Below are 72089 nucleotides of genomic sequence, written 5' to 3'. Positions count from 1 at the left end.
TTTGTCAAGTTGTTAACTTCCCAATTCTCAAAACTACTATCCTCAGTCTTGGAATCACTTTTTACTCAAAAGAAGAGAAGAGACAAAGAATTGGGCTAGGAGAACAAAATAGAAAGTCAAAGAAGAAAGTCAAAGTAGAGAAAGTTTTTAGCAACTACAAGTACCAATTTATGAAGTAGTCAATCATAAGAGCCCAATGTTATTTTATTACCTTCAAAGTTCTCAGGGTAATACTAAGTGGATAATTTTGAATGTTTACCACCATTAGATGTGGCTGACTTAGCAAAAGACTTTTATGGTAAGTAGGCAAATATGGATATTCATCACAAAATTGTATGTGACAAGCTGAGCAAACGATTTTTGTGCAGTAAACAGTCAACTCTCGATTTTTACCGTATATACCACATATCTAATAAGTTAGCACAAATAGTTAGGCTCAAAACGGGCTATGCTCAAAGTCTTATAGGGAGTGAGTAATTTTGGATGCTCAGCTCAAAAAGGCATTCTTGCCCTATCATGGAAATTTAGTGGTTTACTGGTTATTCATACATGAGAAGAAATAGGGACGCCAACATAAAGCTGCTTTAAGTTAGGGTTTAGCCCGAGAAGAAAGTTTGGAAAAGTTATCTTTCAAAAAGAAAAGTAGAATGGCTGCGACTTGAAAAGGTTTTTATATCTCGTTGAGAACTTTGAAGACATTCATTTTTTCCCCATTTTTTCATTTTTTTTCAATTTTTTCCCACTTTTTTTTTTTTGGTGTTTCCTCTAAGTGACTTACTATGGTTGACTTATGATTATTGCTAAAGTCTCAACTAACAAGAATGATAAGAGTAGACCATATTAAAATTATTATTGAAAATTTCAAAAGATGTAATTTCCCTATTTATCGAGAGCATTTTCAAAGAAAACAGTTTTTTTTTCTCTTTTTCTCTTTTTTTTTCAACCAAAGATATGATATGAGTGATGCATGAATGAATGTATGACTTTGTTTTTTTTTTTTTTAGAAAAATAGCTCAATTTTCACATACTCACATTCTTTTTTTAGTACTTAGCTAAATCATGGATGAATAAAACTTCATTGTCATTTTAACATTAGCAAGCTATGAGTCGTTCGCTATCTTTCAATCTTAGCAATCTCAAAGATGACTTCAAAGAAGAAATGGACTTTATTGATAATGGGAAAATATTGATTTCCATAGTCTCGTGAACTCATGATTCTAGTGCTTCATGTGTGGGTCATCTTCCGTTGAAAACATAAGTCATCATGCCTTTATTAGAACTTGCACTTTATGCTTCAATGAAGTACAGTTATCAATTGAATGACCTACAGCTCCTGCATGGTAATCATAGCGGACTTGCGGACCGTACCACTTTGGATAAGGCAGTTGCAATGGTTCTACGGGTACCGGAGCTAATAAATGACTTTGAATCAATTGGGATAACAGCTCGGTATAGGGTATTGGGATCGGATGAAATCTCTCTCGCTTTAGTTACCTCAGACTACTATGATTATTTGGTAATGTTGGCGATCTTAGTTGTGGGTCATACTGCAGAGCCAATGAGTTTATAGGTACCATAGAAGGATTGTATACCGTAGATCCTTATTGGTGCATCCACTTGCGCTTCGAGATTATTGTCTGGACTTTATTTTTCCTTTTAATAGGGGTTCTATTATTTTAAGAATGTGACTCTTTATCAATTAAAGGCACTGGCAGTTGTTCGATTGCTTCTCTCCATCTCCTTACAGTTTCTTTTTCTATTCCCTCCTGAGCATGGGTCATACCTATGTCATGCTGGTATTGATTTAGAAAAAAAATTTCCCAGATTTCATCAGCATTTCCATTGGTAACATTATTTTTTTTCTTTCACTTTTAAATTATCTGAGTAACTGGCCTTGAATGTTTGTCCATCTTGGAATGTAAATTTAGTCTGACGGGTTGTAGGAACTCGTTGGCCTTTATTAGAAAGTTGAGGATCATGTGATGAATTATGTTGGGAGAAGCCTTCTTTTGGTTGACAAAGAGGTGAGTCAACTCTCGGTGATGAACTATTACGAGGTTCGACTAAATTATTTGGTTAAGAAATGCCCCCAACTGTAATATTCTTCTCTAAGATATTGCAAATCTTTTTTATTTGCTCTTGAATCTTACTGATGTCTTGCCTCATCTTCTTTAGCTCAACATTCTGTATCTCAGTGACATGTTCTTGGACCTCGTCTCTCATTTTCTTTAGTTCAACATTCAATTCTTCCATGACATATTCGTAGATTTCGTCTCTAATCCTCTTTAGCTCAGCATTCAGTTCTTCCATGTTATGATGCTTTATGTACATTGTATATAAAGAATGGTAAATATGTGGTTCTTGAGCTATTTTTCTAAGAGTTCGTGTTGCTGATTTAATGGAGAATGCACAGATTTTGATTTTTTTAAGATAGAAATTGATATGCATGAGATAATGTTATGCAAATTTTGGATCACAAATTAAGAGAAATTTTAAATGATTATGAACATGTGAAATGATTTATGCATAAGATGGTATAGAGCTTTTTTTTAGTGATGCATGAGAACGATGGACATGTAAAATGATAAATGCGATATATATTGTTTTAATTTATGATATGGACACATGTGGCATAATGCATGAGAAAGACATAGAGTTCTTTCTTTTAGTTTAATTTTTCTTAAATATGCTACAAAGTGCCCTAATGATATGATACATATTTCATGCAATTATTTATTTTTTGAAACAATATTTCATGCAATTATTAGTGTATGTAAATGCAATGCTAGACTCTAACTCATCCTAAGAGAGAGACATGAATATGCATGACATTTAATTCTAGTGTTAAGGCTTAACTCCTATGTTTTGGATCGAAAATGAATGAATTTGAAAGTCTTTGGTGGGCCTACATAGGGACGTTTAAAATCCCTTTAAAAGGCAACATTTAGAAGTAGGCTAAATATGTGACTCAAAAAATGTAAAATAAATGTGATATAGATGCATATCGATAGCAAATAATAATAATGAACAAATGTGAGTAAATAAAAGGTAAATGTTTTTTTTTATTTTCCTTTTTTTTATTTTTAAAAAGTGGTTAATTTTAAAACTTTGTGATTAAAACTTCAAATCAACCCTAATTTTTTTATTTAAAAAACAATATGTCATGAACAACATAACAACCCATATAAAATGCAATATGAATATGGTGTGAAGTTATGTACTAATTCATCTTAGAGGCTAATGGCCCCTAAATTTTCCATATGCTTTGGCAGTATGGTCGACTTGAATGGAGAATTTCATGCGCCTGCACGGAAACCAAAATTCCACGAAGGTCACACTACTCAGTCTCCGATCTAATCCTAAAAGGTAAAGTCGGGTAGGAGGCTTGTGAATGTGTGTGAGAGATGCATGATGATGCAAAATAAAATCATAATATAATTAAATGAAAAAAAAAACAAATAACAAAAATGGACACAAAACATATGACAATAGGATAATAAATGACAAAATAAATGGCTCGACTCTCTTAATGTCCCCAGTGGAGTCGCCAAGCTGTCACAACGTCATGGCGACGTGGAGCTACTGACGTCATCCCCTGAAGGGTCTCTTTCGAGATAAGGGTTTGGAGTCGCCACCAATCATATACGAGGTGTGATTGGTCACCTATTTAAAAAAAAACAGAATTTTTGGTTCGGGAGTCGACTGAGCGTAGGAAAGGTGTTAGCACCCTACGACACCCGTTCGAAAACGGTACCACATTTTGTCAAAAATTATCCTATTATTTTATTTGGTCCAAAAAGAATAAAAATTTTGTGTTTTGATTGAAATGTCCCACGTTATATTAATTCACACTTTGTTATAAGATATGAATTAATAGGTATGAGTGTCACGAACGCCATTAGAGAAATTTTATCACTTCGAGAATATTAGAAGGTTTCAATTCCCGTCATTGGAGATTGAAATAATTATTTAAAAAAGAAATAAAAAAATAAAAAATAATTTTTATTTTTAAGGCACATAGACTTGATCTTGGGTTATTATTATCAATACTCACATCTCTTACCGTCATGCCAACCCCCAATAGCGAAACTAGTTTTCTTTTTTAAAAATAAACAAATTCTTTTATATTCAAACTTTATTTTAAAGGCTTTATCTAAGCAAAATTTTTTATTTTAAAAACCAAACCTTTTTACTTACTTTGCAATTTAAAATTCATTTTATTTTAAAAAGATCTTTTACTCTTTTGTATTTTCTAAAACTTTATTTTGAAACAAATTCATCTATTTTAAAACTCAATTTTTATTTACCTTCACTTAAAAAATAAAAAAAATATATAAAAAAACTCTTTTATTTTTCCTAAACAAATTTTATTTGCAAAATCATTTACTATCTTTTCCAAGCATTTATTTAAATCTTATTAAAAGGTTTCCTTTAAAAAAAATAAAAAACTTAGGTTTATTTTATTTTAAAAAAGAAATACATTTTATTTTATTTATTAAAAGAAACTTACTTTTCTTTAAAAAAAACCTTCAAAACGTAACCCACCTTTACTCACCAATCGTCAGAAGGATGGAGGTCGCTAGAGTTTGCGTAGGGCTACTTAGAAAATGCACCATCGAGTCAAATGATGGTGGCGGGGTTGTGGAAAGATGAATTTTCTTTTCCTTTGGCTCTACACGAATGTTTTTTTTTTTATTTGGTTATAGAAAGGAAAAGTCCTCCTAATTCTATGATCAAAATTCAAGACCCATATGGAATAAGTTTCTCAACCAAAATGATAAGAGAAAAAAAAAAGTTTTGTTTTCATGGTTTGACAAAAATGAAAACCCAGACGGAGATTGATGGAAAAAATAATAATAAATAAATAACAAAAGAAAGATACACCATGGAAGAAGCTTTCCCACTTAAAGTAGGGAAAAAAGAATGAGTTTTGAGCCTATGAAATTTAATGAAGAAGAACTAAACACCCTCTTTATATAGGTAAAAGAAAATGTATTTTTAGGGTCCAAAACTAAATTTAGAGATAAAAAATAGTAGAATTAAAATACCTATGACACTTGACTAAGAAATTTTCAAAATTGCAAATATTTAATTAATCAACTTTGATCCACTTAAAAAATAAATAAAACTCACTTGAAATAGAAAAAAATAAAAAACTTTCAATTTAAATAAATGCTTGTTTTTCTCTAAAAAAACAAAATCAATTTATTTTTATGTAATGCTTTAGTTATTTTCTTTACTTTCTTTAAAAACAATAATTAAAAAAATAAAAACTAAAATCAATCTTCTTTTTAATAAAAAATAATTAAATTAAAAGTAAAATTAAATTAAATTAGAATAAAATAAAATTTTAGGCGGATCAAATACGGTGTCTATAGCATTTTCTCTACGGTAAAATTTATGTTGAATGGATTTGTATACTATTATTTAAACTTTGATAAAGATTGGAAAAGTATTTTCATAGATAATTGAATATTTATTTTAAAAATTTATCGGAAAAAATTAGATGGACAAATGTATTAAAAATCTTTTATATATCCTTAAAATAGTATTTCCTAATTGGATAAGAAAATTGATTATGTAAGATAATTTAAATTTAATTTTATTATTTTAATTAAATAATTAGTTTATAAATTATATTTTTTTTTGAAAGAAAATTAAAAGTCAACCAACTGAACACAAGTTTAATTAAGCCAGACCGAGACTTAATACCAACCTAACACAAAATTAACAAACCCACGGTTAATAAAGCTACTTCCTGCACCAACCAGACTTAAAAAAACCATGTTTAATAAACCCATATTTAATAGACCGTGCCAAAGCAGCGAACCAAACACCCCAATTTAGGGTGAAACTTTTCATATTCTAAACCCTAACATGGAAAAGGGAGTGAATGCAAATAGTATTGCAAAATATAATAATAAATAAATAAATAAATCAATGTTTGTCGGCCAACACACTAAATAGGGTCTACATAGTATTTTAATAAAAAGTGAAGGATACATCTGCACTTTTATATAGATTATTGATTATTGATATAGATAAATATAGATAAGCTGTGAGAAAGTTAAAGATAAAGATGTGCATATACGTTGAGATATAAAAAATGAATTAAATTTACTCTAATCCATCGGTTTAAATTTTTTGGTTAATTGAATCATGTTAAGATGGTATTAGAGTGTAGAAGGTTAAGTGATGGGGAATGGTTGAATCATGTTTAACATTATTTCATATTCCTTTAGGTTGTAATCAGTCAAGGTCTCGTCCTGTCAACTTTTCAATTCAAAAGCGGACGTCGATCTTATAGACTCTCCGAACTTGAACTGAAAATTGAAAATTGAAAAGTAACAAATAATATTGAACTATACAAGCCTAGGACCACTTTAACATTGCAATCTATAAAGGAAATTACTTTCTGAAAAAGTCAATAAAGACCAACAAAATGAAGGACATATAATACCTACAAATAAAAACCAACAAAATGAAGGACATATAATACCTACAAATAAAAACCAAAAAAAAATGAACAACATACTATATCTACGTATCTATATTTATATTTATATCTATATATCTATATCTATACCATAGGTAGGATCTTCAAAAAATATTTTTAGACTATTTTGTCCTTTATCAAATTTAATATTTACCAAACATATCATTTTTAATTTTAATTAATAAAAATTTGAAAGTTAGGAATGTCAAGAATTTGAATACACAAAGTTTTGTTTATTCCTTTCAACTTTTTAACTTTTTATGATTTTACTTTAATTGTAATTAATAATGAAATTTAAAAGGTGTTGGAATCTCAAAAGTTTTCCAACTTATTCCTCTCCTAGATGTATATATATATGAAGTGCTTCTTTATAGGAGTTTCAAAGTGGTGTTATGTTCGATCGATTTGGCAGAGGCTCTGGCTCTTCTTCGTGGCCTCCACTTGGCTTGTGAGGTAGGTTTTCGTCCCATCTTCCTAGAGTCGGACTCCTTGCGGTGTTTCCGGTCTCTCACTCAGGATACCGAGGACTTATCTGAGGTGGGGTGCCTCCTTAGTGAGGTACGCGCAGGCGTTGTTCTTTGTTGGATCTGGTTCGCTTCTCCTTCACTCACCGTGAAGGTAATGACGTAGTTCACGAACTGGTGCAAATGACAGTTGTCTAGGAGCAGGATCACATTTGGATTGACAAACTAGCACAAATGGCATTTGTCCAACAGCAAGATCGCATTTGGATTGAGGAGGTTACATATGAAATTTCCTTTTTACTTGCTACTAATTATTATGTTTCCCTCTCATAGTTGCATTTTGTTGCACCTGTAAAAAAAAAAAACTTATTTTACAATTAGTATGGTTATTATAGAAATTTAAAAATAGTTATAATTTTGAAATTTAATTATAACTAAGTTTTCTTTTAATTTATCAATTATTCTTCGATTTTGTCCCTTATGCAATTTTCTTTATTTTTTGAGCTTGTTTCAATAAAATGATATATTTTTAGTAACTATTAGTTAAGAAATAGCCATTTTTTTATATTTATAGGAATATTTTGTTTAAAATAGAAAAATCTTTTGAGATAATTATTTAAAATAATACTAATAATTAGATAATAACATCTTTAAAGTTATGAATGTGGAGTTTTAATACATGAAATTTTGTTTATTTATTTCTTATCATTTATGATTTTACTTTAATTGAAATTAATAAAGTAATTAAAAAGGTGTTGAAATCTCAAAAGTTTTCAACTTATTCATCTCCTACGTGTATATATGAAGTTTCTCTCTATTTTTTGTATACGATAATTTAGTTCTCTCTTAATCTCTTATTTTCCTTTCTTGATTTCTTTTTCTATATTATTTTATAGATTTAGCAAGGTCATATTGCACACTAACCTAACATATTAACTATTAAGTATCTCAATTTGTAGGAGTTTGAAGGTGGTGGTGTTTATAGTTTGGTCTCACACGTCAATCAAAGATGAACAATATTTTATTTGGTGAAAAAAAAGAACTACTTGTGTTTGCATGTGGTAATACACTCGTATATATAAAATTGTGGAGGTAGAAAAAAACATTTTGTGGACAAAATTATCCTTCATTATTTTAAAAAAAATATCATATATGACCTCAATATTTAGTGTTATATTTTTTGGCCGACAAGTGAATCTCATCACTTCTCATTTATTTATTTTAATTTTTTACGCTTGTATTATATTAAGAATAAATAAATATATTGTTTGCTTTTTGCATTTACTTTAATTAAGTATTTAAAAGGTTAGAATATGAAAAATTTTCTCAATATAAAAGTCGTACAGTCTAAAAGAATTTTGTAACATCTTCTTTTCCTACAACTACAAAAACTCTTCCACTCATTTTCAACAACTTTGAGGTTCATTTTTTCTTTATTATCTTTCTACTTTTTTTTCCTTCATTATTTTTACTTTTCTCTCTCACGATTTTTTATTTTAAGGTTCGATGCTGTAGATCACATCCCAACTGTATTGTTTAGTGAACATTTGTGAAAGGTTAATATATAAATAAATATATATATATACAACACTCACATAATTCATTAGAAAATTATACTTCATTTTTTCAAAAATACCATATATGCCCTTTAATATTTGGTGTGATATTTTATTTCGCGGGTTTCACTTGTATTGCTATTAAAAAGAAATAAATATATTTAATTTGTTTGCGTCTCAAAATTCTATTTGCACTTACTTGGTTTTGCATTTTTATGTTAGAATATGAAAAAATTTATCATCATTATTTAATAGTGTTTAATAATAGAATATTAAAAATCGTAGAATCTCAAAAGTTTTACGACCTTTTCTTTTCCTACAACTCTAAAATACTCTTCCACTCATTTTCAACGACATGAGGTTTTTTTTCTTCTTTTCTACTTTTTTTTTATTATTTTACTTCTCTCTCTGTGAAAATTGGGGGAATATATATATATATATACATACATAATTCATTAGTAAATATCATTCATTATATTTATATGTCCAAATAGTTGTTTATTGAAGAAATGTTTTAGACCATATATTAATAATCTTGGTTTTTTATAATAAAAATGACATTAGTTTTTTTAACCCAAATAAACCTCTCTAGGTTCTTGATTCAGAATATTTACTCCTAAAATTATGATTTACGATTTTTTACTTTAATAATTAAATAAAATTTAAAATAAAAGTACAAATACACCGATAATTCACGTACATTCATGAAATTAACGACCAAAAGAATGTGAAGAGTTTGAATATAATTTTTTTATCGATTTAATCCTAAAAATTAATTTTAAAATCTATAATTTTTCATTTTATTCAAATTCTATTGCGTCATTATCAAATAAACCTCTTTACTTCTTTATTCAAAACATTAACTTTTAAATATTTACTTGTAAAATTTATGACTTATGATTTTTTTCATTTTTTCATTTCTAATAAATTTATGATTTTTCATTTTTTTTCACTTTTAATAAAATCATAAATTTTAAATATATGACTTTATCTATAATTATAATTAATTCTAGAATTTGAAAAGCTATAGTATTTTAATAGTTAAAACAATGTTTAAATAATTATAAATATATTGAAACCAATAATTAGATGTATTTATAAATTAAATTAAACTAATAATTATTCACTTAGATTAAAAAAATTAAATTACAACGTGCCAGACACGTGGTAAGATACTAGAAAAAAATTTGGACAATAATAATCCTACCTTTTCACGTAAAACCTTAGTTATCCTTCAACATTGTAATAACAAAAAAATAGAAGAAAAAAAACTCACACCCGAGTGGAAATTAGGTGCCACTTTTCTACAATTTCTCTTCCACTCATATACAATTTTACTATATGGTAATTTATTATGTTATTTTTAAAATATTAAATGAAATAAATCTTTCTACGTACCTCACACAATTAAAACATGAAATTCTAAAATTCATTACTTTTCATTTAATACTCAATACCATTTATCTTAATAATTTATCTATATTATAATTTTAAAACGGCAATCTTTTTGGAAATTTATTTTTGGATAATTTTGTTTTTCTACAAAATTTTGAATTTACAAATCACGTGCCACTAACAATTTACAAATAAATATTAAATGATATATTAATTTAAATTAGATTATAAAATGTCATAACTTATATGAATTAATTAATAATTATAACGCTTAATTATATTTTATTTTTTAATATCAAAAGTTTTTCCTTCATTTCCTACGATAATTTGAACTACATATTCTTTTTACTATTCTCTCTATATATTTGTTGGATTTTTGAATTGAAGTAGTTGAACACCAAGAGTTATTCTCTACCATCTCAAGCATTAGTGAGAGTTAAATTTTTTTTTCTTAAAAAAATCATGTCCCCACCGATTTTGAGTATACAACAGGTTGGGGAGAGAATTCGAAGTCACAATGCCAATTATCACTGAGCTATGCTCGCTTTGGCCACCCACCGATTTTCTCTTCTTCAGCTACTATTATTCTTAATGTTATTTTATAATTAATTTTAAAAATATATTATTGTTGTAAATTTTCATGCATTGCTTCTTACTTTTTTTATTTTATTTTTTGTTAAATTACATTGTCAATATTTTGAACCTTTTAACAAAATATTGATACTTATTTCAAATTAGAAATGCGTAAATTAATTTTAATTGTTAATAAAATATAAATGATATGATATTTATATATTAACCTTTGTTTTTTTTATGTAATACTTAAACTATCTTTTTTTCCCTTAAATTTTTATGTAATACTTAAATTGTCTTTTTTTTTTAATTAAAAAACTAAAATCTATTAAAGCTGACTCACTTTCACCTCAAGTTACTTCACACATCTACTTAATTAACCCACACTCACTCATAAAATAAATGAAGACATAGTAATGTTCCAATGTAAAGAAATAGTAATATAATTAAATTATAATTATAATATAAAATAAATAAGTACTAATGGTTGTCAAACCGAGCATACCTCAAAGACACCTATCTCTAAAAAAAAATAATAATAATAAAAATGAAACGTATTACCCATAGAAAGCCACTTAGTACTCCTTTTTCTTTTTGTAGAATAACATCTAACATATCAAATTGATAATAAACTTAAATAATAGTTTCTTAATTTAATTTTTTTTCAGTTTTTTGAATTAGAAGTTGATTCCAATGCTCGATTAAATCTAGAATGGAAATTTTAATTCCGAAAATCTAGACCCCGTTTGATAACGTTACTGTGTGTTGTTTTTGTTTCTTAATTTTTAATGAAGAAAATTTTGGATTTTCATGACGTTAGTGGACAGTAAAAGATGTTGAAAAAAAAAACGTCACAAAAGGAAAAAAAATGTGTTTTTGGCGAGAGAAACTGAATTTTATGCATTTTTTACTTTTTGTGACGTTTTTTAACTGTCACGAAAAGTTGCAAAAGAAAAGCTTATTCGTGACGTTTAAAGGTGAGGCGCATTTTCGACAGGAAAAGACGGAGTTTTTTCGGATATTTTAGCTTCTCATTACATTTTTTAAACGTCACTGAAAGGTGAGTCCATTTTCTTTTTTGCCGAAAAGACAGCTGGTAGACTTTTGGGCTTTTTGCAACGTTTAAAAACCGTCATGAAAGAGTGGAGCATGTTTTTTGGGGAAAACATTTCTAAATTTGCTATCATTGGGACGTTTTTTAAATGTTATGAAATGGTGAGTCTTGTTTTTGAGTCCATTTTTGAAGTGAAACAACTTATATTTACAAACACACGATTTTTGATACTTTATTACGATTTTTTAATGTCAAAATGTCATAAAATTTTGAGATTTCAAGGTCTTGAAAGGTTTAGTGTTAAAAAGAAAAGCTCTCCAACTTATCAAGGAAAAAAAAAAGACAACAAAACTCTTTAATATTGGAAGACAAAGACAACCATTAAGAGTATAGTCACAAACCACACACGCATTTAAGGTAGTTAAAAAAAAGTCATCAATTAAGTAAATTCTATCTTTTTTTTTTAATAAGTAAATTCGTCTTTTAATGTATGTTTAAGTTGTGGAAAGTCCCGATGCACTCACATTTAATGGGATTATGACACTATTCAAAGGAGTTGAGTCATACTCTACTCATTTTGTAACTTATTGGGTCACTAGTCCCTAAAGCTTTTCTTTGGTTAATTTTTAAATTTGAGTGTAACATGATTTAAGCTTCTTTTAATTTGACTTGCTAGTTGTTAAGCTAGCTGTTAATGGTTTGAAAACTTCTAAAATTTTCCCTCTTTTGGGTTTTCTCCTTTTTGTGAAGGGTTAGAGTTGGACTAATGTCAATCTTGTTTCAGCATTTGGCCTAGAGGCGTGATATAGCAAAGCATACGCTTAATCTTTTGTTGGAATTTATTCGTCACCAACCAACAATGTACGTAGGGTTACAATCTCAAGCACGTTTTCAAGGTACAATCTCAATTATTAACTTCTACTTTAAAGGTTCTAGCCCAAAACTTCACAATAGATAGCAGGAGATCTTTGAGTTAAACTGATTTTCTTGTAAAGCAAGGACTATTTCTAGTAGAGTAGAGTATTGGGTTAATTAATAGTAAAGTAGAGTACGGGTTTTTGTGTTAGGTGGTTCTTATGACAAATTTATGGATTTTTTAGCTTTTAATTTATGTGGTCAAAATTTGAAATTTGAAATTTAAATTTCCTTTTTCTATTTTGTCTATACATTTAAAAATTAGAAATTTTGGAGATTAATTAAATATTGAATTTATAAAGTAATAAAAATAGAGAAAATATGATCCACCAAAAAAACCATAAATTAATTAATTTTTCTCTCTCCCAAAAAAAAATCCCAAAAAATACTAACTCAAAATCCCCTAAAATCACTTTCTTTCTATTTCTTCTTCTTAGGAATCTTGTTTTCATAGCTCAGCGGTAATTGACATAGTACTCAAGTTCTCTTGTCACTTTGATTTATACCCGAGGTAATTTCTTCTTGTTTTAAGAAAATGCTGGGGATATATAAATAAACTGACTGCTGCCGATTTCTCTATACAAAAGACAATTATTTAGAACCTAAGAAAAATTAGTAGGATTAATGATGGAAGCGATAGAGTTAGCACATGAAACTTTTATCATTAGCTCTTTCTAATCTTGTGTTCATTTATAAAAGATTGCAAATCAAAGTTGTATGAAAATGTAGAATTTCATTGCAAAAAAGATACTTAATTAAAGGAGTAAATTTATTGGTGAGATATGAGGAGAGAAATTAGCTTGATTGTCTTAGTCATAAATTCACGATTGATCGTAGAATTAAGCCAAAATTTCAAAATTTATATAGATTGCTTTGATTTACCAAAATAATGTTTATAAAAACAAAGTTTAAGTGAACAAATTTTAAAGCGTGTGTACGATATTAGACCCATCAATATCAATATAATACAAGTGGTATAAGATCGACGAGTGATGAATTAGAAGAAAAATGGTATAAGATTTACCAAAATTTGTGCTCTTGCATTGGTGTTTTTAATTAGTTATGGTAGACATAGCTTATGCTATGTCATAAAGTTTCGTTATTTGAGTAAGTTTGTGTCTTTATGTTTATTTTAGAGGGTTGATTACATGTTCATGTTAATAAATTATATTGTTATGCTTTGTTTTTTATATTCAAGGCAACATAAATATGTAAAATTGCATACATATGATGAACCATATACACTAGTAGAAATTCATCCTATGTAACAATTTCACATATTTATGTTGTCTTGAATATAAAAATTTTACGAAATTATTGGTTTAGAGGTGTGATTGGTCACCTATTAAAAAAAACTGTCTGTAGAAAATAATTTTTTGGTTTGGGGGTCGAGTGTAGGGGAGGTGTTAGCACCCTACAAACCGGTTCGAAAACGGTTACCTTTTGTCATAAATTTGTCATTATTTTTTGGTCCAAATAAAAAAAAATTTGTGCTTTTATTTAAATGTCCCATATTTTATTAAGTGGCACGAAGATTTTATCTGGAAGGTTCTAATTTCCGTCATTAGAATTTTCTAAATAATTATTTAGCTAAAAAACATGATAAATAAAAATAATTTTTTATTTCAAGAAACATGAGGACTCAAATTTGGATTATGAATGTTAACACCCAAACCCCTTGCCACTATACCAATAGGGCAAAGTACAAACTTGGTTTTCTTTAAACACAAAAATGATGTTTCAATTATTTTCTAAAACTTTATTTTAAAAACTAAATCTTATTTCTTTTAATGCTTTTCTCAAAAACTTTACTTAGATCTTCTTTAAAAAATATTTTCCCCTTTTTTCAAAAGGTTCAACTTCAAACTCAACCCTATTTAAAAAATAATAAAAAAAAATTTATTTTAGAACAAATTTTATTTACTGTACAAATTAAAAAAAAAAACTTATTTTATTTTTGGAACAAAATTTTATTACTTCAAAAGAAAAAGAAGCACTCATTCACTTATAGAGTTTCCTTTTGTTTTAGAAAATTTGGTTTCTTTTACCTTAAAAAAATAAAATTTTATTTTCCTAATTAAAAAAAAAATTCCCTTTTTTCATAACCCACCAATAGCTTGCAAAGAATGTGACCTGGGTATGTAATCTTTGATGCTATAATTGCCTTTCTTGATATTCAATATTTTGGCAAGATTTTTTTTAGTTTACTCCATATTCCTTTTGCTGTTTTGCAACGAAGAAGATATGCAAGGATCTCCTCTAACATAAACTCTAAGAGTCACGAAATTATCAATCTGTCTTGTCTTTTCCATTGTGTATAGGCTGAATTTAGCCTTTCTATAGCCATCGAGTTTTCTGTACTAGTAATGTACTGTTGTAGTATTTCAGAGGTTTCATCAATGTAGCTCTTTAAACCATAACCTTCTAATGCCGCGAGTACTTGAAATTTTCATAGTAGGAAATTGCTACTAGTCAACTTTACGATGGTGATTTTGCTAATTGGGTTGATTAGCGGTGCTCCTTGACTCGCTGCAACTTCAAAGTTTTTTTCCACAGAATCAGTCATGTTTCTTGAACCGTCATTAGACGTTCTAAAGCTCTGATAACGTCATAAAGTACGGAGAGAAAATGCACAGCAATGAGATTATTATGTATTGAAATCCACATTAAATACAAATGAGGTTAAAGTCTTTACATAGACTATTGGGCTATTAAAAATGGCCAAACAAAGTTTTAAAGAATAGCCAACCTAAATCTAATTTTTTAGGTACGAATTACCCTTGCATGATTTTTAAATAAATATATTATTTATACTTTTTATAGGAGAATTATACCTATATTTTTTTAATCATACAGTATCCAAGGAAAAAGTATTAATTAAATTAAATTCTAAAACAAAATTTAAACAAAAAAATCATTTTAGAAATAGAAATACCAAAATTTAAACAATAAAATCATTTTAGAAATGGAAATACCAATACCGAAGATTGAAACAAATACAGTAACACAAAAACGATGAATAGATGAACAAATACCTAAACACTAAAATGAACATATACTGTGAAAAATAAGGTGAACACATCATGTTTATTTTTGTGATACAATTAATAAAAAAGTATAAAAAAAAATTCTACCTCAAAAAGGTATTATCGGTAGAAACTCAGACCTCTCTCTTCTTTACCCTTCGCCAGTCCCCGCCTCACTTACAACTTTGTCACCCATCCATGTTCTATTGAGAGAAGGTCGACAAGCGGCATCGACATTAAATCTTACTCCACCCCTATTGAAGAGCTCTCCGGTGGTTGAGCTCTTCATATCTGTCTCCTACAGGGGCGGTGAAATGTCTATCCTCGGACCTCAAAACATTGCCTTTTGCCAGTTCATCTAAGTACGCGAAAATCCATTCACTCTTCACCTGAATATTAGGAACATCTCTAGATAAATTTTGCCGATCCCGATCGTTCCACAAACCCTAGCACGTGCCACAAACAATTTTCATGGGTAGAGAGGGAGTTAGAGAGGAAGAGGAAGAGGAATTTGTCCTTAGGGTTATTATTGAAGCACATCCGGATTAGTTCATGAATGTTAGAATGAATGGATAATAAGTTTACGCATCATAATAATTTACTGATACTCAGTAAATTAGTAGAAATTTAGATGAGAACCTAGATTGTTTAAAAAAGAAAATTTATAATTCTTCCTCAAAATTTATAAAAAGTTACTAGAAATTTCAACTTTTCATCGTTCGGGTGACCTAATTTCTCATTAAAATTTTTGTCAACTTATTACATACAATGGTCGTAAATGTTTATCATCAACAAATTTTAAATGATATGTTAAAACATAAATGGCTAAATTGACCACTCAAATATATATAACTCATTAGATAAAACAACTATTACCATAATGGATCACTTCTCCCCCATAATCGTTGAACTAAAAAAAATGACCAAGTTGAAAAGAAAGAAAAAACACTCAAATAATTTTTTTTAGTGTAATAACACTCAAATAATTAGGACTAACACTAAAGTTTCAAATATCGATGTTGATGAAAATATTGAGATTTCAAATTTATCAAAATGTCGATGAAAATATTCATTAAATGTCGATGTGAGTGGATATTTCTGAAAAAATATATAACAAATAAGTATTTCACTATTTTTAAATAAGTTACAAATCATTAATATTAATATTATATTAAGATTAGTGATATTTCATTGATATTTTTTATAGATTTGTCAATTTTTTATGAAAATGTCGATTCAAACACAGTTATATTCCATATTTTCAGTGTTTTCAGATATGTGTGTTTGGTAGGATTTTTTTTTTAATATTATTATATATTAAACTTATTTTAAAAATATTGTTATTTAATTAAAAATATTTGAAATAAGGTAGTTCATGAAACTTTTTTTAAAAATATGGTTGATTTAAAAAACCAAAGGATGGTCGTCTGACGACCATTCCACGTGGTCGTCTCTTCAAGAGACGACCATGCAACGTGGCGCCACGCCGGGCGCCACATTGCATGTTGGTCTAATTTGACCAATTTTTTAATGTGGTCGTCTCTTGAAGAGACGACCATCTACAAAACAGTTTTTATAAAAACCCTACCCCACCACCAAACCCCACCACCATTATTTTATTCCCCGCCGCCGCCGCCGCTTCGCTGCTCCGCCGCCGACTCCAGTCTGCCCCGCCGTCGGCGTGCCGCCTCCGCCGCTCTTCTGTTGGATGAATTTAGGCAATTATAAAATCATATATTTATTTTAATTGTTGGTGAATTTATTTAGTTGTTTTTAATTGTTAATGAATATATTATTTATTTGTTTAAATAATATATATTTATGTAATTAATTTATTTTATTGATTTGCTTTTTTATTTAATACATGTGCGTAATGTTTAATAAATTTAGGTTATTTATTTGATTGGTGTAGTTAAATTTAATTAGGACCTTAATTAAATATATCTTTTTCCAATTTAGGATTGAAATGGCAGCTAAATGTTTGGCGATTGTACTGTATATGAATGGAGGTACTGTTGATGGTGTAAATGAAATTGATTACGATGGACCGTCAAGTGGAGGTTTTACTGTCTACAGTGGTATTGAGTTTGAACATTTTGTTCAAATGGTTGGAGTGTCACTGAGGTTAGATATGGGGAGAAGTAAATTAGAACTTGTTTATAGACACCCTAATCAAACACCATCGGGTTCCATTAAATACATTCCTATTCCATTAGAGAACCAGAATGCATTGGATTTAATGTTCTCTATTGCACTGCCATGTCCGCAATTAGTGGAATTATATGTGAATCTTAGAAATATGACGAATGTCCCATTTGACCTCGACGGTGAACATGATATCCCTCTTGAATCATTGGATCTCGAGGGATCCAGCCAATGTCTTGACCATAGTCAATGTCTTGATCCCGAACCTGAGTCAGTTGTACCTCCAACGACTAATTTAGATGAAGATATAGACTTAACTGCTGATAATAGGTTTATATAACTCAAGACAGCGACGAATGATGAGTTTGATGAATTGGAACTCGAGGGTGAACATGAGATCCCTTCTCAAACATTTGACATGGACGATGTTAACAGTATTGCAGAACACGAGTCCATGTTGCGACCAGTGACAATTGAAACTGATATGTTGTACAAGGGGTTCATGTGTAATGATAAAAGAACTATGCAACATATCGTCAAACGTTTTGCTGTAAAGAGTCACCATCCTTACGAAGTTGTAGAGTCGACACCATCTATATGGACAGTTAGATGTAAGAAGTGGCAAGATGGATGCAATTGGCGACTTCGTGCGATTCTTAAGAAAAGTACTAACTTATGGGAGATTACAAAGTACGTGGACCAACATTCCTGCGTATATTCAGAATTTAATCAAAGCCATTGTCAATTGGATTCATGATAAGTACAGAATTTTGTGATGCAGTGAGAGCTAATCCTTCTACTAGTATTGCGACACTTCAAGATCTGATCAAGGAAAAATTTGGATATCATGTTCCTTATGAGAGGGTATGCGAAGGAAAAACAAAAGCTTTGGCTCGTATTTTTGGTAACTGGGATGAGTCATATCAACTTTTGCCAAAGTGGATGTACATGCTGAAACACACTAATCCAGGAACAATCGTTGAATGGAAAATTAGAAACTATGGACAACCGGGTCATGGCATTCTTCATTCTGTATTTTGGTCATTCGGTCCTTGCATTGCAGCCTTTCAGGAGTTTCGCCCCGTGCTTCAAATAGATGGTACTCACCTTTACGGAAAGTATAAGGGGAAGCTATTGATAGCAACATCAGTCGATTCAAATGGACATTTGTTACCTCTTGCGTTTGTCATTGTAGACGAAGAGAGTCGTCAGACCTGGGGATGGTTTTTAAAAAACCTAAGAAAAGTTGTTACGCATGAAGAGATATGTTTAATTTCAGATCGACATGGTGGTATTATCTCTGCGGTTAATAATCCAGACAATGGTTGGACCGGACCTAAATCGCATCACAGATTCTGTCTACGACATGTTTCTAGCAACTTCAACAAAAAATACAATTGTAAAGAGTTGAAAGATTCGGTATATCGTGCCGGTACTCAATTCCAAATTCGAAAGTATAACAAGGAGGTGGAAAATATTAAATTACTGAATAGTTCTTATATGAATTTCTTGTGCAACATTGGGATTGAGAAGTGGACCCTATCACATGATGGTGGATATATTCCGAATGCATAAATGGGGTGCTGAAAGGAGCTCGGATGTTACCTATCACTGCCTTGGTAGAACTAACATTCTACCGATGTGTAAAATATTTCGAGAAGCGAAGGGAGGAGACAAGAGATGCTTTAAGTAGAAACGAAAAATACACCAGGTATTTTTTTAATGCGTTGTTTACTATCCTTGCATTATGTCAATTTTGTTAACTTACATTATCAAGCTTAATAGGTATGCTTACGATAAGCTTGTTAGATGGGCTGCAAGATCCAGGAAACACACTGTAGTCAGTTATGATCAAGTCGTAGGTGTGTTTCATGTGAAAACAGGGCTTCATTATTACAATTCGAAAGGAGGGAACACACAAATAGTGAGAATTATTGCCGAAGAACGTTCATGTACATGCAACAAGTGGCAAACGTATGGCATGCCATGTTCTCATGTAATGGCAGTTTGTTCACACTTAAACTTTAACTACGAGGACTACATTGAGGAGCCTTACAAGCTTTCGAGGTATGCTGAGTCTTACGCTCCTCAATTTCAGCCAATCCCGCATGAAGATTACTGGATCGCTCACCCAAACTTACCTATATTGCACCCTGATCCAACATTATTGAGATTGCCTGGACGACCAAGGAGCTCGCGTATTCATAACGAGATGGATTGGAGAGAACCAAGTGTTCAACAGAGATGCGGGCTTTGTAATCAACTTGGTCACAATCGAAGAAGTTGTCCCTCGAGACGACGGGGAAGCACCTTTTTAGATGTTGATGTAATTGAAAACTTTAGTCTGAATCATTTATGATAGTTTAATTGTCGATGTGATTGTACTCTGTGTTAGTTTAATTGTCAATGTAATTGAAAACTCTATGTGATTGTACCTATAGTTTAATTGACACTCTGTGTTGTGACTATTGTTTTAAAATTTATATTTAATTTTCCAACTAATGATTATCTATTGTATTAGATTATGGAATTAAACTCAGGTCCTATCGATCGATCTGTATTGTATGACCAAACTCGACATTGATCAGAGTTAGTTTGGCAAGGTCAGTGTAACGAGGAGTTGCACTGCCGACGTAGAGAGGCGGTATTTGATCGTACCATCCCATTGCATCCTTTAATTGAACCTGCATTACGCGCTTCTGGATTTTACGGATTCGCCAGATTGGGATTCATCCAATTAGATTGGCATTTCATTACTGCGCTTGTGGAACGGTGGAGGCCAGAGACTCATACATTCCACATGCCTGATGGAGAGTGTACTATCACTCTAAAAGATGTAGCGGTGCAGCTTGGGTTACCAGTAGACGGCGAGCCTGTTACAGGTCGCGTTGATTATGATTGGAGAGGCACCTGTCAAGCATTACTTGGGGTGACTCCAGGTGCTGCGCACATCAGAGGCTCTAAGCTGAGTCTACCTTGGCTAGCTTCTCAATTTTGTAATCTAGCCGACGATGCTGATGAGGAAACCATTGCCAGATACGCTCGTGCCTATATTATGCAGCTTATCGGTGGTAGTCTATTCGCCGATAAGTATAACAACTTGGTGCATTTAATGTTTCTCCCGCTATTAGCCGATTTCGAGGTAGCTGGACGTTTCAGTTGGGGTGGAGCATGTTTGACGTGGTTGTATCGAAATCTGTGCAAAGTGTGTCGCTCTGACTCTCGTGACATTGCTGGTCCAATTATACTTCTACAAGTATGGGCTTGGGATCGATTCCCCACGATGGCTCCACAACGTCGTCACATCTCAGATCACGATCTCGTGGGTCGACCATTAGCTGCCCGGTACATCGATATAAATATTGTCCTATTTTTCTCTTAAAATTTTTTTACGCATTCAATTGTTGTACTAACCTATAATATTATTGTAGATGGAGAGATCAATTTTGTGTTACAGAAGTATCTACACATGTGTTGATCCAGTACAGATACATGTTGGACCTCTTGCCACCAGGTTCGGTACGTTTTTTAAATGTTATAATGTAAAAATATATATTGATTTATAATTAATTACACGATTTTTTTATTCCAATTTCAGATGATCTGGAAGTCATATGATAACGAATTTGCCAACCTACCCGACTTCTGTGTCAATGGACATAACATCTGGTGCACTGTGAGTCCACTCATATGTTTTCATATTGTGGAGTGGCATCATCCTGATAGAGTTACAAGACAATTTGGTATGAAACAAACAATTCCAGAGGTGCCATGCTAGGATAAGAAGATACATGACATCGACATTCGGGATAGCACCTGGCAGGATCAGATTGCACATTTTGTGGCGAGGTGGAACATACGTAGCCAATTTCTTGTTATCAATCCTCCAGTCAACGACGACGGTACTTGCGATCCAGGATACATGAGCTGGTATACGTTAATCACCAGACGATATATAACTCGAGAAGGAGCAGCATTTGGTGCTACGGTACAATCTTTTATTTCGTTATAACAATTATTCAAATTAATAAATACATATTCATTAATTTTTTTTCATGTAGGCTGCGTGTTTCGAGCAAATCAGTATTCTCTCGTCATCAGACGAAATTAATAGGTTGTGCAACGTTGGCGGGAGGCATCTTCAGAGTCTTCATCAAATGTACAAAGTACCTACTCCTGCTCGTGGCCCTAGGCGTAGAGGACGACGTCAAGTAGATCAAGATGCTCCAGTAGGACTTGACGATCCCGTACCTGAAGTTATCTATCATAGGGTTGAAGACATTCCACCATTTACACAGACACAGGATGATGTTGGTCCGTCCACGCCTATGGTCATGATACCGACTCCTAGTTCTAGTCAGTATCACACACCATCTTTGCCGCCGCAGTATGGCTATGGAGGGGGCCGTGGACGTGGACGTGGAGAGCATGGACAATACTTCAACCCTACGGAAGATCGAGACCCTACAGAGAGTCAGGAGACACCAGCGGCACCACTAGTTCGTCGTCAGCCACATCGTAACCGGCGACGTCCCCATTGTGGAACGGATTAGATCGATAGACTGTAAATTGACAGACTACAAACATTGTTCTCTTATTTATAATATTAATTTCCAATTTTGAACTAACATGGATAACTTCATGATTATATAAGAAAATAGATGGTCGTCTCTTAAATTGAAAACAAATTACGTGGCGCCCAGGGTGGCGCCACGTTGTATGGTCGTCTCTTCCTGTATGACCACCCCTTACTTTTTTAAAACCACTATATTTTTAAAAAAAGTTTCAAAACATATCATATTTTAAACAATTTTAATTAAAATACAATATTTTTAAAATAAGTTTTATTATTAACATTATTAATAAAAAACACCCGTGTTTGGTAGCATATTTAAAAATGAATAGTTACCAATTAAATATTTAGTTTAATATAAAATAGTATTAATTTATTAATTAACCTATATATTATAAATTTTGTAGAAGTATTATTTTACAATATTATATAATTTATAATATACTATATTTTACATTTTTTTAATTTTAACAAAAAAATTTTAGTATATAAATTTTTTATCCTTTTAATATAATTTTCCATTTTAAAGTTTTGAATTCAAAATATGGAAGTACCGATGAACGGCCAAACAAGGTCGAAAACAAATATTTAGTATTGATTTTTTCTTTCCTCAAAGAAAATAAAAATAATACTTCTAACCAAGGTTTTAAATGTCGATATTGATGGAAATGTCGAGGTATTAATTTCATCCAAATATCGATAGAAATATCAGTAAAATATCGATGTTGATGGATATTTTTATAAAAATTATAAAAATTAAAAATTAAAAAAATATTTAAATTAACAAATAATCGTTTAGATAAGTTCAAAATAATTAAAAGTAATATTGAAATTTTGTTGGAATTTTTTATATTTTATCAATTATTCTGTAACATCATGGAAATGTCTATTTACCTGTTGGTTTGGTTGATATAGAATCCATAAATCCATGGATGTGTCGATGGTCATTTCTAACTTGGAAAAAGAAACCCAATCCACGAAATAGGTGATGGGTTGATTGAAGCAACTCAGAAATTCACCAAACAAATCTTCAACGCCATGTCTGTGGAAGCTCCGTTGCTTCAGAATTCAGCCATTGGGCCGCCTCTCAACCGCCATTTTCGCACCTCCCTTCCCGATCTTCCATTTCTTTCCCGTCCTCGAAACGTGAAACCAGCCCATTTCCGTACTCTCTCGCTGCCCAGCAGCCGGCGAGCTGTCTGTCGTCGGCCTGCCCTTTCGCCGGCGGCGGCGCAGTCGGAATCTCCGGTGAGAATCGCGGCCATTGTTGGCGAAGGAAGTGTTAGCCCCCTGAAATGCACCCCTTGGGAAGAAGTTATGCTTCATACAGTGAGTGCCCAAATTAGACCTTTCTTAATTTCGTACTAATTCATGTATTTAACTGTATAGTTAAATTAATATTTTATGTACCTATTTGGATAACGTAGCCCGAATCCTACTTGACATATGAAATCCTACTTGACATATGAAACTCGGCTTGGTTAGAAGCAAAAATCTACCTGCGCATCAACAAAATTAATTTATTTATTGATTATATTGTCCATTGCAATTAGAGCCTATCTAGACATAACTCGACCGGTTTAGACATATATTTTGGAGGATAGATTTTTTATTCGAATATGTCATCCGTTTGGTGGGAAAGAAAAAGGAATATTGAAAATTCGAATATCTGAAGTTGAAGCAGCAACTTGAGCGAGAGAGTTTAGAGTTAGAGTCGAAAAGAGGATTCCTCACTTCTTTCTCTTTTTAAATGCATGAGGCTTTCATTGCGAACGGCTCCTCAGCTCCAAGTGATAAAAGAAAGAATAACTCATCTCATATCCCTTTTTGGTTACCTTCCTCGTGACCGGATCCATTCGATTTCGAAAAATTAGAATCCTTAACTTTTCGCAGAATCTGCCCTTTCGATTATTAGTCGGGGTTGTGCTTGGCTGATTTTTCTTGATCTAAATGACTCGTAGGGGCGAAAGATCAGAGGTACGAATCCCAGTCCACTGGTTAAAATACCCCTGAAAGGCATGTAAAGTGAATGAGGATCACAATTTCTCCCAGAAAAAAACTGTCAATATCCTTAAAGATTTTTCTATCCCTATGGAGCCATATATACTAAATGAGAGCAAAAGAAACGTCCCTTTTTGGAAGGGAGTGTGAAGAGGCACCTCCTCTTAGTGATTTAGGAGCCAAGCTAACACCAAAAATTTGGAGAAATCTGGTTCAAATATGCAAAGTAGACTGACATGTCCATAAGATATGATCGAGATCTTTTGATGCTTGCTTACACAAAATGCACCAGTGAGGGCCTAACAGGAACAAAATTTGTAGTATTATTGATGCTCCACGAGGCTGTCAACCAATGAGAAAGAGAAAAAAGGAATGAAAGGAGGGCAAAAGGATTGTGCAATCAAAGAGGAGAAAAAATATTTGCAAGAGAAAGTCCTCCAGGAATTCGGGATCCAAATACGGACACTCAATAGGAGCGAATTACGAATGTAAGTCCAATCTCCCAAGACTGGGAATCGGAATGGGATCTCCGAAAATGGAAGTTATGAGAAAGACAGAGAGAATCAATGAAAGCATCTTTCCACAGAGAAAAATTATACAAGTAGAAAAGGGGTTAGGAAGAGAGTTGTTGAAAATGAAGATGATTAAGCATAAGTATATATATGTATATGATAAACTACTTCGCTGTTATCTTTTTATTTTCAAAACAATGAATGAGAGGAAAGTTTCTTCACTAAGGCACTAGAACAGGAAGTGGAGATGTTCTTCCTCTGAATCCATATTGTGTTTTTTGCAGTGCCTGTCTTCATAAATGCTGTATGAGCTGAAGTGCACCATAAATTATTATTAGAAGAAGACATTTTAGAATAGATAAACCAGAAGTTGCCTTATCATAATGGCTTTAACCTGTTTTTATGATGCTCTTTATATAAAACAGGCAAAACGACTAAAATGGGTCGACGAAGGCTACGAAATGCACGTCTTTACCGATAGTTTCTGTAATGCAACTCCTAAAGATACTTCAACCATTCAAATGGTATGCAATGCAGATATCTTGGTCGTTGTTGCTGTCATGAGTCAAGATTCAGTCGTATGGATACGAGCAAACTGTGGGAACATCCAAAACATAATTTGCTTTGAATCTTCAACAGAGTTGGTTAACAAATTAGGGGGATTAGCTTATGCTTCCAGTGAAACCAGAGGCAATGTCCTGGGGAACATTTTTGGAAATTCTCAGTTGGAGAAAAGAAAGAAATCTGAGGAAGTAGTGCAGACCGTATTTGAGGCGTGGGATCGTCGTAATTCCGACGATATAAGGTTCTGTTTGTTGGTTATAATCAATGCATATATAAAGCCTGTTCCTATATTGAAGAATCTAAGATCAAAAGGCTTTTCTACTCTGAACTGTATGGTGAAGAATTGTGGAAGGCAAATATTGAATTGCCTCATGGATCCTAATTGTAGGAAAGCTCTTCAATGCTTGAATCAGTGCAGCCCTGTGGATCAGGTATGCAACTACAGGTGCATTGCTTCATATGAAAGCCCAAATCTTGAAGCATTTTCTTTATGTGTGCTGCAAAAGAACAATTGTCTTGATTTGGATGCAAAAGTTCCCGAGAAGCCTTGCGTGCCTCCGATGGCGAGGTTTCGAGGGAACAACCTCTGCCACGAGACTGCAGAGGATCTTTTCGTTGGTTGGTTACGGAGTTTGAACTGGAGTTGGCGCGTCGTGGCTGGCCAAAACCCTGCTTATGATCAATTTCCATGCCAATACCAACTCTTTTACCGGGGCAAAGCGAGAGGATCGTTTTGGTACGAGCCCGTCTTCATGGTAAAAACGTTGGAAGGAACGATGGTGTGGAGACGGCGAAGGTATCGGGTAAAGAGGGGCAGAACTCCAGGTACATTCTTCTTCAGTGTCTTGGATAACGGTGTTGTTTCGAAGGAGTTCTGGAGCATTGTCGACGTATCCGATGATCTTTCTTGGGGCTTGTTTCACTACCACGGCGCTGCTCGAGCTGCAGGACAGTCGTATACGGGCGCGGTTCTTGTTAGTCCAGATGGTGCATACCCTGATAAGGATCATGAAAAAGAGAGAGTTGTTGCTGCTTTGGAGAAATGTGGAATTAAAGAGTGGGAACTTTTCACAGTTGATAACTGCTCATGTAGAGATCCTCCTCTTGGAATTCCAGATGGTTCAAGTTTGCATTCCATAATTGAAGTTGAATAAAAAACACAGATTTTGTGAAGGCTTTGCTATTTGGCAGCAAAATCTGCTGAAGAAATTATTGTGAATATGTGATTTAAAGATGTATAGTGATGGAGGAAAATTCTATGAACTTCTTTACCCTTTTTGGAGTATGGAAAATTTAATAAATTTTAGCATGGTAAATCCTCTTTATAACTTTCCTTAGAAATTTTAAATTAATATTAGTTTTTCCGGATGAATTTTCATCAATGGTTAAATTCGTATGAGAAATCTCCCTTTCAAAAGGAGAATTGTTAAATTTCCTTTAAACGTGTCAAAATTCATAATACAAAAAAAAAAAATTTTAAAAATTCATAATACAACAAATGTTTGGCGTTTAGGGTGTATACTAAATCTGGTGCTAATTGTAGACACCGTATTTGGTTCGGTTTATTTTTAATTTTTATTAAAAAAATAACATAAGTTTACTTTATTATAAGTTTTAATGTAAAGTTTTAATTAAATTAAATTTAACCAAAAAAAATAAATTTTGTTTTAAAAAGAATTTGATTTGATTTGATTTTTTTTACTTTTATTTTATAAATTAGGTTTTTAATTTAAATGATTGCTTTTAATAACAGTTTTTTTTTCCTCTTTGATTTTTTCCAATCAAAGCCACGTATGTGGCCTCTTCTCCCTTTCATTCCCTTCTTTTTCTCCAACTCTCCCTTCTTTTTCTCTAACTCTCTTTTACCCTCTCCATATTACCGTTGCCATCTGTATTTAAGAAAGTCTGGGGGAAACACAAGAGGACACGCAGGGATATAGAGGGACCAGTAGGGATATAGACAGTAAGCATAGAGGAGTGCAGAAAAGAGCAGAACAAAAGAGTTTTCTTTTTTTTTTTCCTCAGTCATCTCTATGCTTCTCCCTTTCTTTTTCACTTATTCTCTCTCTACAAATCACCATTTTCTCCTACGTTGGTAAGCAAGGTGAGTAAATTGTGTTTGTGTTTTTATAATCACTGCTTTCATTGTGATTTCAATTGCTTTTGGAACCTTTTTTCCCATTATTTAAGGTTGTTTTTCATTGTTGATTTTTGAAGGTTTATGATCTGTGTTTTGTTATAAATGGCAGTTTTTTGAGCTAATTTAGAGGTTGTATTTTGTTAAAAATTCCATATTTTGAGTATAAATTTTTTTGGCAGTTTTTATTTAAGATTGGTAGATTTTTCTTTTGTTCTTTTTTAAATTGGTAGATTTTGAATTTAATTTACCGTTTATGTTTTTTTTTATTTTATAATTAAAATAAAAAGATTGTGTTTAATAGCAGTTAAAATTTTAAAGAGAATAAGCCTTTCAAAATCAAAGTTTTAAATAAATAGAATTTATTTTAAAATTAATGATTTTTTTAGGTAAATAAAGAAAGCTTGAAAAGACAAGTTTTCTTTTTTAAATAATTTTTTAAAAAAGTGTAAAAGTAAAAAAAAAATTCTCTTCCTTCTTCAAGTCTGACTTTTTCTTTTTCTCCTGACATCGAGTTTCTTTTTAATTATCTTCTGCACAGATTTAAAGGGAGGAAATAAAAAATAGGATTTCAAGAAGATCTTTTAGTTTTTATAAATAGTTATCTTTTGAAAAAGAATCTTAACAAAATATCAGTTTTAACAAATAAATTTTGTTTAAAGTAAATTTGACTTTATTTTGAAATAATTTTTTTTCTTTTAAAGAATCTCTTTAATTTCGAAATAAATAAAAAGTTGTTTTTAAACAAAATTTGTAAGTTTTTTTTTAGTTTTACAAAATACGTTAAAAGCTTTGATTTTGTAAAAGTGTACAATGTCTGTATCTTTTGGTGTTGGTATAGTGGTAACATTCTTGGGTCATAATATATATGACCCCAAGTTCGAGTCTTTGCATAACTTAAATGAAAATTATTTTATTTATTTTCTTATTTTTTTTAATCATTGTCTCTACTAAATAATTATTTTAAATAAAGATTTCGTTTAGAGTTTTTTTTTTTAAACAAAATTCAAAAAATACAAACTTTGTATTTTAAAAGGGGTCATAGCTTATATTCCAATGTGTTCGCACATTGGTAAGATGTTTGAATGTCAACGCTTAAGTCACGAGTTCAAGTCTCAATGTGCCTTAAAATAAAATTTTTTTGTTATTATTTTGAACGGGTGTCGTAGGGTGCTAACACCTTCCCTACACTCAGTCGACTCCCGAACCAACAATCTGTTTTCGCAGACCTTGTTTTTTTAGGTGACCAATCACACCTCGTAGATGATTGGTGGCGACTCCAAACCCTTATCTCGAAAGAGACCCTTCAGGGGATGACGTCGGCCGCTCCGCGTCGCGATGACGTTGCAACAGCTTGGCGACTCCGCTGGGGACCTTGAGAGTCAAGCCATTATTTTGTCATTTATTACCCGTTATAAAATATTTTGGTCCATTTTTTTATTGCATATATTGTCTTTTAATTATTGGCTTTTATTTTTGCATCATTATGCATTTCACACACATTCACAAGCCTCATACCCGGGCTTTACCCTTAGGATTAGATCAGAGACTGAGTAGTGTGACCTTCGTGGAATTTCGATTCCCGTGCAGGCACATGAAATTCTCCACTCAAGTCGACCATATTGCCAAAGCATATGGAAGATTTGAGGGCCATTATCCTATAGGATGAATTAGTACATAACTTCACACCATATTCATATTGCATTTTATGTGGGTTGTTATGTCGTTCATGGCATATTGTTAGGGTTGATTTGGAGTTTTAACCATAAGGTTTTAAATGAACCACTTTTTTAAAAAATAAAAGAAAATAATAAAAAATCATTTACCCTACTTCCCCCTAGTTATTTGTTTAAGTTTTGGGTAAGAGTTTTGCCATTGAAAGGGATTTTAAACGTCTCTATCTTGGCCCACCAAAAACTTTCGAATTTATTCACTTCTATCGAAAACTTAGGAGTTCAGCTTTATAACCCTAGAGTTTAATGTACATATTCATGTCTCTCTCTCTTAGGGTAAATTAGAGTCTACCATTACATTTGCATGCATTTAGAATGTATTAATGATTGCATTAAGTATTTATCATATTCTTGGAGCAATTTGTAGCATATTTAAATAAGTTTTTTCCTTCCCGTAAGGAAAATTAAATAAAAAAAAACTCTATGTCTTTCGCATGCATCATGTCTCATGTGTCAAAAAATTAAAAGAATATATCTCGCATTTATCATTTTACATGCCCATCGTTCTCATGCATCACTAAAAAAAATCTATATCATCTTATGCATGCATCATTTCACATCTTCATAATCATTTCAAAATTTTCCCCTAATTTATATCCAACATTTGCATAAAATCGTCTCATGCATATCAATTTCTATCTTTAAAAAAAATCAAATATGTGCATTCTCCATTAGAAAAATAGCTCAACAACCACATATTTCCTATTCTTTATATACAAGGTACATAAGGCAGCATAACATGGAAGAACTTAATGCTGAGCTAAAGAAAATTAGAGACGAAATCCACGAACGGGTCATGGAAGAATTGAATACTGAGCTAAAGAAAATAAGATGCAAGATTCAAGAACAGGTCATGGAGGTGCATGATGTAGAGCTAAAGAAGATGAGACAAGACATTGATAAGATTCAGGGACAAATCACAGAAATTTTCAATATCTTAAAAAATATTGTTGGGGGCATTTCTCAACCTAACAATTTAGTCGAACCTCATAATAATTCATCACCTGAGGTGAACTCACCTCTTTGTCAACCAACAGAGCGCTTCCCTTAGTATAATTTGTCACATGAAGATCAGCTTTTCAAGAAATGCCAACAAGCTCCTACAATCTGTCAGGTTGAATTCACATTCCAAGATGGACAAACATCAAAGGCCAAATACTCAGAGAAGTTAAAAGGTAAAGAAAAAGAAAATGCTACCAATAAAATGCTGAAGAAACTGCAGGGAAAGAAAGTGCACGGAGATGGAGAGAGGCAAACGAACAACTGACAGTGTCTTTAATTGATAAAGAGCCACAAAATAAAAGCTTCATTAAAAGGAAAAATAAAGTCCAGGCAGTAATCTCGAAGCGCAAGTGGAGGTACCAACAAGGATCTGCGGTATACAATCCGTCTACAGTACCCATAAACTCATCGGCTCTGCAGAATGACCCACATCTAAGATTGTCAGCATTACCTAACAATCATAAGAGTAGGAGGCAACTAAAGCAAGAGAGTTTTCATCCAATCCCAATATCCTATACCGAGATGTTATCAGAATTATTTCAAAGTCATCTACTAGCTCCGGTACCTGTAGAACCATTGCAGCCACCTTATTCAAAGTGGTACGACCCGCAAGTCCACTGTGATTACCATGCAGGAGCTGTAGGTCATTCAACTGAGAACTGTACTTCACTAAAGCATAAAGTGCAAGTTCTAATGAAGGCAGGATGACTAAAGTTTTCAAAGGAAGATGGTCAACACCTGAAGCACTAGAATCATGAGTGTACAAGATTATCAAAATCAATGTTGACCTATTGCTTTCCATTATCAATAAAGTTTATTTCTTCTTTGAAGTCATCTTTGAGATTGCTTGCTAGTGTTAAAACAATAATGAAGCTTTAGTCACTCATGATTTAGCTGAGTACTTGTAAAAAAGAATGTGAGTGTGTGGAAATTGAACTATTATTTTTTATTTTATTTTTTAAAAAAAAAATCTAAGTCGTCATACATTCATTCATGCATCACTCATATCATATCATTGGTTGAAAAATAAAAGAACAAAAAAACAAAAAACAAAAAATGTTTTCTTTGAAAATGCTCTCGATAAAAATGAAATTATATGTTTTGGAATTTTTCAACGATAATTTTTATATGGTCTACTCTTATAATTCTTGTTAGTGGAGACCTTAGCTAGAATCATAAACGGACCATAGTAAGTCACTTGGAGGAAACAAAAAAAAAAAGAAAAAATGAAAAAGAAAAATAAAAGTGAAAAAAATGAAAAAAATGAAAAAACGAATGCCTTCAAAGTTCTCAACAAGATATAATCTTTTTTCAAAACTCAACCATTTTACCAAGCTTTGTTCTCGGGCTAAATCTTAACTCAAAGCAGCTTTATGTTAGCATTCTTATTTCTTACCATGTGCGGACCAGTAAACCACTAAATATCCATGTTGGGGCAAAAATGTCTTTTTGAGGTGAGAGTCCAAAATTACGCACCCCCTATAAAACCTTGAGCTTAGTCTGTTTTAAGCCTAATCTACCTTGAGCCTAGCCTACCGATATATGATAAATAAGATCAACATTGAGAGTTGACCATTTATTGCAAAAGATCATTTGTTCAGTTCGTCACATACAATTTTATTCATATTTGCCAATCCACCATAAAAGCTTTTTACTAAGCCTGCCACATCTAATTGCGTGGCAAATGTCCAAATTATCCACCTAGTGTTGCCCTGAGAACTTTGAAAGTAATAAAATAACATTGGGCTCTTATGATTGACCGCTTCATGAATTTGTACTTGTAGCTGCTCAAAATTTCCCTACTCTGACTTCCTTCTTTCCCTTTCTATTGTTCTCCTATCTTAATCCTTCGTCTACTTTCTTCTTTTGAGTAAAAGTGATTCCAAGACCGAGGATAGTGATTTTGAGAATTGGGAAGTTACCGACCTGACAAATAGTCTCAAGATCTCAGTCTCCATGAGTTCCGTCTGAGAGAAATTTTTACTGGAGCAGTAGCAAAGACATAATTTGGAACAGCAGTAGATGCGACTACGCATTTTTATATGTGATTGCACCCTATTTTAGTTCAATGACTGGGGCAATCAACAGAAATCTACAACAATAATTTCAAAGGCTTCAAGGTCTTATTTGCAAATCTTCACACTAGGGCAAATTTGATCATTACTATATTGAGGCAAAAGCCGTCATCTGCTACACTGGGGCAAAACTATCATTTGCAAGCTGGGGCAGGGTCATGAGACGAAGGCCATCCTGAGAAGATCTCATTTCTCTCGCAGGAAATCTTTCGATTTTTGAAGGTCATTCACTTCATAGAGTGGGTTGTCTGACAACATTTCCATGAAAAACTACCCTTTGAAGTTGAAGGAAGGAAAGAGAAGTCATTTACATTCAAAAGTGGATTGCAACAACATGGCCGTAAAAAACTATTTTAAAGCTAAAGGCGAAAAAGAAGATTTTCATCAAGTGTCCCTAGCTAAGCTCAAAGAAGAAGTGTGGTACATGAGATGAACTCGTGGGGAGTTACGCAACAATTCTCAAGGCTATTTGTCTAAAGAAATTGGATCACTTTTACTCTTCTATCATAATCTCTCACCAAAGCTTTTAAAAATGTATTCCAATCTCTTTTCGTTCAAGAGATTTGACAAAATATCCATGAACTCTTGGTTTCCTATTCTTTAAAAATGAAGCTCGCTCACTTTTCTCATCATTAAGCTTGATGGAAAATCATGATTTCCATCCTCGTTTGTTCATAAAGCCAAATCTATTTTCTTATATCCAACATTCTTGTCAACTACATGGCTGAGTTTACGAAGCAATTTAATCAAACAAGATGTACAATGCTATGAGTTACCTTTGATTGTTCTCTAAATTGGCACATAAGATACCTCTACAAGATCATCCCTACCAAATCTGATATGGTTGAGAAATTACCTTTATGTGTATATCTTTTATCAGGTTAAGGCATTCATAAAAAAAAAGGAACAAAAGAAAAAGAAAAAAGAAAAATGAAAAAGAGTTGGCAGGTTTCCTCCATGTTGACATTACCTTTTCTCATTTGATTCTTTGCTAAATCATTGCTAATAAGAAAGATGAGAGTATACAAAAAAGTAATATCTTTGCAAAATATGAAAAAACTTCTTGTTCTCTCAACCATATTTTCACAAATCATGCATTCACATCACTTGCATACATATTCTTCAAAAAAAAAAAAAGTTTTCATATCATGGTTAGATTATGAAATTTTAAGTATCATGCATTGTGCATTCATAATCACCTTTCATTCTCAAAACAAAAATTAGTATCATGCATACATGTTGCATTCTAGCTTTCAATAAGCATATACATGATGACATCATGCATTGAAGATCAAATTCATTGGTTAAGCTAAAAAAAAAACAGATCATATGCTGTCACACCTTTTCAAGTGATAAAAATAAATACAAAATAAAATGGAGCATTATTCATGACATTGGGGCAATACACAGTTGTAGATGCACTCATCCATCATAAGATAGTCGCATTAGAGGTCGCGCAACAGCTTCCCAGGGAGAGTTAGAGCTAGTTGATAGGCCACACTCAATTGTCAGCGACAAGGTACCCAATCTTCATTAGCTACTTCTGGGAGGAGCTCTTTATACAAGGGGATGCAATTTAATATAAGTACAGTTTTCCACCGCATCCATTACTATTCCATACTTTATGATCTTTAGGCATTCTAGTCATTGACTCCTCACGTCGCTACGGGTGTTTCTAGGACCGACCAGCGCCTCACCTGCACAGGTACCTACGTAGTGTAGTATTGGTTTGTTAGGATGAATTGGATTGTCTAACCTCTCACTCGGAAGTCAGAATTTCGCTACGATAAGTACTCCATATTGCCATTGGAAGTTCGATTTAGCATGAACACGTGGTGTTAGTCTTATTGTCATGCGTCAAGTGCATATCTCATGCACTGCAAGTTTAAAAGAAACTTTAAACCCTACACTTATGTGGCATATCCTTATTAGAAGAGAAAAGTTTTACCACCTCGGTACTTCCACTGTCTACCGAGCCAACGCCCGTTATGGCCGAGCCAACGAAGATCTCCTTTGGTCTCGTTCCCATTCTTTGTTTGAACCGACCTAGATGTGTCTTGCTTAGCCACATATTTCAACAAACTCGACGACAGCACGCCGTAATTCATGCTTACCTTAAAGAGCCTATATATAGAAATCATTTGCTTCTATCTAAAGTACGCGAACACTGTTTTTCCCTTGAATACAACTCGGATTCTTCCTCACTTGGGCTTCGGAGTGTTTTCTCTTGCAAGTCTTCTGCTCAACAAAATTCAGCTAATCCTCAAGGTCATCATTCCATCCAAGCCGAGCTCGTAAGCTTGGTAATTTTTGTGATCAAACATTTATCTTCGGTTAAATCGAACCCGATCCAAGTCGAGGTCGAAGCCTGTGTTAAAGCCAGGTCCGTCGCATTTTATCTTTCGGTTAAATCGAACCCGATCCAAGTCATGGTCGAAGCCTGTGTTATAGCCAGGTCCATTGCATTATCATTCGGTTAAATCGAACCCGATCCAAGTCGAGGTCGAAGCCTATTGTTAAAGCCAGGTCCGTTACATTATATCATTCGGTTAAATCGAACCCGATTCAAGTCGAGGTCGAAGCCTGTTGTTAAAGCCAGGTCCGTTACATTATATCTTTCGGTTAAATCGAACCCGATCCAAGTCGAGGTCGAAGCCTGTTGTTAAAGCCAGGTCCGTTGCATTTTATCATTTGGTTAAATTGAACCCGATAAAAGTCGAGGTCGAAGCCTGTGTTATAGCCAGGTCCATTGCATTATCATCCGGTTAAATCAAACCCGATCCAAGTCGAGGTCGAAGCCTGTTGTTAAAGCCAGGTTCGTTGCATTTTATCATTTGGTTAAATCGAACCCGATCCAAGTCAAGGTCGAAGCCTGTGTTATAGCTAGGTCCATTGCATTATCATCCGGTTAAATCGAACCCGATCCAAGTCGAGGTCGAAGCCTGTTGTTAAAGCCAGGTCCATTGCATTATCATTTGGTTAAATCGAACCCGATCCAAGTTGAGGTCGAAGCCTGTTGTTAAAGCCATGTCAGTTACATTTCATCTCCGGTTAAATCGAACCCGATCCAAGTCGAGGTCAAAGCCTGTTGTTAAAGCCAGGTCCGTTGCATTTTATCAGTCGGTTAAATTGAACCCGATCTAAGTCGAGGTCGAAGCCTGTGTTATAGCCAGGTCCATTGCTTTATCATTCGGTTAAATCAAACCTGATCCAAGTCGAGATCGAAGCCTGTTGTTAAAGCCAGGTCCTTTGCATTTTCTCTTTCGGTTAAATCGAACCCGATCTAGATCGAGGTCGAAGCCTGTGTCAAGTACAGGTCCTTTTGCATGTTGAGATCCCGTCTAGTGTCAAGTTGGTCCATCTCTATCTTGTCTTGTCTGAATAAAATTTTCGCCATCCCAAATACTTTGTCTTTTGCCTTTGTCTACCCGTTTAGTTCTGCAAGGATACACAAAGGAGGGCAAGCTGTAGACACCGTATTTGGTCCGGTTTATTTTTAATTTTTATTAAAAAAATAACATAAGTTTACTTTATTATAAGTTTTAATTAAATTAAATTTAACCAAAAAAATAAATTTTGTTTTAAAAAGAATTTGATTTGATTTGATTTTTTTACTTTTATTTTATAAATTAGGTTTTTAATTTAAATGATTGCTTTTAATAACAATTTTTTTCCTCATTGATTTTTTCCAATCAAAGCCACGTATGTGGCCTCTTCTCCCTTTCATTCCCTTCTTTTTCTCGAACTCTCCCTTCTTTTTCTCTAACTCTCTTTTACCCTCTCCATATTACCGTTGCCATCTGCATGTATTTAAGAAAGTCTGGGGGAAACACAAGAGGACACGCAGGGATATAGAGAGACCAGTAGGTATATAGAGAGTAAGCACAGAGGAGTGCAGAAAAGAGTAGAACAAAAGAGTTTTTTTTTTTTTTTTCTCAGTCATCTCTATGCTTCTCCCTTTCTTTTTCACTTATTCTCTCTCTACAAATCACCATTTTCTCCTACGTTGGTAAGCAATGTGAGTAAATTGTGTTTGTGTTTTTATAATCACTGCTTTCATTGTGATTTCAATTGCTTTTGGAACCTTTTTTCCTATTATTTAAGGTTGTTTTTCATTGTTGATTTTTGAAGGTTTATGATCTGTGTTTTGTTATAAATGGCAGTTTTTGGAGCTAATTTAGAGGTTGTATTTTGTTAAAAATTCCATATTTTGAGTATAGATTTTTTTGGCAATTTTTATTTAAGATTGGTAGATTTTTCTTTTGTTCTTTTTTAAATTGGTAGATTTTGAATTTAATTTACCGTTTATGTTTTTTTTTATTTTATAATTAAAATAAAAAGATTGTGTTTAATAGCCGTTAAAATTTTAAAGAGAATAAACCTTTCAAAATCAATGTTTTAAATAAATAGAATTTATTTTAAAATTAATGATTTTTTTTAGGTAAATAAAGAAAGCTTGAAAAGACAAGTTTTCTTTTTTAAATAATTTTTTAAAAAAGTGTAAAAGTAAAAAAAAAAAAAATTCTCTTCCTTCTTCAAGTCTGACTTTTTCTTTTTCTCCTAACATCGAGTTTCTTTTTAATTATCTTCTGCAGAGATTTAAAGGGAGGAAATAAAAAATAGGATTTCAAGAAGATCTTTTAGTTTTTATAAATAGTTATCTTTTGAAAAAGAATCTTAACAAAATATCAGTTTTAACAAATAAATTTTGTTTAAAGTAAATTTTACTTTATTTTGAAATAATTTTTTTTCTTTTAAAGAATCTCTTTAATTTCGAAATAAATAAAAAGTTGTTTTTAAACAAAATTCGTAAGTTTTTTTTTTAGTTTTAAAAAATAAGTTAAAAGCTTTGATTTTGTAAAAGTGTACAATGTTTGCATCTTATGGTGTTGGTATAGTGGTAAGATGCTTGGGTTATAATATATATTACCCTCGTTTAGAGTTTTTTTTTTTAAACAAAATTCAAAAAATACAAACTTTGTATTTTAAAAGGGGTCATAGCTTATATTCCAATGTGTTCGCACATTGGTGAGATATTTAAATGTCAACGCTTAAGTTACGAGCTCAAGTCTCAATGTGCCTTGAAATAAAATCTTTTTGTTATTATTTTTTTGTACTAAATAATTATTTTGAAAACTTCAATGACGGGAATTGGAACCCTCCAATTTACTCGAGGTGCTTAATTTTTCTAATGGCCTTCGTGTCACTCATACATATTAATTCATATCTTATAACAAGGTGTGAATCAATATAACATGGGACATTTCGATCAAAACAAAAATATTTTTTTTTCTTGGACCAAATAAAATAATAGGATAATTTTTGACAAAATGTGGTACTGTTTTCGAACGGGTGTCGTAGGGTGCTAACACCTTCCCTACACTCAGTCGACTCCCGAACCAACAATCTGTTTTCGCAGACCTTGTTTTTTTTTAGGTAACCAATCACACCTCGTAGATGATTGGTGGCGACTCCAAACCCTTATCTCGAAAGAGACCCTTCAGGGGATGACGTCGGCTGCTCCGCATCGCGATGGCGTTGCGACACTAATCTAAAGCTTTATCAGAAGTACAAGATCAACATGTGTCTGAACATGAAAATGTCTAAAGAAATATGAGAGAAATATAGTTTTTTTTAATTACGCGTGGGGTGGAGGATTCAAACTTACGACCTTCCGATCGAACATAAAAGCTTTTAACTCGTTGAGTCATGCTTAGGTTCACGAGAGAAATATGTTGGTAAAAGGCTAATTAAGAGTAAAAAAGTTGGTGGTTGGTGGCTTCTTTGTTGAATGGATTAAATTTTAGGTTAAAATATATGGTTTCTGTACTTTAATCTGGTCTTTATACTTTTAAAATATCTATTTTGCTTTACGTACTTTCAACTTTAGTATGCTAACATGAGCATAGCTTAATAGTCAAGACATCCTCATTCTCTTGAGGTCGAAGGTTCGATCCCTCATCCCCACATTTGTTGTACTAAAAAATTTTTGTTTTATTCTAGTATTTGTACTTTCAAAATGTTCGTTTTTGTCCCTATACTTTTTTAAAATGATAATTTTGATTCTCTAATTTTATTATTAATTTCATCTTCCTATCATAATTGCAACACAATACTATACTTAATATATTTTTTGAAATATAACCATGACTTTATATTAAAGAGTTCCGTTATGTGTCAAAATGATAGAGACAAAAATAAACATTTTGAAAGTACAACTAGAATGAACTAAAGTTAAAATATAGGAACTAAAATATGAATAAAAAACTTCTCTTTGTTGTAAAATTGAGGAACGAAACGAGGCAACATCAAGGAAATAAAATAAACAAAACAATTCAAATAATAAAGAAAATTCAAAATTCAAAATGGCATTTCCCACCAATTTTCAAACTTGATTTCCCACCAAATTTCTCCTTAATTTCTCACCAACTCTCACTAACAATGAGCACTACATTGACCTTATTTATAGGTCATGGATAAGCATGTGGTGTGATTTATATGACACTAATAATGTCTAAAATTGAGACACATGGGGCATTAGGGTTTCAACACATGGTGCATGGATAATGGAACATATGAGGTTATGAATAAAAGACACATAGAGACATATGGAGCATGGATTTTGAGACACCTCAAAATTGGACACTAAGCAAGGGTTAGTGGGCATCTATTTAATTTAAAAATTCATAATACTCCCCCTTAGATGCCCATTGTATATATGAAATATGCCTCGTTAAAACCTTACTAGGGAAAAACCCAGTGGGAAAAAATCCTAGCGAAGGAAAAAGAGTACATATTTCATATAATCTAATAAACCCAAAATAATACAATATATTTAACTCCCCCTCATGTAAACATCACTTGAGATCTCTGAGTCGTCGTATTCCAATGTCGTGCACCAATGTTTCAAAGGGTTTTGTAGGTAATGCCTTTGTGAATATATCTGCCAAGTTATCTTTCGAACAAATTTGTTGAACAGTGATAGTACCATTCTTTTCAAGATCATGAGTATAGAAAAGTTTTGGTGAAATATGTTTTGTTCTATCTCCTTTAATATATCCTCCTTTGATTTGAGCTATACATGCTGTGTTATCTTCATAAAGTATCGTTGGAAGATTTTTACTAGATGATAGACCACATGTTTCACGAATGTGTTGAGTCATTGATCTTAACCATACACATTCTGGACTAGCCTCATGAATTGCAAGAATTTCAGCATGATTTGAGGAGGTGGCTGTTATGGTTTGTTTTACTGATCGCCATGATATAGCAGTTCCTCCACATGTGAACAAATAACCAGTTTGAAATCTAGCTTTGTGTGGATCAGATAAATATCCAGAATCTGTGTATCCAACTAGATCGAAATTTGATTTGTTTGAATAAAACAAACTCATATCAGTCGTTCCTCGAAGATAGCGAAATATATGCTTAATCCCATTCCAATGTCTTTTGGTAGGATAAGCATTATATCTAGCTAATAAATTAACCGAAAATGTTATATCTGGTCTTGTGTTATTAGCCAGATACATAAGTGCACCAATTGTACTAAGATATGGTACTTCAGGACCAAGAAGTTCTTCATTATCTTCTCGAGGTCTAAATATATCTTTTTTCACATCAAGTGAGCGAACTTCCATTGGAATATTTAATGGGTGCGCTTTATCCATATAAAATCTTTTCAAAATTTTCTCTGTATAAGTTGACTGATGTACAAGTATCTCATATGCTAAATGCTCAATTTGTAGGCCAAGACAAATTTTGTTTTCCCGAAATCTTTCATCTCAAATTCTTTCTTAAGATACTCTATTGCCTTTGAAAGTTCTTCAGGAGTTTCAATTAGATTCAAATCATCAACATATACAGTTATAATGGCAAATCCCGACTGTGATTTCTTTATAAAAACACAAGGACATATTGGATTATTCTTATATCCTTCTTTCAACAAATATCCACTTAGACGATTGTACCACATTCGTCCTGATTGTTTTAATCCATATAATGATCTCTGTAACTTTATGGAATACAATTCCCGAGCATTAGAATTGGGTACTTTAAATCCTTAAGGAATTTTCATATAAATATCATTATCAAGAGATCCATATAAATATTGCTGTGACTACATCCATAAGATGCATGTCAAGACTTTCAAACACAGTCATGCCAATTAAATATCTCAGTGTAATTGCATCCACCACAGGAGAATATGTGTCCGTCCTCATAATCAATACCGGGTCTTTGTGAAAAACCTTGTGCAACCAATCTTGCTTTATATCTTGTGATCTCATTGTTTTAATTTCTTTTTCTTACGAATACCCATTTGTATCCCACAGGCTTAACATTCTCTGGTGTTCGGAATACTGGTAAAAAAAACTTGACGTTTTGAAAGTGAGTTAAGTTCTGCCTGGATTGCTTCTTTCCATTTAAGCCAATCTTTTCTCTGTTGACATTCTTTCATAGATTTTGGTTCACAATCGTCACTTTCAGATAAAATGTCAATAGCAACATTATAAGCAAAAATGTCATCAATAACTACATTAGTTCGGTTCCATAACGTAATTCATTGAAATCTCATTATTATCTTCAGGTACTTGACTTTCCTCAATATCTTTATGAGTTGTCATGTTTAGGATTTCTTCTGGAATATCCTCATTCTCAATTGTGTCATTTTGATTATTGACTATTTTTCTTTTCCGAGAATTTTTATCTTTGGAACCCATTGGTCTACCACGCTTATGGTGTGTTGCAGATTCATTAATGACAACTTTCTGCATTGGGATATCAATTTTCGATAGAACATTCGCAGCTGATATATGTGACTTGGTCACTTTCTTGGCATCAATAAATGCATCTGGTAATTGATTTGCTATATTTTGCAAATGAATTATTTTCTAAACTTCAAGTTCACATTGATCTGACGGGGATCGAAATGAGACAATAACGATGCATTCCATGTAATTTCTTTTTCCAACTTTATTATTCCTCCCCCTCATGTTGGAAAATTTGTCGCATTAAAATGACAATCAGCAAATCGTGCAGTAAATACATCACCCGTCAAGGGTTCAAGATATTTAATAATTGATGGGGAATCAAATCCAACATATATTCCTAGCCTCCTTTGAGGATCCATCTTAGTACGTTGTACTGGTGGAGCAATTGGAAAATATACTGCACATCCAAAAGTTCTCAGATGGGAAATATTTGGCTCTTGGCCATAAGCTAATTGTAACGGGGAATATTTATGATAAGATGTTGGTTTAATGCGTACGAGCGACGCTGCATGTAAAATAGCATGTCCTCATACAGATGTAGGAAGCTTAGCTCTCATAAGTAATGGTCTAGCAATTAACTGCAATCGTTTTATGAATGATTCTGCTAAACCATTTTGTGTATGAACATAAGCTACAAGATGTTCAACATTTATCCCAATTGCCATACAGTAATTATTAAATGATTAGGATGTAAATTCACTAGCATTATCAAAACGAATACTTTTAATTGTATAATCAGGAAATTGTGCTCGTAACTTTATTATTTGAGCAAGTAGTCTTGCAAATGCAAGGTTTCGACTTGATAATAAGCATACATGTGACCATCTACTTGATGCGTCTATTAACACCATAAAATATCTGAAAGGACCGCTTGGTGGATTAATAGGTCCACATATATCACCATGAATTCGTTCTAAAAATGTAAGTGATTCAGTCCCTACTTTAAATGGTGATGGTCTAATGATCAATTTGTCTTGAGAGCAAGCATCACATGATAATTCATTAGATTGAAGAATCTTTTGGTTCTTTAATGGATGTCTATGTGAATTTTCAATGATTCTTTTCATCATTATGGACCCAGGATGACCTAATCGGTCATGCCAAATGGTAAATATATCTGGATTTATGAACTTCAAGTTCGTAGTTGCATATGTTTCCATTACTCGTATATGAGTATAATATAATCCAGAAGATAAAGCAGACAACTTTTCAAATATACGTTTGTTATGTGAGACAATAGATATAATATAGAGATATTCTATATTATTCTTGTTATCAGTCTCAATATGATAACCATTGCAACGTATATCTTTAAAACTCAGTAGATTTCTCTTTGATTGACTAGAGAACAATGCATTGTCAATAGTAAATTTTGTTCCTCTAGGCAAAATTATGTCTGCTTTTCCAAAACCTTCAATCAAGTTTGCAGAACCTGATATAGTATTGACTTTTGCTTTCAGCATTGTCAATTTAGAAAAATATTGTCTACTTTTCAGTATTGTGTGCGTAGTTGCACTGTCTGCCAGACATAGATCACCATTGCTCATTTTCAAGTCATCCAATATATGAAAACTGTCCATGCTTCTTCATTAAACAAAATAATTACAAGAAGAAGGAAGAAGAAGAAAAAAAAAGTTGAAATACAAAACATACAGAAAAGATATAAAAAAAACATTAGTTTTGAATATTCTCAAAATCAAAAGAAGCACTTGCTATTTTATCCATTGTGCTCAATGTGCCAATTTGTTCTCTAGGAGATTCAAGAAAGTCAGCCACATCCAAACTTATAATATTGGCAGCGTCAAAGATATTACCATCCTGGTAGGCAAGATTTGCTTCCACATTATTTCCTTTTTCTTTCAAGGAAGCTTGATAAAGATCCACTAAGTGTTTCGATGTACGACAAATATGTGCCCAATGCCCAGTCATACCGCATCGGAAGCACTTATTTTCAACACTTATGGAATTCTGATCTTGTGAAGCTTTTCCTTTATGATCAACATTTTGTGTGGTTCTTTTAAAATTTGGACGATTATAACGCCCACCACGAAATGAAAAATTATTTCTTCCTCTGCCACGGTCACGCCCTCGACCTTGACCACGATTATTGAAATTTACAGCATTCGCCTCTGGGAATGGCATTGCTCCCGTTGGTCGAGATTCATGATTTTTCATCAATAGCTCATTATTTTGCTCAGCAACCAGAAGCCATGATATGAGCTCAGAATATTTCTTAAAACCTTTCTCTCGATATTGTTGTTGCAAGAGTATATTCGAGACATGAAAGGTTGAGTATGTCTTTTCTAGCATATCACTATCAGTAATTTTTTCTCCACATAACTTCAATTTCGAACTGATTTTGAATAGTGAAGAATTATAATCACTTATTGATTTGAAGTCTTGGAGCCTCAAATGCATCCATTCATAACGAGCTTTAGGAAGAATAACTGTTTTTTGATGATCATATCTTTCTTTCAAATTTTGCCACAAGGCAAGGGAGTCTTTTATTGTCAGATACTCCATTTTCAACCCCTCGTGAAGATGGTGAAAAAGGAAAATCATGGCTTTTGCCTTTTCCTGACTTGTGGTTGTATTTTTTTCTTTGATGGTTTCTCCCAGGTTCATGGCATCAAGATGGATTTCAGCATCTAGTACCCATGACAAATAATTATTGCCATTGATATCAAGAGCGGCAAATTCTAATTTGGTCAAATTTGTCATGGTGACACTATCACAAAAAAAATACTCAAATTAGGGATTTAGCATATGAAAACAACATATTACTTGAAAAATAAAAATTAAATTACCTACCTTCGGAACCTACCTTCAACAGGAGAAATGACAGAGACTCGTGTTGATAACGTGTTGTAAAATTGAGGAACGAAACGAGGCAACATCGGAGAAATAAAATAAACAAAACAATTCAAATAATAAAGAAAATTCAAAATGACATTTCCCACCAATTTTCAAACTTGATTTCTCACCAAATTTCTCACTAATTTCTCAACACTAATTTCTCACCAACTCTCACTAACAATGAGCACCACATTGACCTTATTTATAGGCCATGGATAAGCATGTGGTGTGATTTATATGACACTAATAATGTCTAAAATTGAAACACATGGGGCATTAGGGTTTCAACACATGGTATAATGGAACATATGAGGTTATGAATAAAAGACACATAGAGACATATGGACCATGGATTTTGAGACACCTCAAAATTGGACACTAAGCAAGGATTAGTGGGCATCTATTTAATTTAAAAATTCATAATACTCTTTTTTATGTGACCGATCTCTAAAATTTTACCAAACCACTAAATATCACGTCACCTATATTTATGAGGCAAATTTTAATATTTGGTTAACGTGAACAGTACAAAAACGATAGAATTAAATTATCAAATTGATTTTTTTTTGAGACATGAATCAATTTGATTTTTAACAATAGAAATAATTAATTGAAAAAAAAATCAAAATATTAGAGACTAAATTGTATATTTAGCCTAAAATATAATATATTATATGTATAATTTTTTTCTTCTCTTATTAATACACAAACAATATCCTCCACAGATTCGACAATTTAATAAATGTTTTGCAATTTTGAGAAAAAAGGGTTAAACTTTTCTCTTATTTTTTTATCCAATCAGTAAAATACACAAACAATATCCTCCACAGATTGAATAATTAATTTAATAAATATTTTACAATTTGACAAAACAAAAAAAATGTTAAATTTATACAATCTTCGGATGGGGGTCGGATTGCGCAGCATTTTACAGGACAGAGCAGGCTATTACAGTAGCCAGCCATGGACGCGAAAAGCTCCTCCTTGGCTTCTTCAGGTTATTTTTTCTTTCTAAGATTAAGTTTGTGCATGTAAATGTATTTGGTTGATGTTTCTTCGCTACTTCACCATTCGATTCTTCTCAGATTTTGGCATTTTTGCTTCAGTAGTTGCTTTCAATTTCTCCTTCCCGTTTCGCTCTGCAACTTCTGGGCTGCAATTTGTTTCTCGGTTCTTTAACTTGTGCATGGCTTTTGTTCTGTTGAGAAATGTTGATATTATGTTGAGCAGTTGTGTCGGAATTTGGTCTGGGTTTCTGGTTGAGCTTTTGCTTTTGCTTTGCTGCATTAGTTTGTCTGGTATGTAGGTTTATGACTTCTTTTATGAAATGTGAGGCTTTTGAGTTAGCAATATGTTGGGATGCAAACATTGGATCACATCAGTTAGAAATAGGAAGATTTGGGTGTGTGTATAAGTATAATATTTCAATTAGTATTAGTTTCTTTTGGGTTGAGTTTAGAAGTAAATTGAAGCCTTTAAGGGCTGGTATTTCAAAGGCAAAGCTCTTGTTTTGTGGAACTTATGGCTGGAAGCCTGGAGAGAAACAAGAGAATGTTGAAGATAGATCTACTTCTTTTTTTATTTATTTATTTTTTTGTAACGATGTACAGCTCTTTGGGAGTTAGGCTGTTGATCTCTTTTGTTTTCAATCTGTTGGGAGGGATTCACTGGTAGTTTTTTGTTTAATCTTTTGAGTGTTCAGTCACTCCCCCTAATGCCTCATTGCTCACCTTGCTCTAGAAGGTAAAATTTTTGAAGAAGACCAAGTTCTTTGCTGGGCAAGTTTAGCGTGGAAAAGTTAATACCATGGACTGTATTTAGAGACGTTCTTCTTTTTTGTTGAGTCCAGTGGTATGTCCTTTGCAAAAATACTTCGGAGGACCTTGACCATATTCTGTGGAGTTGTCAGTTTGTGCAGTTTATTTAGGGTTGGTTCTTGGAGGATTTTTGGGTCTCTTTGGCAGGTAATAGGGATCGTAGGGCAACGATGGAGGAGGTATTGTTGTTTCCCCCTTTTCGGGATGGAGGAATCCTGTTATGACATATTTGTTTTTTTTGCTATTTTGTTGGGTATTTGGATTGAGAGGAATAGTAGAATGTTTAGGGGGGTTGAGAGGTCTTGGGAGGAAATTTGGGAGCTTGGTAGATTTAATACCTCTTTGTGGGTGTCGGTTTCTAAGGCCTTTCGTAATTACTAGTTAGGTGTAATTCTTTTAGATGGGTTTGTTTTTTGTATGTTCTTGAATATTCTTTCATTTATTCTCAATGAAACCTGCTCGGTTTCTGATAAAAGAAAAAAAAGTCTTTTTTGTTTTCAATATATTTCTCAAGTTTCTTACCCAAAAAAAAAAAAAAAAGTTTAGAAGTAAGTTTTCCATTGTAGATGTAAATATGGGACCATTGTCCCAACAACAATTTCTAATGTGCACTTAGCTTACATTGTCCTTTTTTGGGCTACTTTCTTTTGGAGTTAGCATTTATTGCAAATATTCTGAATTCACATTTTTTAAGGCTAATAAAGATTTTATTCTATTTTATTTGTTTTTTTTGGGTCAAACAACATATGGAAGATGACTTCATTTTTCCTTTGTTTTTACCTTCTTATGTGATTGTCGTGTATTCTGAAATCCAAATATTGGTTTCCTCGTCGCTTACTTGTTGATTAATTGTAAAACAAAGCAAGATAAGAGACCCAGCCTCTAATGGTGAGAAGGCCATTGAATTATTGGGTCATTGCATTAACTAGACTTCTTTGAGATGTAGTTAACTTGAAAACTGATTTGGATCTAAATAATCTCCCATTGTCTTGTATCAACCTGTTTACAGCTTCATTCATTTTTTCTTAATATTTTAGTGAATGATTTTTCTTTTAGATATTAGATTATCATCACAACATGATTCATCTGCAAGCAAGCTTTGGATTATAGTTTATCATTGATCAGACTATTTTTTTCTTCCTATGGTGATATTAGAGTTTTCTATTCTTAATATTTTCAAGTGATAGGATCTTATCAGGAATTAAATAATGCACATAAGTTTCTCCATTTAGGCCTTTAACTCGCTTTTACACCTCTGCAGTAACTATTTTCTGCTATAAGGTATGTTGAATTTTCGGAGCATGTTTTTCTTTTTATAGATGCATCTGGTAGGAAGTTGAAATTACCTGCAGTTGATTCAAGAAAAGTATTTGCATCCGTCAGCATGAAGGAAGAAAAGCCATTTGATTTTCTGCGTACTGTATTTGGTAAGTTAGAACTTCTCTTTCTGAAGGAAATTTGTGTTATAAAATTGAGTGTAGGTTGAACATGGTCTCATAGTCAATTTCTTCTATTTTTCTATTTGTTATTTTTTTTCTTATCAAGTGTAATGCTTTAAAATTTTGAATCTATTAGTATGATGATTTTGTTGAAAAAATTAATATTTTTAATTTGAAGCATGTAATTTTACAAGATTTAAAGTAGGGAACAACGAGAAGAAAGTTATGTCGAATTGCCTTGAAGTCAGATGAAAGTGTTGATTAAGATGACTTGTAAAATCCCGTTTTCTTGCTGAATTGTGCTATATTGTACTCATGCCTCATGGAATATGAAAAATTATTAATTTAGACCCTCATTATTACTTTATCTGTCTTGGTATTTGACCAAACTCAAATAAGTCTTATTTTGAGCAATGATATGGATGGTGCGTCCAGTTTTTACTAGTTCTCCTCACATAGCAGAGAAACTAATTAGAGTTTTTTATTTTTATTTTTGTATACAAGTGGGGGTGGGGAGTTTCGAACTCATGACCTCTTGGTTAGAGGTAGTTGCCAATTACCGTTGAGCTAAGCTCACATAACAGAGTCACTAGTTAGAGTGTTGGAATTAATTTTTAATACTGTGTAATTTTAACACACTTGAACATTTCTGATTTCTGTTGTAGGATTAGTTTCAGAAAGTAAAATCTGATAATTTGCTTACTTAGAATCCTATAATAGAAGAGACACTATGATGAGAATGAAAATGAGGATGATGCTTGGCAACACATTAGGGATAGCAGATGGGCTTGTGCTCTACAAGCCAGAGTAATTGCTGAGTGATAGCAGATCTTTAACACATGCAGTTTCAGATTTGTTAATAAAATTTGTGAATTTTGCAGAGGGTGTCATAGCAGGAGGTACAGCGGGTGTGGTTGTTGAGACAGCTTTATACCCCATTGATACAATAAAGACACGGCTACAGGCATGCAACCTTACAAAATAGATATGCAATGATTCAACGGATGTGCAATAGGGATTATAAAGTCATATCAGATAGATAGTTACTTGCTTTCAAGCATTATTTCTAAAACAAATAATAAACAAATAAACGAATTCTGACTTTTAAGATAGTTGCAGGCACGAGAATAGTCACAGATAAGGCTATTTCTTTAGAGTTTTTTTTTTTTACCTTTTTTTATTATTTTTTTTGTTTTTATCATATTGTATAGTTCATGGCCTCAAACTGGAGTGTCCATCACAAGTTGTTTTAGAACTACAATACTTTCACTATTAATTTTGATTTGAGGGCTTTTGTTTGATTCTTCCTTTTCAGAGTTGGGACACCATCTTTTAGGCTTTTTTGTTTGGCTGTAACCTTTCTAGGAATGAATTCCTCGCCAATCTCTGAATGAAAATTTCACCAATACTCTATGGCACAAGAGATTTGAACCTCTTCTGTTTGTTCTTTTGGCTTGTTTTCCTTTTCCTTTTCTGTTTGTTTGTATATTATTATTGTTGTTGTTATTTAATTATTTTGAGATGGTGAAGGTGTGGATAAATCTATGATATTGATTGCGTGGGCATTTAGATCTAGGTCAAACGGAAATTGTCCTTGGTTGATGATAATTTTATTTTTTGTATCATAATCTTTTAGAATAGCTGCTGATTTTTCCCCCTGGAATTTTATTACAGGCTGTGCGTGGAGGAGGACAGATAGTATTGAAGGGGCTTTACGCTGGTTTGGGTGGAAATATTGCTGGTGTGTTGCCGTAAGTACCTTCTAGAGGGTATTAGTTCCAAGTATCTTCTAAGATTTTAAGCTATGAGTTATTATTATAGAATTCACATCATTGTTACGACTTACATTTTATGTTAATGATTCAGCAACCAAGATGATAATTCTTCATTTGGGAACAACAAACAATCACTTTTACTCCTTGGGCACGTTTCATTTGTGTCTTTAGATTTTCATCACCACCACAGATCATTTTCAGTATCATGCGAATTTCTAGTCCAATAAGTGTACTGTGGATATCAGGACTCAGCGGGTGATACCGTTATGTTTTTTTTTTTTAAAATCCCTGACCAGCTATTACACCATGTCTTCGGGTTTCAAAAACTTTTCATCTCCTTAGTGCTTTTTATCTTAAATATATCTTAAAATCTTGTGTGTGTGTGTTTAAGATTGAAAATAGTAAGGGCCAGGAAAGAAAATGAAATTGCTTAAATTTTGTTGATTTGTGAGCTACTGCTTCTTGGATCTGGGTTGCCATACGAGAAGCTTTGAATGAACACCTGTACACACAATGAACTATGCACATCGGTGTGGTGCTAAGCCTAACACAATCTAATTTTTAAGTCAAACAATGGGTTAAGTCGAGACTAGCAATCGGGGACTATTTTTTTGTAAATTTCCTTCATCAATAAAATCATTGTTTCATATAAAAAGAAGTTGCAAAAAACAATAAAGTAGGGTTGTGTCACATACCTCAGGCACAGGATCTCTCTTCCTTTTTATACATGAAGTCACCTTGAGCGGTAGACAAGATTGCCCTTGATTTTTGGCTTTGACCGCCTATCAAAGTGATTATAATATGTTAGGGCCAGCTATTAGGTGGTGTAATCACCTTGACTTGGCTGGGGCGGACTGATTCTACTGGGTAGGGTCTGGATGCCAATGTACCCAACCCAAAAAAAAAAGAGAAAAAAACCTCAGGTAATCTAAATTAAGACCATATGAAAAGTTTCGCGATTCTGAATTTGATGGTCGAGGAACACACTGACAAGACTCTTAGGAGTGGGTTGACTCGTTTCGCCACCCACAATCCAGAGAGTGGGAGCCACTGTTATGGGCATAATTATCGTATGAGATTCACTCAACTAGGCCCAACTCGATCAAGACCCGACCTGACCAAGACTGACTCGACCCAGTTGAGCCGATTAGCCCAAGTCGAGCCAAGGTGATTAGACCACCTAAGAGCCGACCCTAATATATTAGAATCACCTTGATTATGAGATCAGTGTCGAAAATCAAGGGTGATTTGATATTGTCTAAGGCCCAAGATGGTTCCCTCTACAAATACGAGGAATGTGCGAGGTATGTGACACAACCTTACTTTCTTACCACGCTCAACTTAACTAATGTATGACTTAGGCATTGGAGTGTGTTGGGCTTAGCACCACACCAGTGTTATTGTGTGTGCAGGTATTCGTTTGGAGCTTCTCGTATTTCAACCCGGATCCCAATCCTACATTAATACCTTCTTTCTTTTCTGAAGAGTTCCATAAGAAAGCATTTATACATTCACTGTTATTCACCTAGTGTTGTCAGAAAAAATTTGCAGGATAATATTGGAAACATATGATTATACTTTCTTTTCCTGGCTACACCTGATGGCTTGAACGGGTTTATCAATTTTCATACAACGCCACGCCCTTAAAAAGTTTTTGGTATTTTAATTTCTTGGTGCTTGGGTTTAGTTATTAAATAATTATTCTCTGTGTGCAGGGCTTCTGCTGTATTTGTTGGCGTGTACGAACCTACCAAGCAGAAATTGCTTAGGACTTTTCCTGAAAACCTCAGTGCAATAGCTCATTTTGTAAGGGCCAACAATATCCTACAATTGACATGATTTATTTAACTAGGCAACACGTCAAACTGAATAGTCTTGTTAGGTTATTATTTCACGCTGTAGTTCTTAGTAGTGCAGAACAACAGAATTTCAACTACTTTTGTTTTGGTGAACGATCTCATATGTTATAAGTTTTATGTCAGACATCCCATGGAATTCTCTCTGGGTTAGACATAGTTAATCTTTTTCCTGTTCGGCTGTTCCTGTAATTGATCTAAATCTTCTTTTACATCACCACTGAAATGAGGATGATGTTCCTTTTACTATAGTCTTCTACTTGATTACTTAATTATAGGTCTTACACTTGCAAAAATAATTTAGTTTTAGTTGCTTCATATTGCAGATGGCTGGTGCAGTAGGAGGTATTGCTGCTTCCCTTATTCGCGTTCCAACGGAGGTAAATAAAATGCACGCGCATGCAAATATATTTCCATCGATTTTTTTTATTGACCAAAATTTGTTACTTAGGTTGTTAAACAACGGATGCAAACTGGACAATTTGCATCAGCCCCAGATGCGGTCCGCCTAATTGCAGCAAAAGAAGGTTTTAAAGGACTCTATGCAGTGTGTAACCATCCTCTTTTCTCTATAACGACTTTAGACGTTTCTAACGTGTTCATATTTATTTATTAATTTCAATTGGAAATGTAAACTTCATAAATGAAGAGTAGATACTGAAGAATTGAAGGGGAATGGAGAAACAAAATTAGAAGAAGAGTTTCCATCAACTTCATAAACTAACAAACGAAGAAATTCTATTCATTCATCTAAAATTTTTACTGAAAGAAACTAAATTAAGGTTTTGTGATTGAACCAAAGAAAAAGAAGCCAAAACTCAAACCTTAGCAAATTGAGAATGAAGGGTAAAAATATCTAAAAAGTTTTAAGTCGCATTTGCACATCATTCACCAAGGAGAACTAAGTGTCTCTTCCTTTACAAGGCTATAATGGAAAGAGAACTTTGTAAGGGTGGTTCTGTTTCAAGGTCAATTTCACCAAAATTTATGTCTGATCAAGGAAATGAACTAAGAAAAGAATCTCAACCTTTGGAAGGTGTTAAGGTAACTAAGACAACTGACGATCTGGTTGATGGCAACCTTAGTTTTAACCTTTATTTACTCCTGCCTAGGACTTTTATTCCTCCCCTGCCATTATTTTATTCGAGATAAAAGATTTACTCGCTGAGGTTAATAAAGGAAAGAGGAGGGTTCCAGAAGGACGATTCACCTCTCAACCATGATATCATTAATTCAACATCACAACAAGTGAGCAGTCAAATAAACATTCAAGGATAACATTTTGTTTGATGATGAAGAATAATTCAAATTTCAATGTTAGTGTCAGTTGTGAGGATTCAGTAGAATTTTTGGAAGAGTGAGGTTTTTAATGAAGATTTATTAGAGGTTTCCTTCACAGAGGATTTTAATTTACTTTTTGTAGAGGATAACGACCAATTATCTCTTCTGAAAAATTGGATCCCTTTCTTTCTTCTTCTCGGGAGCAGCCTTTGGTAGTCGAAAAGCTTCTTGCGCTGATAATCAAAGTTTTTAAAAATATTTTGAAGGTGTAGGCATTACCCTAGTTCAATCACTGAATAGGTAGGCTTTAATTATGAGCAATAGGTTTTTGGTTGGTTCTGCTTTGCAACAGTTTTGAGGGTTGAGATCTCGTAGTTTTCTTGTCTTCTCTCGGTGGAGGGAGGTTTCAGATTCTTTACTTCTTCATTCTGGTGGTCAGTTTGGGTTAAGTGATTGTTTTGGTTTCCTCCTCAGTCAGTCCTTTTGAATTGGCAAGCTTTATTGATGAGAGTTTTTTAGCGTCTGTTCTCGGGTTTCAGTTCTCATCTATTTCATTGTATTTTGGTTTCTATGTTTTGGTTGTTTTTCTTATTCTTTTTTCGCTTCCTTTGGAAGCTTGTATTCTTGAACTTTTTTCTTCCTTTTCATATTATCAATGAAAAGTTTGTTTCTTGTTAAGAAAAAAAAAAGCCAAGCAAAGGATGTGAAGAAGAGTTGGACGTAATTCAAGGACTGGTTACTGGCAGTTTGATTTCTTGACTCTAGGTAGTTTGCTAATCTCAGAGATTGACGGGAGATCGTTCCCTACTTTCAGTTGCTTTATTCTAGAGTTCTCTTCTAATCCTAGAGTAATACTAAAAAATCTAGTTCTGAAAGGAAAACCTTCTAAAGTAAAGATTCCAGTTAGAATTCAATGAAGGAGCTGAAGAAACAAAAAGATATTAAATTGAGTTCTGCAGCAGCGGAACAAATTTGGATCTTAAATCTCTTTTTCATTGGATTTACAATCGTAAATGACTTAATTGATATTTACGTTTTATTAAATTCCATTCTTCAGTCTAAGGGTATCGGCTGAAGGTCTTTCCATTTCTTTTTGCAGATGATAAAGTGAGTAGTTTTTATACATGTGTGATACTCTAAGCCATGAGATGCAGACTAACAATGTTTGAATTTTTCATTCTAAGAAATGAGTTTCTGATTAGGTGCAATGCTCTTGAAGCCCTATGACAATGACATAGTCACATATTATAGAAACATTCTTTTTGATGGACATGTTGAATTTAGTAATGACCCTTTTCAATTTTCTGAAGTTTTTGAAAATGCTAATGAAGTTTTGCTTGTAACTTCCCTTGGTTATCACATTGTAGGGATATGGATCTTTTCTATTGAGAGATTTGCCATTCGACGCAATCCAATTTTGCATTTATGAGCAACTACGAATAGGTTACAAGTTGGCGGTAAGCTTTTGTCTGATTATGTTGTAATTAATGTTGTAATTTCACTGTACAACATTCGTTCGAGTTTTTCCATTGGAGTAACTATGGTGCATGAGTTCGAAAGTCTCACCATTTCACTGACTGCAAATGTTCCATAAAATCCCGTGGTGGCCTAAACCTCTCTCTTTCTCTAATAATTAGAAATTTAAGCAAATTATTGTCACAGATGTTATGGGTGCAGTTTATTTGTCCTTGGTTAATAAAAGGGGCCAAAAATCTAAATTGAAAATGTCAACTCTTACTTGGTGGCAGCTACTATTGATGTGACCTATTTTCCTACAGGCAAAGCGAGATTTGAATGATCCTGAAAATGCCGTTATTGGAGCTTTTGCAGGTAATACTGTCATTCACCTATGTTTTTTAATGATTATTATTATTATTTTTAAGAAACCACGCTTTCATTAAAAAGAAATTGAAAGGATACAAAGGGTAAACAAAAGTTAGACATACAAAAACTGCCCACCAAGAGGAACTCACACCTACAGAAAAAAGCTCCAATCAAAAGTATGGGATAAGAGGCTCTAATACAAAGGTATAACACCTAACGGATAATTACAAAAACCACATATGCCGAAAGGGAAGTATTAAATCTAATGACATCTTAAACCTCCTCCTAGGACCCGTCAGGCCCTGTCAAAATTCTGTTATTTAGCTCAAGGCAAATACTCCACAAAATAGGAAAGAAAACCCATCCTTTGTCACATAAGGGAGGAAATAACACCACCTATACCATTGCCCGACAGACTCTACCATGTGCCATTAGACACCAAAAGGATTTAGGAAACAGACCATGATTGATTGAGCGAACTGACAAGTCCAAAGGATATGGTCGAGGTCCTCAGTCGCATCTCTACAAAGGGAACACCACTGTGGTCCCAAAAAGAGGCTAAATTTGAATACGGTCCGGAGTATTAACTTTCCCATGCATGACTTACCAAGCAAAGAATTTGATTTTTTTTTTTTGGCATTAACCTTCCAAAGCAAAGAGAACGAGTGGGTAGTAGGGGAGGTCAAGGGAGAACATAAAAGGGTGGAAACAAGAGACACAAACAAACCCTCCCGCTAGATTTTTTTTATTATTTTATTATTATTATTTTTTTGATAAGAAACAATTTCATTGATGGATGAAATTACAAAGAAAGGGGAACCCACAATGGAGCTACAGGAAACTTCTCCAATTGGTTAACAGAAAGTTCATACTATATGAATGAAAATAGGGGGATGTTTTACACCAAGACATAGCATGAAAAGTAATGTTGTCAAAAATACTGATGAAAGGCATCTCTTTGTCTAGAAAGAGTCTGATTTCTTTCATTCCAAAAAGTCCATAGAAAGGCTCGCATGAAGTGTTTCCACATAATTCCTTTGGCTTTCTTGAATGGGTGGCCCACTAGAACAGATGTGAGAAGATCTTGGATGTCAATGGGGAGAGCTACTGTCCATTCAAAAGCTTGGAGGATCAGGTTCCAAAAATCCATGGCCAGAGAGCAAGTATGAAAAAGATGGGAGGGCGATTCCCCATCTTTTTTTGCAGAGGATGCACCACTGTGGGGACAGGACCATGAAGGGTAGTCTTCGCTGCAGTCTATCCGATGTGTTGATACCCTTATGGGCAAGTTCCCAAATGAAGAACTTGGTTCTTTTTGGGTATAGATCTTTCCAAATGGCTTTGGTAAGAGATGAGTGCATGAGAGATCTATTTGGAGCCATGTCAGTGAGAAGAGAAATGATGGAGAAGGAACCATTTCTGTCTAATGGCCAAACCCAAGAGTCCTCCCCATCAAGGAGGTGGGTGGATTCTTGTTGACTAGAAAGTGTTGCCCATTCTGTAATTTCCTCCTCTTTGAGAAAGCGCCTGTACCCAAATCCCAAAAATGGAGGTTTGAGTTCCATATCTCTTTACAGAGGCTGTTTTCCGAGGGATAGGGAGAATAGGCCAGGGAAAGCTAAAGGCATGGGGAATCAGTCAGCCAGGGTCATACCAAAAGGATGTAGAGGCCCCATTTCTAACTTTGGAAGCAATTCTGTCAAAGATAAGGCGCCTCTGTTTGTAAATATTCCTCCATGGTCCGCGAGTAATCGTTATAGACTTGGATCCCGGCTTAGTGTTGAAGGCTTCTGTGGTGTATAGACTTGGATCCCTCCCACTAGATTTGGGGACCAAAAATGAATGAGCCTCCTCCCTTGGCAAACGTTGGCATCCCTTAGTGACAAAAGTAAGGCCGACACTTCCAAAGTTTCCCTATCTGTCAAAGCACGAGATAGGCCCAAATAAATGGACGAAGAACTGGCCAAAGTCAACAAGACTGAGGCCACATAATGCAGCTCATTTAGCAAAAGAGCTCATAAACCAAACTATAGAACAAGCATCCATACAAAATGTTTTTATTCCCCAACAATGTGCACATGAACCATTGGCATTTCTTCTTCAATTAGTCATCTACTTCATTAGCATGAATGATTCATTTACTGATATTGACCTTGGTACCAGTCTCCAATTTCTGAATGATTTATTGGCTCTACAAATTACAAAATTTCATATGCTTAATTTTGATTGCATAGGGGCATTAACCGGTGCTATAACCACTCCCCTTGATGTCATTAAGACAAGATTAATGGTTCAAGTAAGATAATTTTCTTTGCTGTATATTTTGATTTTACTTTTTCTTAACAGTTGTCAATCATACAAATTTGTTTCCATTTTCATTTTTATAATGTCAGATCCAATCTAAAAGTCGTCTATTTTCTTGTATCTCATTTTTTCCGCCTGATTATATAGGGATCTGCAAACCAGTATAATGGAATTCTTGATTGTGTTCAAACGATTGTCAAGGAGGAAGGACCTAAAGCTCTTTTGAAGGTATGGCTTTTTAGAGTGACTTTGGGATGACCCTGTGCTTTTTAAGTGAAAAATGCTTTTGGAAGAAGCATTAATTGAGTTTTATGTTTCAAGTGTTTTTAGAATTTTCAAAATCACCTCTGAGCATGTAACTACACACTATGAAGATTTTGAAAAGAATTTTTAATACGCTAAAAACACTTTTCACCGTTCAAATAATTATATTAAACTTATGTTTACTCACTTTTGAACCTAAAAAGTTTGAATTATATGTAATTGTTTTTTCTCTACTCTAGTGTTTCTTGAAAATCATTGAAGAGCTTTAAATTATTAGTTTTTAATAAAACGCCGTTTTTACATCAAATACATTCCCTACTTACTTAGAGATAATGTATGAATGTATTAGTCTCATGACTGTGCCTTGTTCTTGTTTACTTAGGAAGAAAATGTGGAAGGTATTTTTTAAAATCATTTTTAAGCAAAACGCCTTTTTCGTAAGCATTTTTGGAGGAAAACTAATCAAATTCTTTATTTAAAAGCACTTCAAGTGTTTTTCTCATCTATTTTTAAAATTTCTTAAACTACTTTTGAATATCAAAAATTCTAGAAAAGGTAAAAAGTACTTTTTACCCCTTTAAAATTTTGACTAAACAATACCAATTTTAAAAAAATACTTTCAGTCCTCCACAAGTATGTCAAATACACTCTTTAAGTCCATAATCTTCTTATATGCCAATATGTTAGATCCTTTATCAGTTATGAAATATCGAGATTAAACTTTAGGGATCAAAATAAAATGGAAACGCCCTCTCTCCGTGATCTCTTTGACTTCAAAGTATAGAGGTTGTGATGTTTAGGTGACCCTAATGAGGAAAGAGCCATCTACTTGAAAATTTGTGTTCATATATTTAGTTATTGCAGGGCATTGGACCCCGAGTGCTATGGATAGGCATCGGTGGTTCTATCTTCTTCGGCGTCCTTGAAAGCACAAAGCGATTACTAGCAGAGAGGCGTCCCGCTGCTCGTGAAGACCCGAAGCAAGAGTAGCATTTTCGGAAGAGTTTGGAGGGTTCGGCCATACGATCTCGTAATGACAAATATCTAGAATTAGTATCTATGGCTAGCAAGCTTCATTTAGTTTATGTATGAGGTTATGAGAATAGCAAGGGATTAGAGAGTTGTATACTACTTGATTCTTTGTAGAAACAGTGAGTTATCACTGCAAAATAATGAATCAGTTTGCCCCAAAATGGGCTGTTTTGGTTTCTGCCTGTCTTGTAATCTACTATTCTTTTAGTGGACTTCTTATTGTGTTCAAGAAGTACTATAAAAAAGAAAGAAAAAGAGAAAAATCAACAAAACGAAAGTAATAGCTATTTACATGACTAAAATTAATAAAATTTGAAAGTATAGGAACCAAAACGAACGTTTTGAAAGTAGAGAATGTTAAGGATCCGACATTGATAAAAAGAACGTACCTTGATAGAGAAACTCAAATGAACCAAAGACGAAAGTACAAAGACCAAAATATAAGTATTTAAACCTTTTTTGTTTTTATATATCTTTTAGTTCAACATGGTGTGAGACAATTTAAGCCTTCAACCTTTAGAGAGGTAAGTAATACCCTCGATCAATTGAGTTTTTTCCGGTTCTCTTTCTGATGCATTACCTTTGTTAAATTATTTCTTTAGTTTAGTCTCACATATTTATTTTTTTATTATTTTTAAACTTAACAAATGTGGGTGAACATTTAAACCTCCTATCTCGAAAGAAGAAGTAGATGCTTAGTCTTTTAGAACTAGTAGTTATTCTTTTCTAATTTTTAGAGTTTTGAATAGTGATTTTAAATGTATATTTAGTGATTGGAGTAACCGATCAATACATTAATAACTTGTTTAAAAAGACGGTAGATTAAAGTTTCACCATTTCACCAAACCTCTTATAAATAAGCCACTAGATTATGTTTAATACAATAACAACTCTTATACTATTTTTTATTTTATTTATTATTATTTTTTTAACATACTCTTGTCTCCTTTGAATTTTTGTTGTTTGTAGATGAAATGTTGAAGTCGGTGCTTGTGGGGCACCATCCAAAAGTAGTAGGTAGATTCATCCATCTTCAAATACAAAATTTCTTGAGCTAAATGATTCTAATGCCATATACAATCTTGTTTGTTTGTTTGTTTTTTTTTTTCAATTCCTTGAAAAAGAGAGTATCCAATGATAAAATGAGATTAGAAAAAGAAAAAAAAAGGGAGAAAAAGGAGGAATGATTTAGGTGACTTTTTTCACAGAATCATATGCTATTCCAATGAGTTTTGTACCAAAATATTATTAGCTAGTTAGAAACAAAAATCTTTACCAATGTGGGTAGCTTGTAATGGCAAACAAGGGTAATAATGGCATAGACTTTTTAATATAAGGCCTTTCTCAGTGGGGCCCTTCATGAATAATTAAGCTCTAATTGTTAGGTTGCTATTTTGACATATGAACAAATTGGAAAATGATAGGTTAAGGATAAAAGGGTTACTTAGCAAGAAGATATAATAATGGCAAATGGAATCAAGACAATTGGACTTCAAATGAAGCACACAATGTTATAATCATTAAAGTATAAACAACACCATTTTAAACTTTTTCTCTCCTTTTTTAAAATTGAAAATCAAAATTTTAAACCAAAATTTTAAAATTTTAAAAAAGTAGTTTAAAAATTTATTTTGGTTTCTAAATTTGGCTAATAATTTAAATGATGTATTTAAGGAAGTTGAAAATAAACTAAAAATTTGTGAGGAAGCGAAACATAATTTTTGAAGAGAGAAAATTGAAAATGAAACGATTATCAAACGAGGTGAATTGAAGTATTGTTATTATTTAGTTTAAATCTGGTTTGTAAACTTTCAGGTTGATTTTATCACATTTTGTGGTTGGTCCCTAAACATTTTATATAAAAAGAATGTCTCTCTTTATTTTTTTTTTAAATTTTTTTTTAAATTATTGGTTAAATTATAAGTTTGATTTATAGAAAATATGTAATAGATCTTTAAGCTTTCAATTTTATGTCTAATAAGTCATTGAAGTTTAAAAACGTCCCTATAGCTTTAGCAGTCATTTGAAGATTAAAAAAGTGACCGCTTTGACCATTTTTTTTAATCTTTTTGTTTTTTATCCCAACTTCAACACATAGTACACTTAATAACTTTCTTGAAATGTGGTAATAACTTTTGTATTAGTTAAAAGATTTTTATTGTGTATATAGGTTGCATTAAAATTTTGCAATAACAATAAGAGACTAAAATGATCACTTTTTAAAAGTATAGACATCCGAATAAATTTTTATAAGTATACATTTTTAGAATTATATGGACTGAAATCAACAAAAACTGAAAGTAGGATTAAGAACTAAAATAGTATTTAAATCCAAATATAGAAATATAAAAAAGGGAAACACTAAAAAGTGACTTTATATTAAAAGAACAAAAGAGAAACAAAAACGCAAGAAAAGGGAAAAAATGCTAAAAAGTAAACCTCGTGAAAGAAAAAAGGAAGAATTTAGTAATTCATCCCCTATATTTATGTTATGTTGTGATCGACGTATTATATTATTTACCTCGACATGACGATATTTCCATCATATAAAATTTTTTAATGTTGTTATATTGATGAGTATTATAGTGACTAGTTTGTATTGTGTATATATATATATATATATTTTGATACAATATGCGGAGATGTAGATTCGAATTCACGACTTTTTTAAAGAGAATATATACTTTAACCGATTAAGATATAGTCACGTGTCTATTATGAAATTATAAATCTTTGTGGGATCCAACCTAAGAATCCCATTTTTAGGCCAAATGCTATTTTGAGTTTTTGGGCCTTAATATCACATGAATATTCATGCAGTTTGATATCAAAACTAATTGACAATAGGAGGAGTTACTTATGTCTATTATAAACTTTTATAAGGTTATCTTTCCAATGTGAGATCCTTAACAGATTTAAGGTGACACGCATCCAGACTCCAATAAGCCGCATGAGCAACGCCCAAGTGAAGCAAACACTCTATTCATGATAAATCAATCCATCAGGTCCAAAGTGGAGCTGAATTGGAGGGCTAAGCACACCTAAATGACTCGTATGGAAGAAATGTATCGAAGGAAGCACTAATTTGAATATAACTCAATAAACAATACATCATTTACATTTATTGAGGTTGAAGATTTAATTCCTTGGGTCGATAGTTATAAAAAGAAAAATATAATCACAATAAAATTAATTATTATTGTGGTTCTAATATAAAAAAACAATATTCATAAAATAAGTTTAAAATTTTTATTTTTATTTTTATTAAAATTACTTTCATAGAATATCCCCCATTTTAACACTATTCTCTTTTACAAAATTTGGATAACAATATTCTAAAATGTAACTATTCAACGAACTAATCTCCTAATTTGGAAATAAAATACAAAGATACCTTTTTACATGGTGGTCAATAGTAGCTCATACTAATAAATGTGCCGTATTTTTATTGGTTTGTATATCTCTATTATATTTAGTAGGTAAGTAGATTATAACCATCATGGATGGCTCATTAGTCCAAATGACTATTTCAAAATATTTCACCTACATGTTTTTAAAATTTTCAAATATAGCACAAACTTTCTCTTAGATCAGACAAATCATTTTTAATAAGATGCTAACACGACAGAGACAGTAAATAAAAAAAGAATTTATACTCTCATAGTACCAGAAATTTTCGTTGGAAACATCGACCCCAAGAGATAAAAACACGTACTTCATCCACTAAGCTGTGCTTGAATCGACCTTGCGAATGTAAATTTTTTTTTGGGGTTTGGCAAAAAGTAGTTGTTTGATGAGAATTTTGGAAGGTGGGTTTGCAGAGGGTGGTCAGCCATGGGCGCACGCATTTGTCAGTTCCTCAAACCCACCTGAAATTTTACACTCTTTTTCTCTGCCACTGCCTCTCTCATTCCCATTCTTTTCATTCAACAGTCTCTTTCAAACCATGCAACTAAAATCTCCATCATTTTCCTTTTTCACTTTTCACTTCCAAATGTTGTTATTTCTTCCTTCATTTTTTCATACCATTTTTTGTTCTTCTGCTTCGATTGTAACTTTTTTTCCTTTGACTAATGTGAGTTATTAATGGTTCTACTCGTATGGTATCTGTGTTTTTAGTACAACTCATGTGAGCTTTTGACATCTAGAGAAAGAATAAGATGTCTTAATCACTAAGTATTATGCTCTCATGTTGGCTCTTATATATTATATCCAGTTGGCTTATTCTCTTATATAACTCAGTGTCGTGCGACGTTGTACTATGTTATTAATTACTGTCTAATCAAAGTGTCATGTCAAGATTTAAGTATGGAGGTAAATGACAAAGAGATTTAATCATTAGAATAGTTTAAAAGTTTATAGATGTAATTTATTTATTTTTTAATTTGGGGACTAAATTTGTAATTTAACATTTTTTAGTCTTTTTACGACATCCTATCATGATATTTCTTTCTTTTTTTTTTCTATAAAAGTTTATGTTATTATTCATAGGTTTTTATTTTAAATCTCATTTTGATCCTGTTAAAAAAAAATCTCATTTTAATCCTTGAATTTGAAAAAGATTGTTTTGCGTTTTTATTTATGAACTTTTACTCCGAATTTGTAAGTTTATCTATCTTGATCATTGAAAATTTAAGGTATCTATTTTAGTCCTGAATAAATAGCCATTTTTCATTCATGCATAACTTCAAGCATGTGTTTAATTAACCCTTATAATAATGTTTTTTTTATATATAATAATGTGACCATGTACTGGATTTATAAAAGTTGGTTGAGGGAGGTATAGTCTAACCAAATATTAGGTGAAAAAATAATAGTAAGGATATAGTGATTTTTTTAAAGTACAGAAACTGAAATATATATTTTGAAAATTTAGAGAATAAAATGAAATTAAAAAAAAATTGATTGCATTTGCATAAAGTCATTTAAAGCTACCAAATTTTAAATCAAATAACTAAACCAATTTATATTTTCAAAACCTAAATTTACATTTCGCCTTTTTTTTCTTGTTTATGTTTTATTGTATTTAATATAAAGATTAGCTTCTTGTGTTTTAATTAACTCAACTTCAGCTTAAGATACTTAACTTTTTCTTAAGGTCAAAGGTTCGATGTTCTTACCCTCCATTTGTCTTAAAAAGAATCTGAAGATCATAATTTAAAACATATATGATTACCCTTGAATGGACAATAGAAATTGAACATTAATTAAATGTTAAAATATTTTTAAAAAAAATAATTACATTTTAAATAAAGAAGGTAAGATTCAAACTTGTGACTTATTAAACAAAATTACTAATATCTTAATCAACTGACATTATATTTAAATTTTGTGATTATAAGTTATATTTTCAAATTGACATTATATTTAAATTTTGTTTTTATGTTTTGAAGTTCTCTACTTATTTCTTTATAGCCTTTAAAATTTCAAATATCTTATATCTTCTCTCTAAACTTGTATATATAAAAGTATATTTCAGTTTTGTTGTTTATTTATAAAAAAAAATAACATAAATGAAAATCCAAATTTATTTCAAAACTCAACATCTAACTTCCACTCGAAGCTTCAAAAGATTTATCCATGTGTACGCGTACAACTTATCAATTAAAGTTTTTACTAATGAAAATTAATGACAAAAACTGTGATTTTTATACAAGATTAAGAGATTCAAACAAAAATTTTGAAGATTTGTAAACTGAAATAAAATGAAAACAAAAGTTCTGTAACTAAAAATAAGATTAAACCTTAACTAACAAAATTAATAAAATAAAACATATAAGGATGCAATAAAAATCTCTCAAAGTATAAAAGCAAATTTTATCCAAAAAAATTCGGTCAATATAATTTTAATTTAATCTCTATAATTTTCAAAGTTTCAATTCATATAGACTAGGCTGATTTCAACTTGATTTTCATAGTAGTAAAAGTTACGATATTTGTCCCTATAGTTTAGTTAAATCTCGTACAAATCATCTATATTGTTAACATATTTTTTTATGCAGCAATAAACTAGTACAATATTTTTTACTTGTCTAGTTGTGTTAAATTTAACGTATTAAAGTTTATAGCTAAGTAGAAAATAGAAGGAAACATGTGAATTTTAGAGTGCGTAGAAAATAGTTTAAAGACAACTTATGAAATTTGAAAACCAAATTGAAACTATTAAAAAATCACGAAAAACAAAATTGAAACAAAGTTCAAATCATAAATACTAAATAAAAACTTTTAAACTATTGTGATCGAAATTATATTATGTTTCCACCCAGATTTTAAATGATAATGTCGATGAAAATGTTGACTTTTTTACGATATAATGGGAATATCGATTTACTTTTTGTGTGAGTGTCGAACTCATATACATAAATTTAAAATCCTGACGAGCATCACAAGGACTAAATTAATTAAAAAAAAAACAATGAATTGTGTTATAGATGAATGTAAAAGTTAAATATATAGTAATTTAAGAGGTCAAATCATATGATATATGTCAGATTTGATAATGAGTAGGGAGTGGCATAGGCATGAGGGATGTTGCTGCAAACTACAAAGGCTGAATAATTTTTGCTTAGTCGGAAACAAAGGGGCCTCCCTTTACAAAGTGCTCTAAGGGCTCTCTCTGCTGCTTGCAATCATTTCATTCTATTGCACCTCAAATTCATACAATTCTATCTACCCCATCCCTTCTCTTTTACTTTTTAAGTATGATATTTCTTTTACTTTTACTTTTTCAGTGGATGTCTACGGTCGGATTTTGTTGTATGAGCTGAGCAACACGGTGACTAGCACAAGGTTCGGATACAATATTTCGTGATAGGTGATGTTAGAAGATTTCATGTTCTTGTCCTTGTGTCATCCTTTAGGGACGATCGTGCTTTTATGTTTTTGACAAATACTAGAAAAGAAATTTTTTATCTCTTTTTCTAAAATATAAATACGCTTGTCAACCAAGGAGAGAAGAAACATAAAAGAAGAGGGAAAACAACTTTTTTAAAGAAAATAAGAATAAAACTTAAGTGCTGATGAGTAGGTAGATATCTCATATTTTTACTACAATTTAAAAAATTATACAAGGGGAGATGGATGCATAAAGGAAGAGAGAAAAATTATAATGACTAGTTGCTAATTTTTTAATGATGGTAAAAGTAGGAAAATATGTTTGATAAGCACCTATGTTTTATCCAAAATAAATAGCTACGAATATTTTATTGGAAAATTTGCTCAGAGTAATTAGAAGGTAAGTATTATTATTATATATATATATTTTGTAGTACATTAAATAATTTGACATGTAACTCTCCTTTCTTTTTTCCTTTTATGTTATAAAATATTTTAATTAATTACGTTATAACTAAAGCAATCTCTTTCAAATCAAGTCCACTTTTTCTTTTCTTTTTTAGTAAATATATGGTGTGGAGATAATTACGGCTGAACTAGGCTTACTTTGACTATGAATAAGGGGTCATTTTAACTTTCTGTTTAATTTTTGTAACATTCACCGCTCATTAGAAAAAAAAGAAAAAGAAAAAGAAAAAGAGGAAGCTCAGTACGAATCTCATAAAATTCATTGATTCCATTAAAAATCAAGCTTTATAAATTGATTCCATTAAAAATCAAGCTTTATAAATCAATGCACAAAATTATGCTCGGGTAAATTAATGCTAAATATGGACCATTTAAAACCAAAAATCATAATAAAGTTTATGTTTACTTCGATTTTTCATTCTATTTATGTCACATTTACCTACTAGGAATCGGAATGGAAATTAATTAGAATGAAAATCAATTGGAATCAAATGAATTAATATGAGAATGTTACTCATTTGATCCTGTTTACCATAAATTTTATGGAAACCGAATCAGAACTCCTATTTACTAAATCTATCTAGAATCATCATCAGAATCAAATATATGACAATTACTAGTATACCCCTTTCTTCATTCTAGCTAATCACAGTACATGCTAATTTTTTTTATTACAATACTAATTTATTTTATTACTATATTATTGATAGTAAGTATTTTTTTATCAAAACAATTTATTTAATATTAAGATTAATAAATAATAAATAATTAAAATAAAATTATATCCACTAAAATACTATTTTATTAGAACCATTTCATTTAATATAAAACATTCTCATAATAATATTTAATAATAATGTTATTAAATTTTATTATTACACTAATTAATAATAATGAATTATATTTAAAAAATATGATATTAACTAATAATAACGTAATTAAATTAAAAAATTAAATACTAAATATAAATTAAATATTTTATAATAATATCACATCAAAAGTGATATTAATTTTTACTAAAAGAGAAATTATTAGTAATATAAATGAAAAACAAATAAAAAAAGTAGAAAACAATTAAATAAAAAGTTATGGGTCTCATTAATCATGAGAGAGAAATGGTAAAAGTAGAAAACTGATTGCAATAAATGTGTGGGACTTAGGGAATAAGGTATGCGAATGAGATTGGTGAGGATGCACGAGAATAATGAGATTGCCCATTTTTAGGAAATGGAACTAAAAAAAGTGGGTGAGTCATACCATTTGATTCTCATTTCAACAATTTGGTAAACACCATCCAATGAATAAAAAAAATTGATTTTCATTCCTTCATTCTCATTCGATCGATAAACATGACCTTAATGAAATCAAATGGTAGGACCTCAAAACTATAATCTCATTCACCCCTATAACCTCATCAATCTCATCCTTATTTTTTGTCTCGTGAGTCTCATATATTTATTTTAATTACTTCATAACTGTTATTCTTTCTCTCTCATCTATTGATGAGATGCATGACTTTTTTAATTAATTGTTTTATACTTTTATTATTTTTTTATTTATACTATTAATATTTCTTCTTCTAATAAAAAATTATACAATATTTATTAGTTGATGTAATTTTATTATAAATTTATATTTAATTATTTAATTTTAATTTGTTATTAATTATTACTCATTAATATCAAAATATTTTTAAAAAATAGAATTCATTATTATTAAATATTAAAATAATAAAAGTTGATGTAATTTTATTCTAATTATTATCTTTTTTTAGAACTAAACGAATTATTCATTATTTATTAATATTAAATAAATTGTTATAATTAAAAATTATTTACTATCAATAATATAGTAATAAAATATATTAAAATATATTATTGTTGTAATTAAAAATAATAACACAATAATATATTTGTAATTAACTAGAAAAAAGTATACTAATAATTGTTATATATTTGATTCCAGACAGTTTTTATAAACAACCTATATAAAAAAAAGTCTGATTCTGATTTTTGAAAATTTCTAGTAAATAACATTAAAGAAATAATATTCTCATTCTGACTCATTTTCATTCCGATCAATAAGTTTTCAACCCTAATGTTGTGTATTTCTTTGAAGCCCGTAAATTTCGTATTACGCTACTATTTTCTAACTCGTTGAATGCACATGAGAATATATACTTTTTTAACGATTCTTATGAAAGCGTAACATAAGGTAAAAATTATAACATTTCTCGAAGTCTAAGGTTAGATTTAATGAAATTGAAGGTTTATGATAAACATGGGGTAATTTTTTCAAGTTAAAAGGTAATAGTTTAATATTTTTCCTTTTTTGAATATTGTTAAAAAATATCAAAATATATTCGAAGGAGTATTATTAAAGTGGAGAATGATAAAACTTGTAACTCAGTTTTGTTTAAAATTTTAAATTAAAAAAAGAAAACTTTTATATAAATATTAATTTCTTAATTAAACATTTAAATAAAATCAAGAATAATAAAATAATGCTTTTATTTGTGTTATGAAAACATTTAAAAACCGAAACAACAAACAAAAAATTTGATTTATTTGTAAATTTTATATACCATGTTAGAAACATTTCTTAAAAATGAGAAACGAGAAATAATGATAGTTAAGATTCATTTGATAATTATTTCGTTTTTAGTTATAGTTTTTAAATAATATAGTTGTTTGATATACCCATTCGATTTTCAATTTTTTGTTTTTAAAAAGAGATTTTGAAATTCTATGTAAATTAAAAAGGAAAAGTAGTTTTTCAAAATAAATTAATGTTTTTCAAAGTCTAATTTTTTTTCTTCCAAATTAACTTTTTTTTCCTTTTCACATATTTATCTCAAATAAATTTCACTCGAAAACTTTTTTCTTCGTAAATTTCTTTATAAAAAATTTCTTTTTTTAACTTTCTAAAGTTTTCATATTTTAAATATTTATTGTTATTATTATTTATCTCTTTCAAATTTTCATCTTCAAGTATTTTTATTTTTTTTCTTTTTATTCAAACATATCACTCTCATCTCTCTCTAAAACATTAATATTTTTCTGAAATTTTCTTTCCTTAAAATTTTGCTTTTTTTTATCTTTTCTTTCTCTTCTCTAAAAATTACATCTTATTTTCTCGTTCAATTTTCTTCGTTATAACTTTCATTTATCTTATCTTATTTATTTATTTATTTTATCTAAAAAAAGCATATTTCGAATTTTGTTTTTATTTCTAAATTTTTTCTCACTATAATTTTTCTTTTTCTTTCTAATTTCTTTTTTTTTTCCTTTAACACATCTTTTCCTCCCAACTTTACTTTTTTCCCTAAATTTTTCACTTTTTGTCTTTAACTTTTCTTTCACTAATTTTTTTTTCTAAATCTTTTTCTCTATTTCTCTAAAATTTCAATTTAAAAAGTTGATTTCTATGTCTTTAAACTTGTGTTTTTTCAAGTCTCTACACAATAACAATAGATGACAAAAATTTCTGTAGGGTCAGGTCCCCGCTCCAAGAATAGTAAATACATGCTTCAACCCCGTCTCCGATTCCATTTTTTAAATAATTAATATATATTTTGTTAACATATTTACTAAGTTGTGAATAAAATATTAATTAATTTTTAAAACTAATTATTTATATTAGTAAATAATAATTCTAAAAATAATTAATATATTTATTACACATTTTTTATTTTTTAAAATTCTAGAAATAATTAAAATTGGTAAATTTCCCCCGAATATCCCGCCCCTATATAATAATTCTTCAACCTGGATCTCGATTCCCGAACCTAAGAACGAAATGGAGATGGTGGGCTAAAAATCTTCACAAGCACGAGAATGGTGGAGTGCATCTTTACTCTTGCCTGACATCATTGTCATCTTTATTTTACATTGAATTTACTCTCTAATTTTCAATTTTGTAACTTTTAAAAACAGAAAAATAAAAATGGTTATCAAACATATATCATTTTTATTTTTAAAAACATAAAACTAAAAACAGAAAACATAATAGTAAAAACAAAAATGGTTATCAAATGGTACCTAAATATTTATGTTTCTAAAAAATTGAAAACGGAAAATAAAAAACAAGACGGTTATATCAATTGGGCCCTATGAAAAACTCGTCAAAGCTAAAAAATTAAGGAAAAACTCGTCAAAGCTAAAAAATTAAGTAACCAAATTTAAATTTAGATCAAATTACAAGGTCGTGATCCCTAAACTCTTAGGGGCTGTTTGTTTTTCGGGAATGTAGATGCCCGACATCTAGCGATACTTGGAATTTCAGATGTTCGGAATTTTAGATGTCCGATATTTATTAAGGATGTCCGGAAATATTTGGATAGCCACGTTTGTTTTGCAGGAATTGTTCTGTTAAATTTATAGAATGTTCCAAAACTGCCATCACCAATACTCATATAATTTATAAATTTATTTACTATAATAGATTTATTTGTATTAATTTAATATTTTATTTTTTTTATATGTTGTTTTGTAGAACAAATTAACTCCTATTAATTCAATATACATTTCATTTTCAACTTTAATATTTTTTCAAAAAGACAATCATATAATTGGTATTATCTTGGGTAAAATTTATTTATCTTACTATCATATTATATTTTTTAAGAGGAAAAATAGCACATATATATTGGTGGTCAAAAAATTGTTGCTTTAAAATTATATATTTATGATAATAAATATTATTAATAATATAATTCCTTCCAAATATTAAAAATAAATCCAGATATTATATAATTTAATTGTAGTTTATTTTATATGTAAATGTAATATACAAATATACTTAATTGCATAAAAATGCTTATTAGACAATGAGTCCATTAATTTATTTAAATTATAAATTTAAAAATAAAAATAAAAACAAATTTGGGGAAAAATAAAGAAAAATTGATGAAAGAAAATATGTGGAAAAAAATGAAGGGCAAAAATGTAAAGAACTGATGCCTTCAACACCAGAATATTAGATACCCACATTTCAAAAGGACATCCAAAACTCGTTAGATACCTCCCATACGGACATCCTAGCATACTCGGACATCTTAAGATGCCCGGGTATCATACATTCCCCGCAAAACAATCGTGGGAATCTAGATGCCCGTCCAATAGGAATCTTGAATTCCCACAAAACAAACGGCCCCTTAGTATTGTGTCTACTTTGTTATTATACTCTAAAAAGTTTCTAACAAGTCATTAAATTTTCAAGATTATTAAGCATTTAATTAGTCATTGTAGTTTCATAAATTTTAATATAGGTCTCTAAACTTTCAATTTTAATTTTAATGAGTACGCGTCATAGACTCCGTTAATTAAGGCTTATATGACAAGTTGATTGTAAATTTAGAAATTACAAGTTGATTTTGGTAGGTTCTAGAATGTTTAGTGTTGTAAACAAAAAGTTAACTGAGATAACATCTCATCTATTAAACACAAAATTAAAGGTGAACCACCTATTAAATCTTTTTAAAAATATAGAGAATACATGGATACACTAAACCTGCACAATTTTAATAGTTCATGAATCAAATATATATAATTTATTATAATTTAAATTAATTAGTGTAGATCCCAACCAATTGTTTATCCATCTTAAAATGATTAGTGACCATCTAGCCACTTAGATTCAAACTTCAATGAGTGATAATGAGATCTTAAACTAGGCCTTGAAAATACAAGTGCATGATTATTTATGATTTTTGAAAAAGAATAATGTACCCGCAAAGTAAGAAAATAAAAATGACTCATCTTGAATACGTGGGATTTAATTTTTATTTTTTTTTAGTTCAAAAAATTTAAAGTGAGAAATTTAAACTTCATCATAAGAAAATTAATTTGGAATCCGTATAAATTTAGGGTTGGTCCTAAATATAATTTTAAAATAATGACGTGACATTTATTAGTTGACCAAAATTTCTATCCAACCAATATAATTTGAATTAAAACTTAAAAAATTATCACGTGAAAAGGAATAAAATGAAGTTTGTGATATTTTTGAAAAAAAAAATTAAAAGTGATATTTAAATAATATATATAACATTTTTGTCTTCTTCTCAAATTTATTTCTCAAATGATCCCCCACACAGAAGAAAAAAAAACTACAATTTTAATCATTTAACTAATTTTGTAAATTTTAATTAGATCAATATATTTTTATTCAAGTAAATTTAAAATGCATTATGTTTTTATTAGATACTTATTAATATTTTTACTTCATTTTCATGTATATATGTATATATATATATAAAATTTTTATTAGATCAATATATTTTCATGTATATATATGTGTATAAATTAGTTGTTGCTGGTTATTTTAAATAATTGATTATTTTTCTAATTTTAGTTCTAGTTTTTATATAACTATTTGGCTTAAATTATAAATTTTGCTTGACTTTAATTTTTAAATAAAAATTTGACCTTTTATAAAAAGAAAAAGAAAAAAAATTGACCTTATTAATAGTTTTTTTTTTCTGAAGAAACGTTATTAATAGTCATATTATTGTAATGAAGAAAATTTTAACAATATCTTATTTTCACTCTTTAATATTTAAATATATGAATATTAAGTTATTAAGTATTAATAATAAATAGCCAATCCGAGCATTGAATATACTATTTCCATAGTTTAGTCTAATATACTATAATTTAATATTTTTCATGGTCACTTCTTATGGGTTCAATTTTTTATTAACTTGGTTCTTAAATTTCATTTTATAGAAGCAAACCTCCATAAATTACATTTTTTTAGTATCGAGCATAGCTCAAATGGTCTGACCGAAAGGTCATGATTTCGAACTCCCACCCCAACATGTTGTAACCTCCATAAATTACTTAATCTTTGCTCTTTGAACAAACATGCATGATAATATTTTATACCCATCATCTAGAGTAGAAAATAATTTTTTATTTTATTTTATTATTATTGTCCCCTTATTTGAATAAACTTTAGACTCTGTAAATTTATATGCATTATATAAAACAAAAAGTGCCCCTTTTTTCAACCTCACTCCCACAAAACTTTAAGGATAGTCATGAACAATAAAAAAAGTGAAGAAAACTGTCTGGTTGGAGGCACGATTTTAACGGTGATTTCTGAAATTTTATAAATTTATGCCATTTAAAAACTATCATTTAAAAATAGATAAAAATTCTTGATTCAATTATAATTAAAAATATCATAAAAGGTTGGCGGCATGATTTTGGTGGGAAGAATGAAAAGATTTATGGATTATTAAAATTGTTATTGAAGTCCATATTTATCGTAATATTCAGTAAAACGGTACCCTACATTTTTATCTTTAATATCATATACGTACCTATAATAAATTTTAGTAGTGTA

The 72089-nt window shown here is 31.5% G+C and overlaps 4 protein-coding genes and 2 pseudogenes across 4 annotated transcripts; 4 read left to right on the top strand and 2 right to left on the bottom strand.

Annotated features, from left to right (window-relative positions):
- Positions 1-17445: 17445 nt before the first annotated feature.
- Positions 17446-19199, top strand: LOC148212805 (uncharacterized). Its single transcript, XM_088120925.1, has 3 exons — positions 17446-17901; positions 17971-18289; positions 18406-19199. The coding sequence occupies exons 1-3, from the start codon at positions 17446-17448 to the stop codon at positions 19197-19199; spliced, it is 1569 nt and encodes a 522-aa protein (XP_087977051.1).
- Positions 19200-20148: 949 nt separating this feature from the next.
- LOC111021487 (serine/threonine-protein phosphatase 7 long form homolog) lies at positions 20149-21777 on the top strand (annotated as a pseudogene).
- Positions 21778-23111: 1334 nt separating this feature from the next.
- On the top strand, positions 23112-26602 carry LOC111021470 (violaxanthin de-epoxidase-like protein). The gene is made up of 2 exons (XM_022298452.2): positions 23112-23526; positions 25136-26602. Exons 1-2 carry the CDS (start codon positions 23236-23238, stop codon positions 26426-26428), a joined length of 1584 nt encoding a protein of 527 aa, XP_022154144.1. The 5' UTR covers positions 23112-23235; the 3' UTR covers positions 26429-26602.
- Positions 26603-39078: 12476 nt separating this feature from the next.
- On the bottom strand, positions 39079-39888 carry LOC148212804 (secreted RxLR effector protein 161 pseudogene; annotated as a pseudogene).
- Positions 39889-39947: 59 nt separating this feature from the next.
- LOC148212803 (uncharacterized) lies at positions 39948-43953 on the bottom strand. The gene is made up of 2 exons (XM_088120924.1): positions 42699-43953; positions 39948-40279 (listed from the first exon to the last, which is right to left on the bottom strand). Exons 1-2 carry the CDS (start codon positions 43708-43710, stop codon positions 39948-39950), a joined length of 1344 nt encoding a protein of 447 aa, XP_087977050.1. The 5' UTR covers positions 43711-43953.
- Positions 43954-44728: 775 nt separating this feature from the next.
- On the top strand, positions 44729-57613 carry SAMC1 (S-adenosylmethionine carrier 1). Its single transcript, XM_022298455.2, has 12 exons — positions 44729-44842; positions 46982-47089; positions 47983-48065; positions 48776-48852; positions 50592-50682; positions 51059-51112; positions 51184-51279; positions 53381-53470; positions 53792-53843; positions 56072-56133; positions 56289-56369; positions 57270-57613. Exons 1-12 carry the CDS (start codon positions 44809-44811, stop codon positions 57393-57395), a joined length of 954 nt encoding a protein of 317 aa, XP_022154147.1. The 5' UTR covers positions 44729-44808; the 3' UTR covers positions 57396-57613.
- Positions 57614-72089: the final 14476 nt, after the last annotated feature.

The sequence above is a fragment of the Momordica charantia genome (assembly GCF_013281855.1).
Source record: "Momordica charantia cultivar OHB3-1 chromosome 2 unlocalized genomic scaffold, Mcharantia_2.0 BLBB01000002.1, whole genome shotgun sequence".
Lineage (NCBI taxonomy): Eukaryota > Viridiplantae > Streptophyta > Magnoliopsida > Cucurbitales > Cucurbitaceae > Momordica > Momordica charantia.
Note: the sequence above shows the minus strand (reverse complement) of the source record. Positions and strands in the feature narration are given on the sequence as shown.

Excerpts from the sequence above, each read along its gene's own strand:
- LOC148212805 (XM_088120925.1), top strand. The coding sequence starts at position 17,446 with ATGGCAGCTAAATGTTTGGCGATTGTACTGTATATGAATGGAGGTACT. Across the intron at positions 17,902-17,970 it reads ATCCCGAACCTGAGTCAGTT|ACAGCGACGAATGATGAGTT; the intron begins GTACCTCCAACG and ends ATATAACTCAAG. Across the intron at positions 18,290-18,405 it reads TCGTGCGATTCTTAAGAAAA|TGAGAGCTAATCCTTCTACT; the intron begins GTACTAACTTAT and ends TTTGTGATGCAG.
- LOC111021470 (XM_022298452.2), top strand. The coding sequence starts at position 23,236 with ATGTCTGTGGAAGCTCCGTTGCTTCAGAATTCAGCCATTGGGCCGCCT. Across the intron at positions 23,527-25,135 it reads AAGAAGTTATGCTTCATACA|GCAAAACGACTAAAATGGGT; the intron begins GTGAGTGCCCAA and ends TATATAAAACAG.
- LOC148212803 (XM_088120924.1), bottom strand. The coding sequence starts at position 43,710 with ATGACAAATTTGACCAAATTAGAATTTGCCGCTCTTGATATCAATGGC. Across the intron at positions 40,280-42,698 it reads CACAATGGATAAAATAGCAA|GATTTAAAGTACCCAATTCT; the intron begins GTGCTTCTTTTG and ends AAATTCCTTAAG.
- SAMC1 (XM_022298455.2), top strand. The coding sequence starts at position 44,809 with ATGGACGCGAAAAGCTCCTCCTTGGCTTCTTCAG. Across the intron at positions 48,066-48,775 it reads CAATAAAGACACGGCTACAG|GCTGTGCGTGGAGGAGGACA; the intron begins GCATGCAACCTT and ends ATTTTATTACAG. Across the intron at positions 51,113-51,183 it reads TTATTCGCGTTCCAACGGAG|GTTGTTAAACAACGGATGCA; the intron begins GTAAATAAAATG and ends TTTGTTACTTAG.